Genomic DNA, 70663 nt, shown 5'->3' on the forward strand with positions numbered 1-70663 from the left:
GGATGATAACATCCAAGGAAAAGGCTTCGCAAATCTTCCGTCCACATCCAAAAATATAATTCAAAGAACGCACAAAAGACAAGATTTAACCTCTCCTTAACTGCTAAATATCTGATAAAAGTGTGAATAAAGACAAGTCAACTGAATAGGATTTGATAACCAACAGGTTGAGAACTGGAAGCCTGTTGGAGGAACTAAGTGGAAAAGAAAAAACGTTGAAGTACCAAAAAAACAAACAATCAACTGAATAGGCTCCGTCATTACTAGTTTCCACTGCACTGACCAAAGCATCAAATTGATTGTGCCTTGAGTTTTTTCCGAAAGAATGTCCATTTAAAAAAAAAATAGAACAGCAGATAGTTCCTCGGTTAACGTACTCAAGAACCGTGATGAGACAAAAAAACAAATTTTAATGAGGAGACAGTAATAAAAACCACAAAAATACAAAATAAAAAAGATGCGAGAAACAACTAAAAATCCAATGAAGAGACGAACAGAACTGCAGTCCGAATTAAAAGTGCAAAGAACAAAAAATTCAAGGAACGCACAAAGAAAGAGATCCAACATCTCCATAACCACGAAATCTGCACTAAATTTGCAAGTAGAGACAAGCGGAGAGATACGGAGAATGCGAAAAAAATCAACTGAATAGGCTCGATCATTACTAGTCTCCACTGCACCGACCAAAGCATCAAATTGATCATGCCTTTCGTTTTATTTCCGAACAATGTCCATTTAAAAAAATGTGTATAGAAACAGATAGTTCCTCCAGAGACTTATTCAATGAGAAACGTGACGAGACCAAAAAAAAAATTTTAATGAGAGGAGACAGTACTAAGAAGATAAAAAAATGCGAGAAACAACTAAGAAAAATCCAATGAAGAGACATAAATTACACTGACCAAAACATAAAAGCTCAAAGAACAAAAAATTCAAGGAACGCACCAAGAACGAGATCTACCAAGAGGACAGAATATTTACACTGAAAATAAAAAATCAACTGAATATACACCGTCATTACTAGTCTCAACTGCACTGACCAAAACAACAACTTGACTATGCCGTGCGTTTCATTTCCAAAGAATGTCCATTTAATAATATATATATACAGCAAAAAATAGCTCCTCGATTAACTTACACGAGGAGAAACGTGACAAGAACAAAAAACAAATTTCAATCAGTTGAGACAGCACTAAGACGCACAATTAATAAAATTAAAAAAAGATGCGAGAAACAACGGAGAAAAATCAGATGAAGAGACGAACAGAACTGCAGTCTCAGTTAAAATTACAAAGAACAAAAGATTCAAAAAACGCACAAAGGAACGAGATCTACATCGAGGACAGAATATTTACACTGAAAAGAGAAAATCAACTGAATAGGCTTAGTCATTATTAGTCTCCACCGCACTGACCAAAACATCAATTTGACCGTGCCTTCCGTTTTATTTCCTAAGAATGTCCATTTAAAGTACATAGATTTCGCAAATTATAGCTGCTCGATTAACTTACTCGAGCAGAAACTCGGCAAGACCAAAAAAACAATTTTTACTCCGCGGAGACAGCACGAAGAAGCACAAAAAAATAAAAATAAAAAAAAGGATACGAGAAAGAACAGAGAAAAATCCGATGAAGAGACGAAAAGAACTGCAGTCCCCGTTGAAATTAAAAATAACAAAAAAAATTCAAGAAACGCACAAAGAAATAGATCTAACATTTCCATAACCGCGAAATCTGCGATAAACTTGCAAACAACGACAAGCAGAGATTGAAAACGAACGGGATTTGAGAAGTTGATGCGTTTGAAAATCACTACCAGGCAGAAACTACGGTCCTTCTTCTCGTATGCTTCTTCGACAAGTCAGCGCCGCCGCTATCCACTGCGAGAGAGACGAAGGCAAACGACGGCGCTTTAGCCGGCGCAATTTAAATCGCTGACGGGCTTATTAGGTACGCGGGACCCACTAGCCGGATCCGAGAACCCTTCACACTTACTTTTCTCAGATCTTGAGAGTTGAGACCAAAAATTCCAGGCATTAAATATTTCTTTCAAAGTTTGCATTATTCTAATTGTTCATAAATGCAGTCTCTCTTAAGGTGAGGAAATGCATTTGAAGGGGATGCTAGTAGGATGTTAATTTGCATTATTTTTAGTATTGAGATCGAGTAATTGTGATTAAATTTAATTTTTGTCTTGGATTTGCCAGCAGAGGAGAATTATATTGGAATCAAGGCAAATATGTACTATCTAAATATTCCTGTGTTTGGGTGTTTGTAATGTCTAATCATTCCTAAATGTTTTGGAGAATGTATATGAATTAAATGCTATCAGGATGAGAACTTGCATTATAATTTGTAGTAGTATTGAGATCAACTAGTTGAGATGAAATTTGAAAATTTTCTTTTATTTTCCTACATAGTTTTTTTTTTTGGATAAGCTGGTGAGTCAGTTTTTTTTTATTTGGTATACCTCCAATTGCTCCTGAAACATAGGGGAGCCATTTTCAAATCGAAGCAAATATGTATTATCTTGTGTTTGAGCGTTAGTAATATCTATGCATTCATTTGTACAGTTTCTCTTAAGTGAGAGAATGCATCTGAAGAAGATAATAGTAGGATGTCAACTTGCACAAATAGTTTAAGTGGTATTGAGATCAACTAATTGGGATGAAATTTAATAATCATCTTGGATTAGCCTACATAGCTATTCTTTTTGGATAAGTAGAGGAGTCAGTTTTACTTCTATTGGGTTCCACTCAGAATTGCCTTTATTCTTTCGATGAAAGAGAGGTGATATAAAAAATTGGGTGAACCCATAGTAAAGGATTGGAGCATTTACTATTCAAATGTCAATATGTTTTTGAAATAAATTAACTCACTATCTTATGCCTATGAATATAGAGGTATAACAGAATGATAGACGAGCAAAACCTTAGACTCTAAGCCATACTTTTTAGGATATTAAGATTTCATGTTCTATATTTTATATGAATTCCATTTTATTTTTATAAGATTCACTAATAATGTTGTGCCTAGTCCATATTGAGAAAACTATCTAAATATTTCCAGAATATATGACAAGTGCATTATTTATTTTTTGACATAAATTATGATCAATTCCATGTGATTCTTTGCTATTTTTACAGAAAATTATGAGATCAAATGTGCGATATATCTGGTTATTTGGCCGATTTTATAAGGTACATAATTAAAATTTATGATATTGTATGTTAACATAAAAGCAGATGTAGAATGGCTAGAAAAATTTCAAAGGTAACCAGAACATGTAAAAATGGATTAAATTCATATATCAGAAGGGTTGTTATTATTTATTTTTTTAATTGATATTACAATCAATGACCAGCAATGCAATGATAAATATTAAATCAAAAAATAGAGGATCTTATTACGTTATTTGGGAAGAGTACGATATTTTTAGCTTTGGTTATATTTTTATTACCAACTTTTTTTATTTGAGATCAAATTTTGAAAATAATGGCAATTGGGTTACATTGTCTTTCTAATAATGGCCTTGGTGGCTAAATTGAAAAGGTAAGCCTAGGTGGCAGAAGAGAGGGACTAGAAGCTCCATGTTTTTAGGGAAATATTTGATTGGTATTTATGCATTGTGTTTGCCCCTTATTCACAGATCTAGCCATAAGTCAGCTAAACTGTTATAGGGATATAGTGAGTGTGGGGACATGAGAAAGGTAGTCTTTATGACAGGATTGGGGAATGTTGTGAAGAGGTATAAGAGTTATGATGCAATCTCATATCACTTGTCTTAATCCTTAAACATAATTTTATATTTAACTAGCCAATACTTATTTTTTACAATACTTATTTTTTCTATCGGCCTAGCTCATTCCCTCCTTCGTTTGCCTTGTTATAATTTTGTCAATTTATCCCAGGCTCAGAGTCAACTTTTCGCAAATGTTGAGTACCTCATCCTTAAGTTCTATTTTATTTCATTATATCATTAAGAATCTCTATATTTTTTTTCTGATCCAAAAATTTTCATTCATATAAAATTTTGAATTTTCATAGACCCTTATATTTATTGTTTTAACGCAAGGAACTACTGTTGTCTTTCATTTCGTATTCAATTCAGGACGATGGCATGTACAATGAAATTATCCAAGGATAGACACAAAAATAGTGGAATTGAGATTCTTAGCCCTTTGACTCAGTAGGGGCGCGAGAAAAGATCCATATATTTGTTATTTTTCATGCTGACAAATACTGTTGTCTCCTACCATTCTATTCAATCCAAGATTATGACATATGTGATGGAATTACCACAGGTTTGACCCAAGAACAGTGGAATAAATAAATATATTTCAGCGTGAGATGCACACCAATTTTCATGGAGGTTCCCATAATTTACCTTTTAATAAAGTTTAGTTATTTTTTAACATAATAGTATTTACCATCTCACGTGGCTGGATTTCAATGTTCCAACAATATTTTAATTCAAATATCATGATATCATAAATGTGTGCAATAAATCACCAAAAACTTTGGGAATTTAGACCAAGGTTTTACCTTGGGGCACCGTTAAGAACCTTTGTTTCAACTGGGGGAACGGAGGAGACTTGAGAGTAAGTGAGAGAGAGAGAGAGAGCAACGGGTCTTTTCTGATATTAATAAAGTCTGAATGAACGGTTTCAGAAGGGCCCTTCTGATATAATTGATGAACCAGAGTTGCAGCTGGCAGTAGTTTAACATCTTCACTGAATGGAAGATACCTTCAAAAGTCTCCGCACCATTATTCTATTCATGCGCGCCAAGAGAGAGAAAACAATTTTAAATAGAGTTTCACATATGATGTTTCATATATTTCCATTTTATCATTAAAAGTTTTGAGTACAGTAACATGATTGGAAATCCTGTAATGGCATAAATAAGTGTAGAATAAACCCTTAAAAATTGATTTTTTTCCATCAAAACTAGATGTGGGTCTTCAGTTTTTTTTTTCCAAGAGCTTGTATTTTTGTTATTTCTCAGATAATAATGTGTTCACTGGCTGTTCCAAACTTTTCCTCCTTTGTAAACATGAAGAAACTAGGTGGAAACTCTGCAGTTTAATCCAAAGTGTACATATTTTCAATATGGACGAATGTTCTAAGATATTTTGGTTATCAATTAACCATCCGTTGACCTTGCACGACCTTCCATTTATTATATTGGTTTAGTTAACATATTTATGACCTAATAAAAAAGTTGAATCAGGTTGTCCTGAAAATATACACACTTATGCAGGTGTCTGAACGCTAAAGCTATTTATTCAATTTACATATAATGTTATCTAATGAAGAGAAGGCGAATGACTCAAACATTTACATAGCTATTGGGTATTCACCCTTCCTGTTTTCAGTTTAGAGACTTCTAGTCACATTTCACTATCAATATTATTTCAGAACTCTAAATTTACTTGTATATCCAACACAAATTTAGCCTCTATTATTATTTTTGCGACCATCCAATTCAATACAACATATTAACCAATCGAGTTGATTGAGACGACTATAGTATTCCTTCTCAATCCAATTCAAACCCCTCTAATGCGACACACACCTTACTTTAGTTTAATTTAATTTGATTCTATAGTTTAATCCGTATTTCAATCAGTTCTCAATTATTCGAAACCCTTAAATAAGCCTTTACGATCATGTTTAGGAATTTAATTCCCTTCCTCTCTATATCTTGTAATATAGTTTCCATTCATTTTTTTTCAAATATTATTGAATTAACACGTTTAAATATATTGATAAGTATGATCCATTCCAAACCAGAGTCCGACAGGCTATATATCCTATCAAACTAATTTTATTTAATATTTTTTTCCATGACAATATCGTATTCAGTGAAGTAAATAAATAAGTCTATCAAATTTTATCCATCTGATTGTCCACCCCTTCTTTATTTTTAATGTATATGCTGATATTCCTAACTTAGCCTGACTCAACATAAAGCTTGACCAGTCAAATTTATACAGTTGATTAGTATTTCATGCCTTAAGTAGCGCTATTTGTCTTGCCTTATTATATAACTCATTGATTGATTCCTCCCATTGGAATTTACCTTCGTGTTAGTTTGATTACACTACAATTATATATGTGGCATAGGAAAGTTAAAAATTCAATTTCATTGAATGTCAAATATGGTCAGTGGCTCAAAAGTATATATCATCTTTATTTTACGTCCCTTGAACATAGAAGAGATCACGGAACCTATCAGACCCTAACCTATTAGAAAAGAGAAGATATAGTTTAGGAAGAAAGGTGATAAGGTTTCACTCTAGTAACATTTCCGGATTTATATTTATTTAATGTCCAGTAGCGTGGTGCATCTGCAAAATTGACAGCAATCAAATATCATCTGCCATTTGATTGGTTTCTTTGGTAGAATATTGACAGTCTAGTTGTTGGTTCCACTATCTAGATACATGCAAACTATTTTAATGATTATTTTTATCGCCCCATACAGAACTGCATTGATTGATTTTGAAAGTATATGAAATCAAACAACTGAATACTTAAAAAAAAAACAACAACTGAATCGTTTGCACTGCTTTATTTTGAAAAATAATTATTAATAAATCTCTATAAAATCTTAACATACGAAAAATTTAATAACACAAGAATTTTAGCTCAAAAGATTCCCCAATTTTTTTGCACGATAAATTTCCCAAACTCATATCTCAAGAGATGAACTTTATTCAAAATCCTTGGACTTATAAAAAATATATGTTCAATTTATATCGACGTTGACTATGCAATTTCATTGGTCAAATAAATTACCCTCGATCTAAAAGTTTTTCCTTCAATACATGAAATACCAATTAAATTTTAGTTATTTATAGCTTTGAATCTCACAATTGTCTCATTGACCATACTCTCAAAACTAATTTATCTTCATAAACATGATGGTACTATGGTCTAACTCATTCCACCAAACTGCACTCTGTTTTCTTTCTTTAATAGACGTTATCCACGGAGATTATAGATATATAAAATACTGAGCATATGATTAATGAAGTATGGTGCACAGACACAGATGGGATGATTATGTAATGTAATCCATGGACAAAAAAATCATCCCCTCCAAGAGATTGGACGAATGACGGGATGTTGGACGAGACAATTTTTTTGCCATGTAACAAAAAAACTGACTGTCTGGGGGCCTTAGACAACTGACGTGACATGAAAATCATCCACTGAGTGGGAGTAGAGAGGAAGTGTTGAGAGAGCCGAGAGGGAAAGCCAAGTGGGAGTCCAAAATTCATAAGAGTGATCTATCTTCTATCCTAGACGGGACAAGGAAATGACAAACGTCATCCATCACGTCATTCGTCATAGTGACAGATAATTTTTCTGTCCCGTGACAGTGATGGCGGCGGATAATTTTTTTGTTCCCATGACGGTGATGGATACGGGGACGGTGACGGAATACCCATGATGGTGACGAAGGGTCTCGGACTGTGAGGTGACAGGACGATCGTCACGAATGATGTTTATGACGGAAATTTTAAAGCATGAAGAAAGTGGAAATTTACAAAAATTTAAAAGCATGAAAATATTTTAAAACACATTATACCACCAAATGTGATGCTAAGGCCGTCTGGTGACAGGACAAAGACCGGATGATGGAGTCGGTGAAGCGCGACACAAATGTGATGAATTTTTCTAAAATCCTAGGACGTGTGACGGGACGGAAGACGTGACAGACTTCTCGTCACGTCCCGGTCTGTGACCACATGTCATCCATCCCGTCAAATCCCGGACGTGCCGTTCCCTAGTTGGGACAAGACTCCAAAAAATAGGTGATCGTGGGTATAGTGCTGGGACGCGGACGGGACGGTTTTTTCATCCCCGGACGAAAAAATCATCCCTTCCGGGGGCAAGGACGAATTCTGGGACGAAAATTCGTCCGGGGGACCGCTGGACGGGACGGTTTTCGTCCTCTGGGAACCGTCGGATTCACATCCGACGGTTGAGATGTTGACATGTGGCCCGGCGAGGACAATTTATAATATATTATTAATATATAATGTATTTTTTCGTCTGGGACAAATTTTGGGACGAAAATTCGTTCCGGGAGGACTGGACGGGACGGTTTTTTGACCCCAGACGAAAAACCGTCCCGTCCTTTGTCCATACTCTAACATGGGACGCAGGACGGGGCGAATTTCGTCCCGAACCGTCCACGTCCCGTCCCGTCCGCGTCCCTGCACTATAATCGTGGGCTATATAATATTAGCCCAAGTAATATCTGGAGGACATATTCACAATATTTAAAACTAAACCGAACTTTTCAAAAATTTTCCATCATCCCCGTCCCTATATAAAGCTCTCCTCTCTTTCAAAACGAGCAGAGTTATCAGAAAATGGCGGAGGGCGGAGCGATCGGCAGCCCGGCGATGGAGCCGGACCTCGACTCTCCGCCAGGGCCAGGGCTGGAGCTAGCGCAGTTCGCCGCGGGCTGCTTCTGGGGGGTGGAGCTCGCCTTCCAGCGAGTGGAGGGCGTCGCGAAGACGGAGGTCGGCTACTCGCAGGGCCACCTCCAGAACCCCTCCTATGGCGACGTCTGCACCGGCCGCACCGGCCACGCCGAGGTCGTCCGCCTCGCCTTCGACCCCGCGGTCTGCTCCTACGACTCCCTCCTCGCCCTCTTCTGGTCGCGGCACGATCCCACCTCGCTCAATCGTCAGGTATTGATTTCGCCCGATTTCCGTGCCCTAATTCGCCTCCTCCCCCCGGTCGTTGGGTTTGGTTTTTTCCTTAGACTTGTTAGATTAAGAAAATTCGGTCATTGGTCGATGGTGTTAAATTTAGGGAAAATGACTGCTTATGTTGACGGACGGAGTCAACCATCTGTGGTTCCCCGTCGTTGAATTTGATTTTCCCCTTAGACTTGTTAGATTAAGAAAATTCCGTCTTCGGTCGATGGCGTGGATTGAAATTTAGGGAAAATGGGTGGCCATGTTGATGGACGGAGTCAACCATCTTTGGTGCAACGTCGTTGAGTTTGATTTTTCTTTTTAGATGTGTTAGATCTCATAAAGTGATCGATAAACATGATTAATTGTAGATTGAAGGTAGGTTATCCTCTGCCTATTAAGAAATTTCCGTCGTCGGTTGATAACGTTGATTGAGATTTAATCGTAGATTAAAGGTAGATTATCCTCTGCCGATCAAAAAACGGACGGAGTCAACCATCTGTGGTTCCCCGTTGTTGAATTTGATTCTTCCCTGTAGATGTGTTAGATTTCATAAAGTGAGCGATAAACATGACGGACGGAGTCAACCATCTGTGGTACCCCTTCGTTGAATTTGATTTTCCCCTTTAGATATGTTAGATCTCATAGAGTGATCTGAAGTAAATTTTTGGTAGATTATCGTCTGCCGATTAAGAAAATTCCGTCTTCAGTCGATGACGTTTTTTTTTGAACAATTGGTCGATGACGTTGATTGAATGATGTTGACGGTTGGCGTCAACCATCTGTGGTTCCCCGTCGTTGAATTTGATTTTTCCCTTTAGATATGTTAAATCTGTAGAGTGAGCTATAAACATCATTAATCGTAGATTAAAGGTAGGTTATCCCCTGCCGATCAAAAAAATTCCGTCTTCCGTCGATGGCGTTGATTGAAATTTAGGGAAATGCCTGGCCATCTGTGGTTCCCCGTCATTGAATTTGATTTTTCCATTGAGATATGCTAGATCTCGTAGAGTGAGCTATAAACATCATTAATCGTAGAATAAAGGTAAAGGTTATCCTCAGCCGATTAAAAGAATTCCGTCTTTGGTCGATGACGTTGATTGAAATTTAGGGAAAAATAACTTTTTGATGTTGACGGACGGCGTCAACCATCTGTGGTATCGTGTCATAGTAAGCCATCCATCTTCCAAAATTCTTCATCGTTATCGTGCTTCTCAAGAAGGATTGATGCTGTTGACTATATCTAGATCGTTGACTTGTTCCAAACCCTTATTTTTTTAATATCCCTATTATAGTGGTAATATAATTTTTGTGGTTAAGGCAAAATTCATAGTGTGCAAATATGTGTAGAAAATGGGTCAGTTTCAAACTCTGTTATGGGTCAGGTTGTACTTTGTCAAACCCCTAATTGTGATTTTATTAAAGGTTGTGGTCCCTGATTCATACAGTATGTGAGACCCTCAATCCCCAATCTGCAGAGATAATTGATAGATACATCATGGAGATTTATTAAAGATCAAGAAATTGAGAGGAAGATGCCGTGCTATGCAGGTCCTGGTTAAATGAAAAAATTAGCCCAATTACGAAGCAACATGGGAAGACGCCGCAGTCATGAAGCATTCCCAATTGTAGGCAGTTTGGTTGTTCAAGGAGAGAGTGATTATACAAATCTAACCAAGAGGTATGGTTGAAGGTCACGCATCTGGAAGGAGCACGCACATGACCCCATTAAGCGCGTGCCCACTCTATTGTAATTAAAGGAGGAAATAATGATGCAGCCCAGAAGCCCATTTTCTAAGGCCCATTAGCAAGGTGTGGCCCATGAAGGAGATTCTTCTAGAACTGACAGAAACTGCAGAATTATACCTAGAGCCCCTCAAAATCCTCTGACAGGATTTTCTCTGACAAGATATTCTGACAGGATTTTCCCTGACAAGATCTTCTGACAAGATTATCCCTGACAAGATCTTCTGACTGAATCCTCTGCCAGAATCTCTGCTCCTACTTGTCAGATCTGCAAATCTTCTGTTTTGTCCCATCAGGATCTTCTTGAGCCATACAAAATATCTCCTGACAGCTTCTAGAAGGCCCAGAATCTGCAGGATATCTCTGCTCAGGCCTGACAAGCTGCTTATCCTCTGTTTTAGCTTGTCAGATTTGTTTTTCTCAATGTTTTGACTTGTCTTGTCATGGGTACAGTCATTATGGACGACCCTGCACTCCTTGTGGCCTATATAAGGCCCCCATGTATCCCTGACTGAATTATTAAAAACCTGTCTTGTTGAAACTCTTGTTTCTCCCCTCTGAGTGTTCTCTTTGTTAGAGAGTGCTTGTGTGCTTGTGGATTCAAGTACAACCCCTTGTGGACTCAAGGGTTGGAGAAACTAGTTCTGTGGATTCAGGACTTAGCTACTTCAAGTAGAGCAAGACTTGTGGACTCAAGTCGTGTTCCTACATAGTTCCCGTGCTAAAGCTGCGCCAAATAACCCTCGAGAACGCATTGATATCTCTTGTCGGATCAGCTATTTTCTCGGGGTCTCGAGTACCTCTTGGGGAGGTTATCTCTATACTTCCTCGGACGACAAAATTGTCCACAATTTGGAACAAAGGAAACTGCTTCTCCATGGCCATTGCTTCTTCTGATACAACCTCTAAGGGAGGTTCATATTAGAAGATAGGAGTAGCTGGAATATCCCGCGTGATTGTTCAACGCATTATTGACGTATCTTTAGATACATTATTGATGTTTATAACTGCCTGGTGAAGCCTGGCGGTTACGAGCTTTTCCGTCCAATCACTAAATAGGTCTTATGGGTCTTCTAAGGACTCAGTCTCCAGTATGAAGGCTCATAAGATAAATGATAGAATCTGTCCATTTAACTTGGTAGGCTTCCACATTAAGAATTTTTTATGATGATCAGAATTGATATGTTGCCGTCTTCTTCGCCAGGGGAACGACGTCGGAACACAGTATAGATCGGGGATCTACTTCTATAGTGAAGAGCAGCGGCGCAGGGCAGTGGAGTCGGCAGCTGCCCAGCAGGCGGCGATTGGGCATGCAATTGCGACCGAGATTCTCCCTGCCCGGCGATTCTATCGCGCAGAGGAGTACCATCAGCAGTATCTTGAGAAAGGGAGTGGCCATGGCAGAGGACAATCTGCTCGTAAGGGCTGCACCGATCCCATCCGCTGCTATGGCTGACGCCGGTTGCCGCCAGCCGCAGCTGATCTCTCGGCGTGTTACCTCTCCTTGCCGTCTCTTGTTGTTCTGATCTCTGGCGCAGATCGCAGTCGTTTGTCGCCGATCCCCACCGGTCATCACTCACGGTATGATACTCATGAATATAGTAAATAAGATGCGACTGTCATCACATGTGGATGCAATATTTGTGAAATTTATTAGATATGATAATGTGGCAATCATGTTTACTCCCATTTTTTGTTGTACAAAATTAGAATGCAGCGATTAGTCCATAGGATTCCCTGAGTTGACAATTAGATGACGAAGTGAAATCGGCCAAGATGGCTGAACTAAAACCAGATCTGGTTTTTACATGATGATTGAGTTGATGATAAATGACAGGATTTCAACCGGGCATTTGTCAAGCGATACTGGATATTTGATAACTATATCTTAGTTTATCGTTTTCACTATAATTGCCTGATTTCATTATCGTTATTCTGTATAGTTTAGATCCAGATAACGATGAATAATATTGGATATTTATGTGGGATGACGATTTCCCTAGATGAGACTAACATGACGACATAATTCACGCATGCTTGATGTGATTTTGCTCATCCCATCATGTTGTATAGAGCATAGTTATGGCCAGGGACATAGTGAAAGTTAATTCTGGTGGCCATCTCGAGTAAGGTTTGACATCAATGATGAGGAATGAAATTTGACGATGATGCAACAACTGCAGTCAATTCCTGGTCATCATCATCCATCATCCTCTTTAATGGACAATAATCTTCACCTCGTCATCCATATAATATAGAGATTTCATATACATAATTAAAAAAATTATCTCTAAGTGCCCTGATTGAGAACCCTCCAACTATTATTTTTACCATCCACAACTAGTAATCAAGGGAAACCTCACAAATTAGCATGGAGTTGAATATTATGCAAGAAGGATTAGATTTCCTAGGAGTGGTGAATGTTTTTATGCCTTGGCAGACATAATATGAAGATATAGAACATAGAGATAGAGATAAAGCTAGATAAAGACTCAGAGGGATATTTAAAGAGGTGCCACGATACATCTAGTGAAAGAGATATGCATAGATAGATAGTGGTAGAAAGAGATAAATGCCAATTAATGATAGACATGTAGGGAGAGATAGAGAGATAGTATGGAGACAAAGAGGGTGTTCTAAATTGATAGAGAGAGAGAGCAAAAGCTATGGAAATAAAAGGAGACACGGGGAGAGATAGAGATGTAGTGCAGGATCGTCCAGGATGGGGATGATGGAAGTGACCGGACGAAGATCATCCCGTCCTACTTCCCAATTTTTAGAGGTTCATCCAAATTGTCCCGTCCAGGGTTTGTCTCGTCCCATTTTTTTCGTCCACGACCGGTCCTGTCCAAGATATTCTCGTTCCCTCTGACGCGCAGGACAAAACAGTGTGTGCCTCAGCATTAGGCCACTCAGAATTTGACATGTGGGACAGCATGTGCGATGGCCAGCTGGAGCAGTCAGGCGCCTACTGTACTTCCACAGGACAAATAAACCATCCCGTCCGCTGTCCAAGGCCCAGAGGGGACGGTTATTCATCCATGGACAAAAATAATCGACCCGTCCTGAGATTGGCTGATGATCCTACGTCCCGTCATTCATTCAAACTCCCGGACAGGATGATTTTTTCATCCATGGAAGAAATAACTGTCCCGTCCGTGTCCATGCACTATAGATAGATAGAGAAATAGACAGATTGAGAGAATTAGAGATGCATATATGAAGAGCTAGATATAGACATACATTGATGTATAGAGAGAGAGATTAAGTGATAAAGACAAATAGAGAGAGGCATAGAAAGAGAGATAAAGCGAGAGCAATAGCTTTTTTGTCATGACAAACCCTACTTTGAATACAAATTTGTTTCATCCATTAACTTTCAAAATTGCATGAACTCTCTCAAAATATCCCAATGCAATCATGGTCCAATAAATTGAATGGGTAATGATAAGCTCAAGTTTAAGGGGTTTTTCACTGGTTATTTAGCAGTTCAGACGTGTGAGGTTCAGAGCTTATGCAACAAATTTATAAACCTCACGGCGTAAGGCGAGTGAGGGTCGATCCACAGGGAGCAGGAGAAAACAGCAGAAATTTCCTTCTTTATTCAATAGATATGTTACTTATCAATTTAAAATAAATATTAAACTCTGTTAAATGATCCTCAGGAAAATCACAGAATTCCTCTTTAATTCCCAGTTTAGTCGAAAGATTTAACTGCTATTGCTCTGATTAAGTTAAAGATTTAACTTAATAGAGGCTGTCTGAAGGAGTTCTCTGTAGACAGTACCTTTGCCCTTGGGGCAAAGGATCAAACACCTTCGTGCAGGGTACCTGCGCGCAGGTGTTTTGCGCAGGTACCTGCGCGCAAGGTGTTTGCGTGCAGTGCTGCGCGTCGCGCGTGGCGGCGCTGCTGCGTGCAGCGCGTTATTGCGTCGCGGCGTGGCTGCGCGCGGCGTGGCTGCGCGCGGCGCTGCTGCGTGCAACGGCGCTGTCGCGCGCGGCGTGGCTGCGCGCGGCGTGGCTGCGCGCAGCGTGGCTCTGCGCGGCGCGCGTGCGCGGCGTGGCTGCGCGGCGTGGCTGCGCGCGGCGCTGCGCTGCGGCGCTGCTGCGCTGGCAGCGCTGTCGCGCGCGGCGTGCTGCGCGGCGCGGCGCTGCGTCTTGGCGGCGTTGCTGCGGCGGCCAAGCTGCGTCAAAGGGATTTTTTTGGGGAAGTTTGGGGAGGATGATTAGAACAAGAAAGAAACAAAATTCAACTGAAATCAAATCTAAAATGAAACAATCCTCAGTTGGAAAACATTGGAAGATCTTGTGACTCTTCCAACCCAACCAAAATTGTCTGAGAAGAGAGGGATTACAGGGCTGAAGCTTGAGATTTCCCCACGTCGGGTGTCACGTCCTTGCGGCAAGGCGTGGTTCTTCAATCCAAGCTATCTTCAGTCTGTTCTTCCTCTCCAACTCCAAAAGCTCATCAGATCCTGGAGGGTGCAGAAATCCTCTTCTCCAAGCCCTAGTTTCCTTAGAGAAAATTCTGAACACCTAAACTCCTCTCTCAAGAGAGTATTTATAGGTTTTCTCTTAAGTCATGCCCAGGGGCATTTTCGTAATTTTTGCCACTTCGAATTTTTGCCCACTTCTCTTGATCCTCCTCTCTTCCTTGATCTTCTTAACCTGTTTCTGAATGTTCACTAGCCATAAAATGTTAAATATATTCCACTTGATTCAAAGAATCAAGTGGGGTTAGTGATTTCATAAAACAATACATATGCATGAACTTAGCATGAATTCACAAGATAATTGTAATGAATTTAAACTTAAGAACTTGATTATTTGATGACATATTTTAGAGTCATCAGGTAAGAATGAACATTCACTTTATTGAGAAACATTTTCAATTTCCTATCCGACACTTCAAACATAATAGGTAAACCAAATTACTAGTTGCTGAATGTTAATGTCCATAGTAAACCATAACTGACTGAAAATAAATACTCAAAGTTGGATACCTCGTAGAAAGCATTGTTATTAATTTTCAAGTATTAATAGCAATTTTATTTTTATTAGTGTAGTTTCTTATGATGCTTGGGAAGACAACTTGATTTAAGCGATGATTTGTTTCATAAAATCCAACACTACCAAATGAAATCTCCCAAGAATGTCTTGTTTTTAACTTTTTCATGATGTTCTGAAGAGCTCCAGAGATAATTTCTCATTTCAAGTTAAAAATTAATGGGGATTTCCCAGTATTTCCCCAAATCATCTCATTAGCTCTTTTTTAGTCAATTTTTTAAATATTTCCCTTACTTTCCCTACCATATAATTTCCAGATAAATTATGTACATCATTCATGATATTGACTAAGAAGATGTTAGTGAGATATACGAGGGAGTCAAGGATACAAATATATAAGAGATATGTTAGAAATATTTAGGATATACAAGTGAGAGAATGAGGTAGAGAGAGACTTAGGACTGAGATATAAGAGATGATATATAGATATTTAGGAGATATTTATAATGTAGAGATATCTAAAAGATATTTAGGAGTGTTATGTAAGAGATATCCAGGAATTTAGCTGATATTTGGGAGAGAGACTTATAATAGAGATTGAGATGTTGGAGAGAGAGAGAGAAGAGTTTGAGAGAGGATTAAGAGAGAGAAATTTAAAGTTAAATACATATGCATTGACAACAAAATTTAAATATGTTCAGTCCAAAAATTTAACCAGTGGGACACATAATTTTTAATTTCATAGTCCTTTATTTGGCCCGTTAATATCATCAAAGTTCACCTTTTTCACATAGAGGAATGTGTGAAGGTTGGACTTCTAAGAATTTAAATCATATTTGAATTCTTCTTACTTGGTTTAAGTCATATACATTAATGATACACATTTTCATGCATGATCATGATTTTACTATACTTAAAGAGAGTTGGCTAAGGGTTGGGAAACCATTCACAGATTTTTTCACCTTTTTTTTTGGTTAAAAAATTATAATTGATTTTAGACCTAATTCCATCACCTTTTATCTTTACTTTTTATCCCTAAGAATAATTATAATCTCCAAGATGCTCTAATAATGATCCTCAATTTATTGATATAACACTAAAGTGGATTCAAATTTATTTTTTACTTTTCATAAGTGCACAATAACTCTTATATGACACTTAACCATATCTGGAGGAAAAATACTATCATAACTGGACAGTTTTAGGTTTGTTTTATGTATTTTTTTTAATTATAATAATCCTATTTTGATATGAAGACATTTTTTTAATTGCTGTGTGATGTGATTAGCCATCACTTATTCTTCCTTGTGCAATTACGTAACACTTTGTTCCGTTTATCAATTACGGAAATATAAATAAAAAATGTTATAGCCTTTAGTGAGTTTCTCTTGTACTATGCATGATAGAATTTTAAGATCGAATAACTCATCAGTTAACAGCCTAGAGAGATAGCTGGTCAATGGCTAAAAAGGCATAGACCCAGTTGAATATTCATTGTTCCCATGAGAGAGATGGGAGACACCCAAGAAACAGAAAAGATAGAAAAATGGCAAAAGAGTGAGAAGTTCTTCATTGCATAGTCTAGCATCATCATTGTCATCATCTTCTTCTTTGTAGTCACGCTGATGAAACTGTCCCAAGAATTTTTTTTTCTTCATCGCCTATCATCATCATTTTCATATTCTTCGTCATCTGGTCGATCATTTATGGTCACCATTATCATTGTCATCCTTCAATATCATCACCTTCATCATCGTTATTATCTGCACCATCAATAAATTTTATATTTAAAGTGCGGGGCATAAAAATCGATTTTATTTATATTGTGGATGAATTAGCAGGTCGCGATACAGCTCAAGAGTGAGGGGCAAGATGTTGTATGAGAGCTCAAAGGACAGGTTCAAGAGATTTCTGGAGGGCATCCAAGATCAACAATTAGAAAGATAAGAGCTAAGAGAACATACAATTACAGAGAAGAGATAGGTAAGTCATCCATTTGGGTGCAGGAAGTAGAAAGAAAGATAAGAAAAAAACGTACACGCCATGAGAGGGAAAGCATGCAGGGGAGGGGGAATAAACGACCGATAGGAGTTAAGAGAGCATGTGAAGTAAACTTAGATTGGCTTCGTGGATAGGGTTGTTTGTGATGAAAGCAATCATCAGAAGACAGTGAAAATGTCAGAGAGAGAGAGAGAAGACATCTGATAGTGAAGGACAACTTTTAATAAGAAAAGTCAGTCAGAAATGCATGCAAGTAGATGAATGGATGTGGTGGATTCACTTTTTATCAATCAATTCTAGAGATAGAGAGGTAGAGAGGGAATCATTTTCAAACCGCAACAGAGTGAAATCTCCGTTGAGCAGGACATATATAACTTCTTGAAGACTTTCGATACTCAGGCCTCGTTCGTGGAAGGACGCTGCAGTAACGGACATAAGTAGAGTTACATGTAAAATAAATTTTTTGAAAATTAATTAAAGAACTAATTACCTCGTTCATGTTTTCAGATGCATAAATATCGCTCTCATCGCCGGGTTGGGTTGTCGGGTGCATCCAATAGTGTAATGCACACAACAGCTCAATACTCTCTACATCTAGGCTCGCTCTTTGGGGCGTCACAACCTGACCACCCACTGAAAGAGTCGCTTTGATAGTGTACTTGTTGCTTGCACGGAGAGGTACTCCATGGCCAACTTTGCGAGATGTGAATATTTGCGCGCACCGGTGAACATCCACCATTTAAGAGGGCTTTCACCTTCTGCAGTAAGAGGCTCATTGAGGTAGGCATCCAGCTCTTGCTCGGGTCTTGCTTTTGGCTTGGATTTAATGCGAGCTTTGGCCTCTTTTATCATCTTTGCAATTGCAGGAGTAAGCTGCTGACCACCTCCAGCCTCGTGCACATCAATTCGATTGGGATGCTCATCAATACTTAGTGAAGTATGGAGACAAGATCGCAGGTATGCAATGGAGTCTTCAAGGGTTCGAGGATCAATGAGAGCCATCTTTGTTGACGGATCAAGAAGCGCTGCTGCTGCGATGCATTCATTGTGGCTTATGATACTCTCGTATTTGTCAAATTTAAACTTCATGGCCTCGCATGCATCCCGAATGGAGTCCCTCTGTGAGCTTAGTAAGATGTCCGTCACGACAAAAATACCATCCCTATTGAATCGGTCCATGACATCATTAAGGTGATCTGATATAGTCTTGATCACGACAAGCACCATCATTGCAGTGACAACCTTTGAACTAATTATGAAGTTTGTTGCCTCGATAAATACTGATAATATGTTGCAAATTATGTAATTCTTTGTGCCCGTCGAAATGAGCACACGCGCCATGTGATCAAGAATGTCTCGCTTATCTATGGCACCTCGCAGCATAGTGTACGTTGAGTTTCACCTTGTTGGGCAATCTAGCAACACCTTATTTTCGTTAGGCTTTCCGAGATGCTTGCATATCTGCTTGTTATCCTCCTTTGAGAGGAGTGAGAGATAGCCTTTACTAGTTCACGAACTCGGGCCACTGCCTCCTCGAGGGAGGTCCTGGTATGTCCATATGATGTATCGATTGGATCTATGTCTTCATCAAACATATACATCTCTACTTCCTTTTGTGTCGCGCAAAGGATTTTTAAACCCGCTTGCACGATCAGGTTCAAGACATGTGAGACACATGGAAAATGATGATCACTACTAAATGTTGGATTCGTAGCATGCAATGTTATCACCAGAATGTCCATCATTGTCCGGTTGTTCGCAGCGCTGTCGGTGTGACAGTAGAGACCTGCATGTTACTCTACATCGAGATACATATGCTAAAAGAAGTATCAGTAATGACAAGTTTCTATTGGAATGTTTATGACACCTTCGATTGAAGTTTGAAGTCTTCTATGACCTCAGCGATGAGTCTGCTCATCGCCTCCCCATCATGCTTGTCTCGGATATGACGTAGGCCAAGCACCTGCTCTTGAAGCTTCCATTCTGCATCGACCCAATGGCCATTTACGCCTAACATGGAATAGCCATTTGAAGTAGTCCAAGCGTCCACCGTGAGGGCCACATGGTGGATGTCATTGAACCTATTCGCAATAGTTGCTTTTTGTTGGGTGTACACTGTCCTACCAGTCTCCTTAATAGCCCATCGTCTATACATCTTTATCTTGGACTGTGCTCTGAATCACCATGCTCGTTGAAATTGCTTAGTATAGGCAAATGACCATGGCAATACAATACTGACAATAAGCCGTAAAATTTCTTACTTCTTTGCCTCCGGAGTGACCCCGGTGAAGTACTGCTTCATTGATGACAAATTGGAAAACACTTCTACAACAAAACGTTGCGAAGTTGCTATACCTTTCAGTTCATCATGTACCTTTCGATGAACCTTTTGTAAATGTCGCCAAAAAACATTTGTGCTCCCATCTTTAGGCCATTGTAAATAGCATTTAACTACAGGGTTGATCCCATGACACAGTTCACATATGTATTTCAAGTCGTCCACTGTTGTGAAGTACTCGAAGATTTTTGATCAGGTGGCTTCCTCAAATTTTGACTCCAACCTTGATGGCCATTCCTAATCTCACTCTCTATTCCCACCGCCGGCGCACCGTCATTGGACTAGGGTGGCACATTGTCTGCACTAGACTCCATACTACGCTTAAATTACTCTGGAAATACTTATCCCTAAAAAATAGCCATTTTTTCTGAAAAATAACAAAAAGCACCAACAATTTTTATAAAAAATAACTCAAGACTAACCCATTATTGGAACTGGTCATGTGGGAATTTGAATTCAAAAATTGATGGACATGAAATATGATGGTCAACTTAAGATCGCAAAATTTAACTTTGACCTATATGCAGAACATTGCCCTATGTGCAGAATGGCTCAAAATGAATTCTTCATCTCATTATCTATCTCTCATAGTCCATACATTGGTCTGTGCACACTATTTATCCCCATTATTCATGCATGGGTATGTGCAAAATCTATCGCCCCATGCTCGAAATTCATCCTTTCTGATTTATCAGATGAGAGCACATGCACTTCCTATCTCGCTATCCATACTCATTTCTCATCCTTTCTTATGGTACATAAACAAGTACCTGCACATGATATATACTTTATATCCACATACTCATCATTCATATTATGTAATCAACTGAATTCATCTGATCTTGGATCTTTGATTCAGTTCAATGACATGGTGAATGTATTTTTCTCGTGGCATTCTTCTTGGATAACACCTTGCAAGCTCATGGAGATCCAAGAGTGAGGAGAGACATGGTTAGCAACATAAGGTTTTAATGAAAAGCTAGACACAACCCTGCTTCAGGCCATCATTCAACAAGAAATTCTGGTTTCCATTGGTGAGCTCGATCTCCATAGTAAATATGAAATTCTAATTTTTCTTCTTTCCCATGGTCTCCTCCACAGATTTTTCACACTTTTCCAACCTCAATCACTAAATCAAGCTATCCAGAGGAGGAAAAAAGCAAACAGATGTATATCTACTGACCTAATATCTGATGGAGACGGTTGATTCAAAGCCCAAGCCAAGAAGCCTCAAACGGAGCTCCAATGCGAGCGCAGCACGTGGCTCAGCTCACTCAACAATGTCAACTCCTTGCAAGATCTTCTCTTCTCTTCAGACACAAAGCTGCAATAGATAGATGATTCAAGTACTTATTTGTATGTGATCATTTGTTTAGTTTTAGACACAGATGCTTTCTACAAGACCGACCTCGTAGATCCCTCACGGGCGACCTTAAGATATTTTTTTGTCGGATCAGCTTAGTGTTAAGGATATTAATGAGTGGGGATGACATCGCAAATTTCTGCACAGATATACAATATGAATCATCCTAATAAGTTTTTATGATTATTCCCAAAAATAGCTTAATCATTATCCTGGGAATGGCATAAAAAATTTCAGCACAGACATACAACATGACTCATCCTAATCAGATTTTATGATTATTCCCAAAAATAGCTTAATCATTATCCTGGGAATGGCATCAAAAATTTATGCACATACATACAACCATTCTCTATGAATCTTTAACCAAAGGACATTTTTTTTAAACTATGCACATTTAAGGAAATAACTCTTAAACTTTTCACATTTGGGACTTAGAAATAAATTCACTCAGATTAAATGCATGCCCTGAACTGTAAACAATAAACTGAAAAGTCAGGGTGGTCCCTTTTTTTTTTAATGAAGCGCCTAAGAAAGAAAGAAAGGAAAGAGGAGCATGTTGATCAAACTAAAACCTTTTTATTTGCGAAAGTTTTCAATGGACGGATAACGGAACGGAAGTCCGTTCAGTCCCGTTCCGTCCGTTCGAAACGTCATCCGTTTTCGTCCAACAGCTATAAAAATCCCTTCATCTGGTCGAACTCTGTAGATTCGGAGAAGTTGGAAGCGAAGAACAGGACGAACCGAGATGGTGAGGGTGGCGACCTTCTTTGCAATGTCGTTGGGAGCGTTCATCTTCTGGCAGTCCATGGACAAGGTCCACGTCTGGATCGCGCTTCGCCAGGACGAGAAGGTATCCTTCTTTTCCCCCATCTCCCCATCTCCTCGATCTTCGCATCAAATCTCCTCTGCCACCAGTTTTACGTTGATTCGAGGTCCCGATACTGTATAATTTCTGATTCCGACTCTATTTTCTGACCAAGTCTCTCGCCGTTTCCTGAATCGTTTGGGTTTTGATGATTATTCGAGTGTTTAGGGCTTCTATTCTCTTGAATTTGGGGGTGTCAGTGATGATGTTAGTAAAAAATCGTACTCTAAGCATCCACAAGTTAGTCAGTCGCACATTCTCGCTTAATCGAGGATTGTGCTTCGGACATGACTGAAGAATCGATTGTATCTACATCTTCCGTGCAATTGGCGGAATTTAGTATTTTCTGTGCGTCGTATCTACATCTTGAATTTGGGGCATTAGTGATGGGTTCTTAGTAAATTATCGTACTTTACGCATCCACAAGTGAGCCAGTGGCACGTTTCCCGCTTAATCGTGGATTGTGCTTCATACTTTGTTGGAGAGCCGACTGGGGGAGATAATTTTTGGGTGTCTTATCTACTTATGAAGGCCAGTGCTGCATCTTTTTATGGATCTTCTGCAGGGAACATTATCGGAGAGAGATCTCCTGAGGAAATCTTTTAGATCTTTTAGATATTGACAATGTGAAATCTTCATGGGTCCTCAAATTTCTTCCCCATTTCCTTCTCTGTGAGAGTAATGAAGCTTTGGCTCTATGATTTCTCACATAAAGGCCTTTTATGTTATTTTATTTTATTTTTCAGTGTGGGGAAAATTCAAAGACTCAGATTTTGAGAATAGACTACTTTTTTGAATCAGTATCAATCGCACATCGATTATATATAAGTGAGACATTGAGTTCTAAGTTTCCCCTTTATTATATTTGATGGAGAACAAACACCGTAACTTCATATGATTGTGGAGCTCATTCTACGTGTGGTACTTCATTAGATGATTCATTTGTCATGGATATTTCAAATCTAGAGAAGGTTTTTTTTAGCTGGTCAATTCAGAAGAAGTGGCATCTTTTGTTCTTGCCTGATCAAATAAACGGTTCCACAATAGAAAACCGTTTTTTCTTAATTTATGGTTTTTTATATTCTTTTTGTCGATTAGGAAGTGATTAACATTGAAAGGGGGTTAGAGATTTCATCAAAAGAATCTTTATTGTTGAGCTGCCTTTTACCTATATTAATTTTTTGAAATATTTTACGTACATTAATGGCAAAATAATTTTTAGTTGTGATAATATACTGTAAAAAGGATCATCCAATTGAACTATATACTGTAAAAAGGAGCGGAAAAATTTTCCATTTGAACTCTATTTCAAATCACGATGAGCTCATTATTATCTTATTGTATTATATTATTTAATAAACTATAATATTATGTCCTATTGTATTACATTATTTATGTATTGTATAAAGAGCGCGCCTGGTCTTGTGTTTCATGCGTGCGTTTAATCTGTTACCAAAATCTTGATTTTATTTATCGGATTAAGCATGCGCTTATGTTGTTTTTCCTCTCAACTGCCAGAAGGAGAGGCTTGAAAGAGAGATGGAAATCAAGCGGGTCAGAGAAGAGCTACTCACCCAACAAGCTTCAGAGGACTCACTTGCATAAGTTTTTCCAAAATCGAAGTTTCATTTACGTTTGTGAAATACATCAGGTTATCTTTCTCATAATCTAAACCATCCTGTGATGAAATGAAATGCCTCTGATAATGAAAAGCTGGAATAAGTCCAATGGGATGCCATATCTTCCTTGGTAATTCGTTTCGTACATGTTTGATTAAGATGTTGAACCAAGGTTTTTGTCTTCCTCGTTGTGTAACTGCCATTAGCTGATCAAAAAGATAATTTGCATAATAGTTTCTTTTTTCTTCTAATTTTACGATGAAAAGATAATTTGCATCGGTGGCTGCGACCTAGGGATCACCAGGCAGCTCTTTCGCCCCATAGGGGTGGTAATGATTAGCGGCACTAATCATTTCCAAAAACTATTTTCAATCAAATCAAATGGTGACTCTTGGAAAATATTAAATAAGTTCATTTAAGATAAAACATTATTCATAAAAATATACAAATTATACATTCTGACTTAGAAAATAAATCTATATGAATACAATGCTAACAAATTGTTAAAATATATTGATGCAAAATTGATAAAATATATTATTTATGAATTATAACAAACAAATAATTAAAAAACCCTTTAAATTATATTTAATCATTTCAGGCTTGATAGTACTCATAAATAGTTATTTTAATCCATAAAATCTGTAAATTTATTTATTAATCTAATAAATTACATATTATGAATCACATATTCAGAGGTGATGATGCTTGACATTTTTGGGCAAGTTTACTAGCAACTAATGATTTCCTTGAGTTATTTTAAATACACGCATAACAAGGAATAAATTTTACGAATAGAAGCAATTAAAAATGGCTGAATAAGCTGCAGCAACAACAACTACCACATCCACTCAAACAACAGCAGCAGCCACTGAATGTATGCATATGGCCATGACTGCAGCAGAGGTTTGTTTTTTATTTCAAAATGCCTTTGATTTTGGTACTTATATTTGATTTTATATTTTTGCCCTTTTGATATGGGATTAACACTTTTGTTAACCAAAAGAAGAAATAATGTGGGCCTTGGACTGACCCAGCTCGACGACCACTTGATAGTAGGCCAACTTTAAAAAGTCAGAGTTTAATCTTGATTGTCTACTATTCATACATAAGATCAAACATCAGATATTAACATCACATAATTATATTTCTCTCTCTCTCTCTCCCTCTCTCTGGGAAAGAAGCTGCCACATGGGGTGATGCTACACTAATGAGGATAAGTGTCCATCAGAAGATAAATGAACTATTGTTTTGATTTAATTGCAATCAATAGTTCTATTTTAGTTAGATCTAACATTATATAATCCTTAACCTAACATCTGTCTCACAAAAAACATTTATTACATCTGAATTTTGATTGCAGAAGTGATCAGTACCTTTTTACCAAAATCCCTAATCTTTTCCTTATTTTTTCATCTAAAATATGAAAAAAAATTTACAAGTGCTGGTAGAGTTGCCATCTCATTTCCTTACCAATACTGCAATACCTGAAATTCTTCAATTGTAGTTTTTTCTGTAGAAGTAGAATGAACCAGTGATTTGAGAGAAACATTTGAATCTTATCTTTATTTTCTATACCCCAATAAATCTTCCATTACACATCACTGAGTTGAATTTTTTGTGTCTTCTTTCCAATATTTTATTTTCTTATCTTCTCTTCTGTTCTATTACACAATCATGTCAAAATTTACTAGATTGATACTTTGTTATCCTCTATTTCAGATATTCATGCAGATGAATTCAGTGAACCCCATTTTCGTAAAGAGCACCCACCGTCTATCCTTAGTGTCTCCACACTAATTATGACTACAAGCTTAGCCATGCTCCTTTAACATTTGTTTTCATGCCACATTATTTCCCTAAAAAAAATTTACAAAGGTTATGTAATTCAGGTGTATTGTGACTTAACTCTTTTCTAATATCTAGATAGACTGATGAACCCCTTAACTATTAGGCAGTAATAGGAATTTCCATTGCATGATAAATTCTATTTTTGAGCGATCAGTAGAGACTCCTATTGATATCCCATGTTTCACATACTCAATATTTTGAAATTCAACTGGAATATTTTAAGATTCCCTTGAAGATGGTGTTTATAGAGAAAATAATAAAATCACAGTGGTATCATAGTGTCATAAAAAACACCAGAAAAATAGTCAAAGACATTATCTCAAGTTTGAGTTCATGAGTGATTGAAGGTAGCAAGGGAATTTTATCATCTAAAGGGCATCACATCAAACTCAAAATGGCCTCGGAGTATTTTGAATGCTGTTTTCTGGATATATTGGGATGCATCCTTACTTGATAATAACTTGATCTTAAATCTAATTTTGAAAAGATAGACATTTTATGCAGCTTTTCTAGTCATTTTCCGAAGATTGAGTCATGAGTGATTGAATGATTGATGATGTGTTTGATAATACAAAGGGCATAACATTAATCTTAAAATGGTGTTTAATGCTATTATTTTATGGATATCTGTGAGGTGCCTCTTCACTTGATAAATATAATTTTTTAAATATAGGCATTTCATGTTCTAGTGACGTTTTTAGTATTGATATAGAAAAATGATTGGGAATAATACATACATAATTGGAACCCTGATCCTTCTTTTTAATGAGTAAACCAGGGCTAGAGAAACAGTTACTTGATGGGCATATGGTATTCAAATATACCATCTCTTGTGCAAGTTATTCTCTAACATCATTGTGGAAATATTTCAAGGATGAATGTCGATCGCTTTTAATGCAGGAAAAAAATGTACCCAATGGTCTCTATCTCTATGTGGTAGCAGGGTTGTAGTATTTTCAAACACAATGGGATTATTTCCTATCAATGCAAGAATAAAGAGGACGAGAGTAGATTTCCAAGGATGATACCGAGACATAATGATTGATACCAGATAGATAAAAGTCACTCTTGATGAGTTTGTTCCTTGTCAATTGATTAAATCCTGGTGTTAATAAATTCAGGGTGGCCTTAATATTATGAATCATATTCTGACATATAATCTTGAACATCATGTGCATATCAAGACACAGAAGCCAATCCAAAATGCATAGCCGCAATATGCCTAGTGTAATATCAAAACTAACCTGTACTAAAAGGAATTCATTTTTGTGAAAAAGGCTTTGAGATGATAAATTAATATTATGTTATCTCCCAATATGATCCATATTCCAACATGATGCTAATTTGCGTATGGTTGAGTCGGGATGCTCAACAAGTGGATCACTTTTTTATTAATAAGACTGAAAGCAACACTTTCATCTATCTAGATCCTCACGTGCTTGATATGCCCTCACCTTAATAGGATTAACATCTTCAGTTGAAGTAAGCATTCCAAATAATATGTCATTGGTTGGAGGAGAATCAACCATATGCATCAAGTATTTCTTAGCAATGGATTGTCTCATCCTCATATTCCTCTTGCATATATATGCTGAGTTTTTTTTAATTCCTATCAGAGCATATAGATCTCATTGCAGTTATAAAGGAAAATTAATTTATTTTTACCCTATCAGGGTGCTTGATCACTCATGGTAGGCTGTGTCGTCATTTTAATGAATTTCCTCTAGGTTTGATTTTGTTATGGTGTTGGGTGGGATGAGCCTGCTTTGGTTATTGTTTCCAGATGAGTATACTCAACAATTTATTTTCACCACTCGTTGTTTAAAATATTTATAATATTAAGTTTAAGATTTGAGCTCATTCCACCCAATATTTTCTAAGCTTTCAGCTCATATGGAGTAGTAATACATGACATCATGAGTGTCATATGACCAACATTTATTAAGTTTGGCTTGGATTCCAGGTTTCCTTAATGGTATGCACATTCATCAACATCTAATGGTTAATGCTTGAGATACACTGCCAAATTGTCAAATACAGATCAATAATCAGATACTGAACCAGTCTGTTCGAGGTTCATAGTTGTTGAGACAGTGACTCCTATGGAAAATTTTTACATCACTTACAAGTTTTAATAGAAAAAAACCAGTGACGAAATTCAAAATGTTTTTCCGTATACAAAAACACACATTGTTCTGGTCCTTCCATGTGTCCAGAAATTAAATCCAATTTATCTAAATCAGATATTCAATTCATTCATATAGTTAAACACCCAATAGAGCTTGCATGATCATGCAGACAAGCTTGGTTCAATTGAACCCATGCATACTCATGAACTGCTTCTAAAGTAGTTTTGAAGAAGTGGGAGTCTTACATTTGAGCTTTGGATTCCTAGCCTTACCCAGGCTGCAAGTTGCTGTGTGCGGCCTTAAATTCTCTTGGCAATATGACTTAGTATTCTCTCTCAAGGGTCAACATTACTACTTTTCGAAGTACTCAAATGATGCACTCATGACTGCATCTTTGATGACTGTATCTTTGATGCACTCCTAGTACATCATCTGAGAATTCTTAATTGGCTAATTGGAAATAGCCCTTAGGTTTTTTACAAGGGATTATCACGGATCTACGACAGGTATTGCTAGTGATTCTCAAATATCGCAGAACAGAATGTGCGGTCTAAATGAGCCCTTTCATTCAATTCTTCATTGAGTCAGATTTGGTGAGAAGGCACCACACCTCACCCCGTTCGGTCAGCTCTGCCCACCCACAGCTGAAGTAACAACTCTTGCGGTATCCGTCCTCAGTGCATGGGTGCCCATAGTTGGTATCGCGTCGCACACCATGTACCTACGGGTATATGATTCACTCTCATGCCCCTTCAGATCTTTCACCTAATACCCAACATCCATAGAATGTGGATTAAGAACGGGGTCTCCCTACCCGTTGTACACAACATCCCTACTTAGCTTGTGCTTTAGACAAGACCAATATTGACTCTACATAAGTTGTCACCTAAGATCAGAACTAGTGTTTTTGGATGAAATGATGCACGCAAGGAGTGCAAGGGGCCACTGCATGCCTGCAGCCAAGTGCAGTGCATATGCTGTTGTAGGCACAAGCTGTGCACATGCGCAGCCCTAATGCGTGTAAAACACAATGTTGGGCACTCTCACCACTGGGGATGCCTGAAAATCTGATGTTCCTTGTAGATTTTAAATGAGATGTGCACCATGGAGCCGCCACAGAGAGCACGCCCGAATGGAAACTTGCCTCAGCACATCATGCACAATTTGCGCACCTGAGGTCGCTCCAGTCCCTTTGCATCAGAAGCACCACTAAGGTAGGGTTGGGAGCACGTGCGCTGCACCCACACTCTAGGTCACACACGATTACTGATTAGGATTGGAGGAAGGATGATGAGTCGTCATCCATGGTGTCTCAACCCACTATCCTTCACCGTCTACCCTAGTGGATGGATGACCAGACAAAGACATTTTTTTCATTGGTCATCCATCATCCGTTGGAGATTAGGGATGACTGATGACCCAAATGATAAAGCAAAGGTGGATGGAGAGAAGAACAAGAGGTAGAGAGGGAGAGAGAGAAAATGTTAGTACAAATTTAAAGAGAGAAAAGGTGAGAAAAAATGGAGAGAGAGAAGGTGAGTTAAAAAATGGAAAGAGAGAAGGTGAGAGAAAAAATTAGGGAGAGAAGGTGAGAGAAGTGAGAGAATAAAATGAGAGAAGGTGAGAGAGAAATTTGGAGAGAGAAGGTGAGAAAAGAGAGAGAAAGAAAATAAGAGAAATTAGAGAGAGAAGGTGAGAGAAAAATTTAGAGAGAATGAGAAGGTGAGAGAAGAGAGAGAAGATGAGAGAAGGTGAGAGAAGAGAGAGAAGATGAGAGAAGGTGAGAGAAGAGAGAGAAGATGAGAGAAGGTGAGAGTCAAATTTAGAGAGAAGGTAATAGAAAAATTTAGGGAGAGAGAAGGTGAAAGAAGATAGAGAGAAGAAGAAGAGAGAAAGTGAGAGAAAAATTTAGAGAGAGAGAAGGTGAGAGAAGTGAGAGAAAGAAAATGAGAGAAGGTGAGAGAAAAATTGAGAGAGAGAAGGTGAGAGTCAAATTTAGAGAGAAAAGGTAAGAGAAAAATTTAGGGAGAGAGAGAAGGTGAAAGAAGAGAGAGAGAAGAAGATGAGAAGAAGGTGAGAGAAACTTAGAGAGAGAGAAGGTGAGATAAGTGAGAGAAAGAAAATGAGAGAAGGTGAGCGAAGTGAGAGAAAGAAAATGAGAGAAGGTGAGAGAAGAGAGAGAAAGAAAATGAGAGAAGGTGAGAGAAGAGAGAGAAAGAAAATGAGAGAAGGTGAGAGAAAAATTTAGAGAGGGTAAGAAGGTGAGAGAAGAGAGAGAATATGAGAGAAGGTGAGAGTCAAATTTAGAGAGAGAAGGTGAGAGAAAAATTGAGAGAGAGAAGGTGAGAGTCAAATTTAGAGAGAAAAGGTAAGAGAAAAATTTAGGGAGAGAGAGAAGGTGAGAAAAATTTAGAGAGAGAAGGTGAGAGAAGTGAGAGAAAGAAAATGAGAGAAGGTGAGAGAAAATTTAGAGAGAGAAGGTGAGAGAAAAATTTAGAGAGAGAAGGTGAGAGAAAAACTGAGAGAGAGAAGGTGAGAGAAAAACTGAGAGAGAGAAGGTGAGAGAAAAACTGAGAGAGAGAAGGTGAGAGAAAAACTTAGAGAGAGAAGGTGAGATAAAAACTGAGAGAGAGAAGGTGAGAGAAAAATTTAGAGAGAGTGAGAAGGTGAGAGAAGAGAGAGAGAAGATGAGAGAAGGTGAGAGTCAAATTTAGAGAGAGAGGTGAGAGTCAAATTTAGAGGGAAAAGGTAAGAGAAAATTTTAGGGAGAGAGAAGGTGAAAGAAGAGAGAGAGAGAAGAAGAACAGAGAAGGTGAGAAAAATTTAGAGAGAGAGAAAATGAGAGAAGGTGAGAGAAAAATTTAGAGAGAGAAGGTGAGAGAAGAAAGAGAAAGAAAATGAGAGACGGTGAGAGAAAAATTTAGAGAGACAAGGTGAGAGAAGAAAGAGAAAGAAAATGAGAGACGGTGAGAGAAAAATTTAGAGAGACGAGGTGAGAGAAAAATTGAGAGAGAGAAGGTGAGAGTCAAATTTAGAGAGAGAAGATGAGAGAAGAAAGAGAAGGTGAGACAAGACATAAGATGAGAGAGAAGGTGAGACCAGAGAGAGGTGTGAGAAAAGTTGAGAAAAGTTGAAAGAAGATAGAGAAGGTGTGAGAGAAGTTGAGAGCAGAGAGAGAGAAGGTGTGAGGGAAATTGATAAAAGAGAGAGGTGTGAGAGAAGTTGAGAGAAGAGAGAGGTGTGAGAGAAGAGAGAAAAGTTGTGAGAGAAATTGATAAAAGAGAGAGAAGGTAAGAGAGAAGTTGAGAGAAGAGAGAGGTGTGAGAGAAGAGAGAGAAGTTGTGAAAGAAATTGATAAAAGAGAGAGAAGGTAAGAAAGAAGTTGAGAGAAGAGAGAATTGTGAGAGAAGCGTGAGGGAAGAGAGAGAAGTTGTGAGAGAAATTGATAGAAGAGAGAGAAGTTGAGAGAAGAGAGAATTGTGAGAGAAGCGTGAGGGAAGAGAGAGAAGTTGTGAGAGAAATTGATAGAAGAGAGAGAAGTTGAGAGAAGAGAGAAGCTGAGAGAAGGTGTGAGAGAAGAGAGAGAAGCTGAGAGAAGGTGAGAGAAGAGAGAGAAGCTATGAGAGAAGAGAGAGAAGATGTGAGAGAAATTGATAGAAGAGAGAGAAGGTAAGAGAGAAGATAGAAGAGAGAGAAGTTGACAGAAGAGAGAAGCTAAGAGAAGGTGTGAGAGAAGTTGAGAGAAGAGAGAGAATCTGAGAGAAGGTGTGAGAGAAGTTGAGAGAAGAGAGAGAATCTGAGAGAAGTTGAGAAAAGAGAGAAGGTGAGAGAAGAGACAGAAGCTGAGATAAGGTGAGAGAAGAGAGAGAAGGTGTGAGAGAAGAGAGAGAAGGTGAGAGAAGCTGAGAGAAGATGAGAGGAGAGAGAGAAGCTGAGAGAAGTGAGAGAGAGGGAGAAGGCGAGAGAACAGAGAGAAGCTGGGCGAAGGTGAGAGAGAGAGAGAAGGTGAACGAACAGAGAGAAGCTGAGAGAAGGTGAGAGAAGGTGAGAGAAGGTGAGAGAAGGTGAGAGAAGGTTAGAGAAGAGAGGGAGAGAGAAGAGAGGGAGAGAGAAGAGAGGGAGAGAGAAGGTCAGAGAAGAGAGAGAAGGTGGGAGAAGATAGAAGAGAGAGAGAGAAGTTGAGAGACATAGAGAGAAATTGAGAGAGAAGTTGAGAGCAAGAGAGAAGGTGAGAGAAGAAAGCAGAAAGAAGAGAGAGAGAGAAAGAGAGAGAAGTTGATAGAAGAGAGAGAGAGACAAGAGAAGAGAGAAGAGAGAGAAGATCAGAGAGAGTCAGGTCAGGTCAGGTAAGGTCAGAGAGAGAAAATGGTGGTCGAGAAACGACGACGGACAAACAGATGACCGCAGCCCAGTAACCAAAATGTCCACAACGAGAATAATCAAAATTTGGAGAGAGAGAGAGAGAGAGGGTGAGAGAAAAAAATAGAGTGAGAGAAGGTGAGAGGAAAATTAGGAGAGAGAGAGAAGGTGAGAGAAAAAATTAGAGTGAGAGGAGAGAGAAAAAATTAGAGAGAGCAGGTGAGAGAGAGAGAGAAAACGAGAAAAGGTGAAAGAAGGTGAGAGTCAAATTTAGAAAGAGAAGGTGAGAGGAGAAAAATAGAAGGTGAGAGAAGATGAGAAAAGGTGAGAGTCAAATTTAAAAAGAGAAGGTAAGAGAAAATTTTAGAGAGAGAGAGAAGGTTAGAATAAATTTAAAGAGAGAAAAGGTGAGAAATAAATTTAGAGAGAGAAAATTTTGGAGAGAGAGAAGGTGAGAGAAAAATTAGAGAGAGAAGGTGAGAGAAAAATTTAGAGCGAGAAAGTGAGAGAAGAGAGAGAGAGAGAAGGTGAGAGAAAAATTTAGAGCGAGAAAGTGAGAGAAGAGAGAGAGAGAGAAGGTGAGGAAGAGAGAGAGAAGGTGAGAGAAGGTGACAGAGTGAAGGTGAGAGTCAAATTTAGAAAGAGAAGGTGAGAGAAAAATTTAGAGAGAGAAGGTGAGAGAAGACAGAAAGAGAGAAGATGAGAGAAGGTGAGAGAAAAATTTGGAGAGAGAAGGTGAAAGAAGAGAGAAGATTAGAGAAGGTGAGAGAGAAGATGAGAGTCAAATTAGAGAGAGAAAGTGAGAGAAGAAAGAGAAGGTGAGACAAGAGAGAAGATGAGAGAGAAGGTGAAACAAGAGAGAGAAGGTTTGAGAGAAGTTGAGAGAAGAGAGAATGTGTGAGAGAAGTTGAGAGAAGAGAGAGAAGGTGTGAGAGAAGTTGAGAGAACAAAGAGAAGGTGTGAGAGAAGTTGAGAGAGAAGGTGAGAGAAGAGAGAGAAGGTGTGAGAGAAAGTGAGAGAAGAGAGAGGTGTGAGAGAAGTTGAGAGAAGAGAGAGGTGTGAGAGAAGAGAGAAGCATTGTGAAAGAAATAGATTAAAGAGAGAGAAGGTAAGAGAGAAGTTGAGAGAAGAGAGAGGCGTGAGAGAAGAGAGGGAAGTTGTGAGAGAAATTGATAGAAGAGAGAGAAGTTGTGAGAGAAATTGATAGACAAGAGAGAAGGTAAGAGAAAAGGTGAGAAAAGAGAGAGAACCTAAGAGAGAAGAGACATGGTGAGAGAGAAGTTGAAAGAAGAGAGAGAAGCTGAGAGAAGGTGTGAAAGAAGTTGAGAGAAGAGAGAGGTGTTAGAGAAGTTGAGAGAAGAGAGAGAAGCTAAAAGGTGAGACAAGAGAGAGAAGGTGTGAGAGAAGTTTAAAGAAGAGAGAAGGTGAGAGAACACAGAGAAGTTGAGAGAAGGTGAGAGAATAGAGAGAAGCTGAGAGAAGGTGAGAGAAGAGAGAGAAGGTGAGAAAATATAGCGAAAAGAAGAGAGAGAGAGAGAAGGTGAGAAAATATAGCAAAAATAAGAGAGAGAGAGAGAGAAGGTGAGAAAATATAGCAAAAAGAAGAGAGAGAGAAGTTGAGAGACAAAGAGAGACAAGTTGAGAGAAGAGAGAGAAAGTGATAGAAGATAGCAAAAAGAAGTGAGAGAGAAGGTGATAGAAGATAGCAGAAAGAAGAGAGAGAGAAGAGAGAGAAGAGAGAGACGAGAGAAGTTGAGAGATGAGAGAGAGAGTAGTTGAGCAAAGAGAGAGAAGAGAGAGAGAGAGAGAGAGAGAGAGAAGTTGAGAGAAGAGAGAGAGTAGTTGAGAGAAGAGAGAGAAGGTGGGAAAAGCTAGCAGAAAGAAGAGAGTGAGAGTGAGAGAAGTTGAGAAAAGAGATGATGTAGCCCAGAAGCCCATTTTATGAGGCCCATTAGCAAGTTGTGGCCCAAGAAAGAGATTCTTCTAGAACTGACAGGATCTGCAGAAATATACCTAGAGCCCTTCCAAATCTTTTGATAGGATTTTCTTTGACAAAATCTTATGACAGGATTTTCACTTCCAAATTTTCTTTGGCAAGATTTTCTCTGGCAATCTCTTTTGACAGAATCCTCAGCCAGATTCTTCTTCTTCCAGGATCTCTGCTCTAACCTGTCAGATCTGACTATCTTCTGTTTTGTCCCATTAAGATCTTCTTGAGAGACACAAATATTTTCTGACAGCTTCTACAGGCCCCAGAATCTGTAGGATATCTCTGCTCAGGTATGTCAGGTTGCTTATCCTCTGTTTTAGCTTGTCAGATTTATTTTTCTCAATGTTTTGACTTGTCTTGTCATGGGTACAATCATTATGGACGACCCTGCACTTCTTGTGGCCTATATAAGGCCCCCATGTACCCTGAATGATTAACATTGAAATCTATTTTCTTGTTGAAATTGTTGTTTCTTCCTTCTGAGTATTCTCTTTGTTAGAGAGTGCTTGTGTGTTTGTGGATTCAAGTACAACCCCTTTTGGACTCAAGGATTGGAGATGCTAGGCCTGTGGATTTAGGACTTAGCTACTTCAAGTAGAACAATGCTTGTAGATTCAAGTCATGTTCCTACGACGTTAGTGTACTAAGGCTGTGTCAAGAGAGAAAGTGGGAGAAGACAGCAGAAAGAAGAGAGAGATAAAAGTTGAGAGAAGAGAGAGAAGGTGATAGAAGGCAGAGAAGGTGGGAGAAGATAGCAGAAAGAAGAGGGAGAGAGAAGTTGAGAGAAGAGAGAGAAGGTGCGAGAAGATAGCAGAAAGAAGAGAGAGAGAAAAGTTGAGAGAAGAGAGAGAAGATGGGAGAAGATAGCAGAAAGAAGAGAGAGAAAAGTTGAGAGAAGAGAGAGCAGGTGGGAGAAGATAGCAGAACGAAGAGAGAAAAAAGTTGAGAGAAGAGAGAGAAGGTGGGAGAAGATAGCAGAAAGAAGAGAGAGAAGTTGAGAGAAGGTGGGAGAAGATAGCAGAAAGAAGAGAGAGAGAGAGAAGTTGAGAGAAGAGAGAGAAGGTGAGAGAAGATATCAGAAGAGAGAGAGAGAGAGAGAGAGAGAGAGAGGTGTTGAGGGAAGAGAGACGGTTGGAGAAGAGAGCAGAAAAGAAGAGAGAGAGAGAGAGAGAGGTGTTGAGGGAAGAGAGACGGTTGGAGAAGAGAGCAGAAAAGAAGAGAGAGAGAGAGAGAGAAGTTGAGGGAAGAGAGAAGGTTGGAGAAGAGAGCAGAGAGAGAGAGAGAGAGAGAGAGAAGTTGAGAGGAGAGAGAGAGAAAAGAGAAGAGAGAAGAGAGAGAAAATCAGAGAGAAGATCAGAGAGAGAGTCAGGTCAGGTCAGATCAGAGAGAGAAAATGGCGGTGGAGAAACGGCGACGGACGAACAGATGTCCGCAGCCCAGTAACCAAAATCTCCACAACGAGAATAATCAAACACAAGTGAATTCACCAAGCGCGGAAGAGACGACACGCGGAACCCCCACTCTTTATCCCTGCCACCCTCGCCGACCTACGATCGCACAAGGCGATGGCGATGCCGAACGACCGCCGCGGCCATGGCAGGCCTGCTTCTTCTTCCTTCATTCTCTTGCTCCTCGCTCTCTCTCTCCTCGCGCCAATGGCGACGGCCGGCGCGGCGGCAGAGGAATGTGATCGGCAGGAGCCCAATCCGGCGGAGAGGGCCATCGGGATCGCCGCGTCGGCCAGCAACGGCGCTCTGACGGACCTCCGATCTTGGATTCGTCTCGCAGCGATCAATCTCCGATCGAGGTAAGAAGACCGCGAAGATTTTTTCGGGGATTTTGATAATTTGATCCTTCCAGGCGTGGTTTTTCCTCGAGATTTCGATTCGAAATCGGCGTGGATTTGAATCGAAAAGTGTTCAGATTTATTGGGTTTGATCTTCACGATGGGACGAACGGGATGCGTCATCCGTTCCCACGCCCGAGAAGTTCTGGTGCAGGACGGACGGAACGGGACTGAACGCGACTCCCGTTCGGTCATCCGTTGCGGAATCTCTCTTTTGTTCGTCCTCGTTCGGTGTTGCACGTAACGGATGACGGAACGGGGCGTTACAAAGATTTACGACATTTTAACGAGTATATGATATAAAGGTTTGGTAGTTTTTTACTAGTTAAAAATTTGAAATGTTTTCCGTCCCGTTCCGTCCTTACACTGTCCGGCATTAGTCTTCTTTACAGTCTCCCACTGTTGAGGGCCGCAGGATAGATCCATTTATCCTATTTATCTTCATGTCATCCACAGACTAATTTCAGCGTTTGTTTTTTAATTTGCAACTTCAAATTGGCACAGCCTTTGCTCATAAAGTTTATGTTATGAAGTTCTGCAAATTTTAATTTGATGTCTTTCTTAATCATGTAAATTTTCATTGACTTTGTGACATGAATCTGAATCTTCGTGAACTTTGTGGCATGAATCTGAATCTTCATTAATTTTGTGACATGAATCCAAATCTTCATTGACTTGTTGACTTGAATCCAAATCTTCATGGACTTCATGACACGAATCTGAATCGTCATTGACTTTGTGACACGAATCTGAATCTTCATTGACTTCATGAGACGAGTCTGAATAGTAATTGACTTCGTGATATAAATCAGAATCTTCATGGACTTCTTGACACGAATCTGAATCGTCATGGACTTCGTGACATTAATCTGAATTTTCATGGACTTCGTGACACGAATTTGAATCACCATTGACTTCATGATACGAATGAGTCATCATGGACTTCATGACACGAATTTGAATCATCATTGACTTCGTGATATGAATCTGAGCCATCATTGACTTTGTGACATGAATCTGAATCATCATTGACTTCGTGACATGAATCTGAATCGTCATTGACTTCATGACATTGATCTGAATCGTCATTGACTTCGTGACATGAATCTGAATCGTCATTGACTTCATGACATGAATCTGAATCCTCATTGACTTTGTGACATGAATCTGAATCATCATTGACTTCGTGACACAAATCTGAATCATCATTGACTTGGTGACATGAATCTGAATCCTCATTGACTTTGTGACATGAATCTCAATCATTGACTTCGTGACATGAATCTGAATCCTCATTGACTTTGTGATATGAATCTCAATCATTGACTTCGTGACATGAATCTCAATCATTGACTTTGCGACATGAATCTGAATCGTCATTTCTCTGTAAGTTGACTCGTTTGAAATCATTGGAATTTGAGGCGTAGGATATCGAGGAGCAAATCGGAGGCAATGAAGGAGGCAGCTGCGAGCAGCTTCCAAACTGGAAAGACGGCAGCGGAGGAGTCGGCCAAGTCGGCTGCCACAGTGGCGGAAACGGTAGTCAAGAAGGCCGTAAAGAAGGTCAAGAAAAACAGAGGAGATCTGTGAATCGGATAGTTGAAAAATAAAATCCCGAATTTATTTTCTTCTGAGGCTCAAAACAACTCATCAATACCTGCAAATAAGATGTTTAATAATTTGAATAAAAGACGGACATTGTTAAGAGATGCCTGTGGCGATGCTTGAAGTGGCGTATATCTTCAGGGGACGTTCAGGCATGTATGTGATACCTGACATTAACTTCTCAATAAGAGTAAATTCGACAGAAATATCACCAAAAATGTCTCTATCTCAAACTTAGTTCTTTTAGAGAAATCAACATCAAATCTTGGAGCATAGACGTATACCTTTTTTTTTTTAAATAAGCAGAGACGTATACTGGATGGATATTGTCCATAATTAACATATATTCAAGTTTAAATGCATATAATAGTCGTATATGTATAATCACGGTACTATGGGAAGATGAATACAATAAATGTTAACATGCATATAAAGCTATAGATACAGAACCTTTTTCCTTTGCAGATATCTGAAGGGTGTCCAGAGAGATGATCCCGTCTGTGAGCGGGAGTAGCTCAAGCTTAACAGTGGCGCTCGACCGAGAAGGCACACATCTGAGTAAGCAAAAATAACTAATTTTTAATTAGAAATCGAAACCAAAACTCAAATAACAATTATAAAAAACCCAAATCAGGGACTGATTTCCTTGCCATCCCATCCATCCAGAACTAATCCTATCCAGCAAACTCTTGGTCAAATTCTAGGAGTGACCAACAATCCAGCAAACACTAGTCTTCAAGATTTTCATCAAAATAATCAAAAAACTGGTATGTGCATATTGAATCCATATCGCTCTCCGCTTTTACTTTGCCGAATTAATCTGACCAAATTAATCCAGAATCCAGTTCCATTCATTATCTCGAATGATCCAAATTGAAACTGGAACCGGGAACATTTATCGATGATACCAATCCGGATGGTATATGGTAACAGACAGGAGCCATTAGAGATGGATAGTTCGGTTAATGGACGGATGACTGACCGGATGTCAATACCGTCACATTCCATCCATATCATAGCTGCTCCTGTCATGTCTGAAAACCCATGGCAAGACGTTGGTCGATGAAAAAAGAAGTAGAAAGGTGACGTCACCCAAGGGGAACGACGCTCTGAAGCCACAGATGGGAGCAGCCCAGATCATCAGAGCTCGAGGTTGCCTCTCCACCATCTTCCTCGTCCTGCTTCCCTTGTTGAGCCGCTACAGCGCTGGACCGCCATCCGGCACGAGGCGTCATTGGGCTCATGGGTGAGGAATTGAGGGACATGACCGAGGGTGGTGAAGTGAATGACGCGGGAGCAAGAACTGCCAGTGTGAGATCTTCTTCCGTCAAGTTTGTGGCCTGCAGAGTCATCTCCTGGGAGAGAAAGAGAGACAGAAACCGCGAGAGTGAGAGAGACAAAAACTGCGAGAGTGAGGGGGGAAGAGAGAGAGGAAGAGGCAAGGCTTAGAAGTGAACAAAATTGAGTGTAACAGAGAGAGAGAGCAAGAGTACCAGTGAGAGAGTGAGGAAGGGAGGGAGAGAGAGAGCAAGAGTGACAGTGATAGTAAGTGTAAATTCAAGAGAGAGAGCAAGAGTGAGAGTAATAGTAAGAATATGTTCAAGAAAGAGAGAGGAGAAGGAGAGTGATAGTAAGAGTAAGTGCAAGAGAGGGAGAGAGAGAAAGAAGAGTGTTAGATCATCACGGCCCAATTAGGGCTAATTTTACTAACTTATGGGCCTGAGGCCATGTACGTGTAATAGGCTAATCCTAGGGATCTAATGGAAAAACTAACCTAAAATGGATTTAAATAAAGGCCCAATAAGGGCCCATTAACGGCCCACTAAGGGCCCAATAGTGAGGGGCCCATTTAGGGAATATATTAGGTCCATTAAGGATTTATATCAGGCCCAGCCTAATAAATGCTGGGCCTGATTTATATCAGGCCCAGCCTCCAACAGCTATAAATATAGCTGTTGGGAGTCCTTTTTTGAAAAAGGAATCTTTTCTGCAGCTTTTTCCAACGGTCAGTTTTTGACCGTTGGACAAAAGCATTAACCTCTCTCTCTCTCTCTCTGTGAAAATTTGTATAAAGGGGAGGGGCATCTGTTCAGTAATAAAGATCAGTTTATTTTGCCCCAATTTTTCTGTCTCTTCTCCACATTCTCAGAAATTCTCTCTGCAGTCCACTATCTCATCTTTTCCTTCAATTTATACAAAGAGTGAGCGTGATAGTAAGAATAAGTGCAAGAGAGGGAGAGGCAGAGAAGAGTTAGCGTGATAGTAAGAGTAAGAGCAAGAGAGAGAAAGACCAAGAGTGAGAGTGATAGTAAGAAAATGGTAGAGGAGAGAGAGAGTGTGGGAGCACTCGTCAGAGGGAGAAAGAGAGAGAAAACAGGAGAGAACAAGAGAGTGAGAGTGATAGTGACGGTGAAAGGTAGAGTGAGACCAAGAAAGAGAGGGAGCAACAAAGAGAGAGACAGAGAGCAGGGTGAGTGAGACAAAGAAAGAGACAGAGAAACAGAGAGCAAGGGAGAGAGCAGGGTGAGTGAGACAAAGAAAGAGACAGAGAAACAGAGAGAAAGAGAGAGAGCAGGAGTGCGTGAGACCAAGAAAGAGAGGGAGCAACAGAGAGAAAGAGAGAGCAGGAGTGAGTGAGACGCAGAGAGAGAGAGAAGAGCGGGTGAGACAGACAGAGAGAGAGGAGCGGGTGAGACAGACAGAGAGCAGGAGCGGGTGAGACAGAAGGGAGAGAGAGAGAGAGAGAGCAAGAGTACGCAATAGAGAAAAAGAGTGATAAATAGAGAGCAATAGTGTGAGTAAGAGTGAGACTGAGCGAGAGAGAGAAAGAGTGGTTTTCAGTTTCCTATTTATGGAGCACTAGTAGTTTGGCAGGGGAGAGACCTGGATGGGAAGGAGGGAAGAGCCCCAGCTTGGGCCCAAGCTCTGTGCTGAGATTTCTGACGTGACAGAGACAATGAGGTCTCTGCGAAATCGGGGACGCCAGCTTGTAGGCTTCTTGAAGAATAATTTTGATTCTGCAAGGTTGATATGATAAATGGGGACGAAATTGAAGGTGCTATCAGAAAAAAACGTAGAGATTGGGGGTCATCTACCAGTATAGTTGCATCTACAGGAGATGAGAATGGCATACTGATCGGGAGAAGTGAATAACCTTCGCCCAGGCATTACTTTTGACACCGTTTGTACATCTGAGGGATTTTTATTGGCGCAGCTGTTATGATTGATTGCCGTCGTGCTTGCTGGCTTCAAAATAAACGAGTGCTCCTCTCCTCTCCTGAAGACAGTTGAGTTGTTCAAGAATTGTAGGGAGTTTTTGGAAAAATTAAAAATGAGAAAAGATATACAGTCTATCATATATTTGGACACATGCAGAACTTTCTAGAAGTGGAAAGAATAAAAAGAGATTCAAGAACAACGAGATGAAGTTCATCATCAATTCAAAAATCAAATGAAAATAAAAAGAGATTCATCAGCCCAATTAATTATGAATAAAATAAATACCACTTTGAAGAGGGGTATTTATTTTGAAGATATAATAAAATAAAATAAAATAAAATAAAATAAAATAAAAAAATAAATATCAAAAATAAAATAAAATAACATATACAGCCCAATCATTATGAAGACGGGCAGATATTTTAGAAAAAAAGAAACCGACAACAATAAATAAATAAATAAAAAGAAAATAAATGTTTTCTCATTTTTGATACAAGACAATGATCCAGATCTCTTCCTAGATCCAATAAATCAGTTTCACTCTCCATTGACCATTTCAAAGATACAAGAGAAAGAAGAGAAATCACAGCTAACTGCTAGAAATACTGCATTATGTTACAAAGACGCAATTTGGTATCTAGGCCCCGCAAAATCCTTTATTTTTCCTCATCCTCAACAGCATTTGGTACGCCCTTCTTCCTAACCCCCAGTGTTTCTGATAGCTTCTTTACGATAACCTTGCAAAGGAAGAAGATATGTCATGACAGGCTGGCCCCAACACGTGCGCACAACAGGGCTCGCGCTGGGAACCTATCAATACAAAACCTGGCGGGAGCATTGTACTGATCGGAGATTTCTAAGAAACAGTTCCCCATCAGAAAAGGTCGAGTGGACGCTGCGGCTGGGCACAAGCCTTCAACCACAGGGGATAATTCACTTCAGGTTTCTCCAGGGCAATCTGTTCCTTACAGAGTCATGCCCCGATTATTCTTGTCTTCCTGTCTTTCGTCCTACATTGTGATTGTTCTAAACTCTAGTCGTTGCAAGCTTTCAATTACTTTTCAGGATCAGTGTGATTCTCACTGTTTCAGTACCAGATCGAGGTCTGACCTCCCTCAGCTTCCCACACTAATTGTTAATTTGCCTCCAAATATCCCATTCCTCAAAATAAAAGAGAATCAGAGTCATATCAGAACTCTGTGATTTCAGCTAGAGTCACATCCACAAATATCTTCATTGCAATCGACCTCCATGTTTGGAATTTGGACGAATAGTGACGATGATGATTATTTCTCATCAATCAATGGATGAAAATGATATCTCACGGGAAATTGGATGATGGTGATGAATATGGATCTTAGATTGGAAACTGATTGAGGACAATAACCTGTCGATGACAGTTCTTGGAAACCAGATGATGATGATAAGTTGTCATCAACAGATGGATGACAAAGCTGATGATGGATCTTAGAAACTTGATGATCTGATGAAGACAATTCATCAAGAAAAGATGGGTGACGAGGAAAATAAGAGCCCTTGGAGGCCAGATGTCAATGATGACGATGATAGGGCCTCTTAGAAGCCAGATGAAAATGATGATTGAGCAATCATCATCATCTTCATCAACCATCCTCATCATTGATGCTAAACCCCAATTCCAGTTGCGTGCATTATGACTCAGCATAACAGTAAGTCAAAGATGCTGCACAGATATATATATATATAGAGAGAGAGAGCAGAAGAAATCATGGGCCATGAATTGATAAATTCAATCAAATAAAAATAAATAAATAACACCTGAGCGAAATGTCCGGAAAGCAGTATTCGCTCCCAGCCTCGATGCATGACATCGGTAAATATAAAGAACCGTCTGAAGGAGCCTCCTCAAAAACAATCGTTATCGCATCAATATACATAACAATGTCTGGCACATTTTCAGGTGAAACGTTCTGTAAAGGATTGACTACATTAACAACAAATACACGATGAAACATTCATTAATATGAAAGGATTTTATTGATACCTTGACTTGAACACACAGAAGATCCTCTGTATTGCATTCGGCAGCAAAAGAATGGATTTCTATGGGCTGGATGATCGCCAGTTTTTTTCTCCACCGCAAAGAAGGAATATAAATGCCTTCAACTCCTCGAGCTGCAGAAAAACGTTCTGGCTCTTGTGGCACGCCCCGGAATGATAGAATCTCCTCAGTACCAAGATCTTGTTTCTTAATCATTCCATCTGAGGAGAAACGCTCAAAATCTTCAACACCCAAGTTAAGTTTTCTATTTGCCGGTGGATAAACAGGGGAAGAATGGAGTGAAGCTTGTGGAATTGCGGGCATTGAATAACTCCTTGTGTGACCAAAAGAGAAAAGCTGAGAACCAGACAAAGGCGATGATGATGACTTCTGCGAAGCGCTGCTGATGCCTGGAGAAGATACCAAAGATGGTGAGGGCAACAGACCGGGTGGAGGTAGTGCACGGTCTACTGGGATCAACCATGTGAGTAGATCTCGATAAGGATCTTGATCTGTAGGGAGTCTATGGCTAACATAATTGGAAGAAACTTCACTGCTCTCAAACTTCTCAAACTGAAGAATTTCAAGAACTGGATCCTCAATCTTGTCATCTCCAATACTCACATCTAAAAGAATCTGCATTCTTCCAATGGAGACAAATAATTCTTCCCGTCAGAGATCTATGATAGATTGTAAAGGAAAGTAAAATACATCAGAGATAAGAATAGCAAGAACCAGAGAAGATCTTTATGAAACTTCTCTTAACATATGTCAGGTGATAAATCCCTGACTAGATTTTGCTAAAAAAAATAATTTTAAAGATGCAATACAGAGGATATCTTTGACCTGAACCAACCATGAATGACCATGACATAAGGAAAACCCAATGACACAAATGTGGCTGTTTTTAAACAGCTCTGAAAGGGTAGTTAAATTTTGTCATTTATCTAATGAACCATCCCACATAATAAAAAATTAAAATTATTTAATCTACTTGAAAGGCCAGCTCAGAAATGGAAAAACACCTAGGAGTTTCTCCAATACACAAATAAATGTTTTAAGGAAAAAAGACATTTTTTGGGAAAAGGATAAAAAGACTTTAGCCTTTTTGATGTAACCCCGAAGCTCATTTCGTGAGGCCCATTATCAGGTGGTGGGCCAGATGAAGAATCATCTAGAAGCTGACACAATCTGCAGAAAATCACAAAGAGACCGAGAAAATCCTCTGACAGATTATTATTCTGCCAGAATTTGAAGAATATCTCCACAACACCTTTTTAGAATATCTCTGTTTTGTCTTCTCAGAATCTTCTTGAGCAACACAATATCTTTTGACAGATTCTCTATATCCCAGAATCTGCAGAATATCTCTGATCGGGCCAGTCAGGTTTCTGATCTTCTGTTTTATCTTGCCAGTGTTGTTTTTAAGTTGTCTTTTCAAGGGTATTGCCATTATGGACGACCCTGAAACTTTCTAAATCTTGTTAAAAGACCAGATGAAGACAACTTCTTACTGTAAAGGGTATTTTAAATTACCTCATTTTGCAATATCCAAAACACTTTTCTGCCTTATATGCCACAATTGTTGCATGTGTTTTAGAGTCTCTGGTCCTTTAAGTATAACATCTTTCCATGTCGATTCAAAAAATGGTCTTCTTTTTGCTTGATAAACATGTGTGATGTTGATATAGATCTGTAGGGAATCCAAAGTGTTGAATATGCATTTTTATTTCAAACTCTCATACCTCTCTCTCTATATGTACCCTCTTGAAGAGACCCCTAAACTGAGTTAGTTGTTTTTTTTCTTCTACATTCTTTTCTCTCTCCTCGGATCTTCCTCCTTTCTTCATGGTATCAGAGCCACTATTCGCCACGATCTGAATGCCGCCACCAACTTCGCTGATCAAACTCTGCGTTGTTTCTTTGGTTCTTACATCCCTCGCCGTGATCTGCCGGGATCCCTCAGTGTCAATCTGCCGGGATCCCTTGGTGTCGTGATCTGCGAGGATTCCTCTGTGTCGATCTTTTGGCTCCTTCGATCTCTCTCTGCGATCTGCCGGGATCCCTCGGTGTCAATATCTTGGCTCTTCAATCCCTCGGCGTCGATCTTCCACCCGACCACGATCTGAACAACGCCAGCGTGTTTTTCCAGTTCGTTCGTTTGGCACCAACCTTTGCTCGGCATTTGTTCATCTAAGAGGGCATGTTCTGCCGGTGACAGTTGTTCACTGTTGTTCGGTGTCATCACCGCTGATCCGCCAACTGAGCCGCTGCATGCGAGTCATTCCCCTTAATGATAATGTCATCAACGTAGACAAGAAATAGTGTGACTCCCCGGACGAGGAATGACGATAGTTTCATCGAGTGCGTAAAACGACCAAACCAAGCTCAGGGAGACTACTTCAAGCCATAGAGAGCCTTCTTGAGACAACACACCAAGGGGGGCGCTGAAGGAGTCATATATCCAGGAGGCAAGGCCATTTAAACCTCTTCATGGAGATCACCATGAAGAAAGACATTCTTGACGTCGAACTGTTGAAGAGGCCAAGCATGATGAACCGCAAGGGCAATTAGAAGACGAACAGCGTTCATCTTAGCAAAGGGAGCAAACGTCTCCAGATTATCAATACCAATCTGCTGCGTATAGCCTATAGCCACAAGACGAGCCTTATACCGTTCGAGAGAGCCGTCAGACTGGTACTTGACAGTATAGACCCACCGACAGCCAACCAAGTGCTTGCCCGAAGGCAAAGGAACCAGATCCCAAGTCCGGTTTTTTTCCAAAGCAGCCAATTCCTCTTCCATTGCATGACGCCACTCAGGGGAAGCCAAGGCTACATCCACCGTCTTCGGAATGGCAATAGAATCAAGACGGCTGAGAAGGGTGCGGTAAGACAAGGAAAGGCGATGGAAGGAAACATAATTGGCCAAAGGATAAACGAAAATGGAGGTACATGACTGAGGGGCTTTCCGAAGAGCAATGGGGAGATCATCACAAGCAGGAGAGGGCTCCGGGCAGCAGGAGGTGGAGAGGGTGGAGAGGCCGAGGAAAGGGCATCGCAGGAGAGAGGAGATTTTGGTGCATCAGTTAGTGGTGCTTTGCCAGCGGGGCTGTCTCCTCACTCCTCCGAACTGAGCTCTTGGCACTATTCTTTTCCCCGTATACCTTCTCAATTTAGATTCACCAGGTTGAATCTTCTCCAATGGCGTCAGTACGTTCAAATCACCTTGAAAGGGAAACTTATGAAGCATCTTTTGGAAGAGCCGCCACTTCCCACCGCCCCTCACTGTGATCAGTGGCTTGATGTTGAGGGTGCGATTCATCAGTGGCTTCTTGACAGTATCAGTCCATCATGTGCTGCTGAATTCTTATCTCTAGATTCCGCCAAGGAGATATGGGACGCTGCACAAGAATCTCACTCGACGCGAAACAACTTGTCATCGTCACCGCATGATCCCCACTGGGTCATCGTGATACGAACCTTGATCTAGGCTCGTATCGGAATGAGGGTAGAGGACGAGACAAGGTAGAAATTCCCGGGGTAGAGAGGTGAAATGGGAATGATGGCGCAGCATCACCGGACGTCATCAAGCCAGCACGAGAGCAGCCGCCGGACGTAATCGAGCCAGCACGAGAACAGCCGCTGGACGTCATCGAGCCAGCACGCGAGGAACCACCGTCGTCATCGAGCCCACCACCGCCACGTGTCCAGCCGACACGACGAGCCGCCGCAGCGACACGCGACCCCGAGTTCAAATACTCGGCATGACGCGCGCGCACGTCACCTTCGGAGCGGCCACTTTTCCCCTTTTGCTCTTGTTTCGTTTCGTCTCGTTTCATTTCCTTTTGTTTCGTATTTTATGCGTCGTCGTGTAGTGAGGGGAAGAGCCCACATGAGGATGTCTTTCCCTCACATGGGCCTGACAAGCCCATTATCAGCTTTTCCTTAATCTCTTGATTTTCTCTTGTTAAAGGGAGGCCCACCTTCACCCATTATATAAGGGGAAGGGGACCAACTCTTTCCTAATTGGCAGTTATTTTTCAAAGAAGTGGGAAGAGTCACGATCGTGAGGAGGAAGAAGAAGAAAGAAAGAAGAAGAAGAGGAAGAAGAAGAAGAAGAAGAAGAAGAAGAAGAAGAAGAAGAGGAAGAAGAAGAAGAAAGAAGAAGAGAAAGAAGAAAGAAGAGGAAAGAGGGAGCAGCCAGCCGGACTGCTCCCATCGCCGCCGGCCGCCGCCATCCGCCGCCCGACCGCCGCCGATTCCGGCCGGGCGCGGCCACCCTCCGCCCGACTACCGCCCCCAATCGACCTGCCGCCGCCCGTTGACCCTATCGTCTCCTTCTCCACCCCTTCCCCGCTACTTTTCTTTCCCCCAGTCGATCTCCATTCCATCCTTTTCTCTCCCGACCGGTCTCTGTCCCTCGCTCATTACTCTCTCCGCCGTCTGACTTTTCCCACTCTCTTTTCTCTTTCTCTGCCATCCGACCACCTCTTTCTTTTTCCCCCCCGATCTTGATCCTTTTCCGCCATCCTATCCGTTTCCCCTGGTTCTTTCTCTCCCCGATCAATCTCAGCCCTTTGACTCTTCCGCCTCCCAACTTTTTCACTCGCTTTGACCCTTCCGCCTTCCTTTGTCCTTTCTCAGCCCTTTGACCCTTCCACCAGTCTTTCTTCTCTGCCTTTCTTTTCCCTACGCTCTTTGACCCTTCTCCCTTTCCACCAATTCCCCTATTCTTCAACTCTTGCCCTGCCAACCAAACCGCCACTTTCCTTTACACCAAACATCATCCTTCACTCTTCTGCTCACCTGTCCACGACGACCCAATCCCGTCAACCCACACTGCCTGCGGCGACTCTACACCATTCATAACCGACCAGCGCTCGCGACTTCTGGAAGATCTACGGGTCGTGGATATCTGCACGCTGCGAACACACGCCATCGGTCCACGGACGAATCTGCCGTCGACATCGACTGCTCTCGCGCGCCCGATCTCTCCAGCCTCGCCCCGCCTTCAGCATTAGCACCACTTACAGACCTCCGAAGCACGAAAATCTGTCGCCAGCGCGACGACGGTACTCTTCACTCGCTCTCCTTCTCGTCCTTTATCTTCTTCAGTATACCTTCGACTTGCCTCCTCCGCGCTCGGGTTAGATAGGTGAGTGTGAGACAGGTTGAGACGACGACGAAATTATACGAAAGTCTTTACCCGTCCGGTACAAGTCGGGTACACCCGTCGTGTGTGAGCACCTTGGCGGGAATTCCCCCCTCGGTGACGTACTTGTCCTCGACCCTTTCGGGCGAGGTTCAGGAGGCCCGTCAGGCCTCGCTCAGGCGACCCGTCACTTCTCTGGAACGGCAATTCTTTGCTTGTCGGCGCATGCACGTACTACATTAGAGTTTTCGTCCTTTTACTTCGTCATTAACACCTGTCCATTCGCATACATCGGACGACGTCTTGCGTCGTAGTCCGATTAGTTAGTAAAACGACACCGAACCCATACCTTCGGTGACGACCGGACGACGTCGAGACGACGTCCGGCATCAGGGAAGGATCAGGAGGCCGAGCAGAGGGGGTAGGGATTGGCCGAGGACGAGCTGCCTGAAGACGCGGTGATGCAGAGACGATCACGAGAACGGGGATCGTGGTGGGAGATGGAGCGCAGATGTAGGAGAGACGAGAGGAGAGGGGAAAACTAACGTTCACTTAGAACCAACATTCAAGTCTGCCCTTCCCAGAAGGAGGGCTGGGCTATTTAAAGGAACATAAAAGGGAAACATGACGAGAACGCCCCTGACGCGACCCGGGAGACCTATCACATCGTCAAGCCGGACCCACTGGTGATGAGAGTGGAAGAGATAGCCCATTAAGAAAAGGGAAGCAATGAAGGAGTGTGTAGGACTCACTAGTCATTTATAATCCTCCACTTGTCCTATGCTACTTAAAACCTTATCTTGTCATCTCTGGCTGATACACCTTTTGCCATAGCATATCAGTACTCCTTCCTATTTTAACCAGCTTGTCCTCAAGCGGAAAAATGGGAAATTGTTGAAACATGCTGCTGGCTAGCTTCACAGGGTTTCTAAGGTGGGAAGTTGTTTCCATTTGATGAGCACTTCCAGTCCTGAAGGAGACAGCCGGAAAGCAGTTAAAGCCTCCAGTTCGGCCTACCACTTGTTGTCACCAGTTTGGGGAGATTGTCACGGCTTTACTTGAGGCTCGTCCTTGATTGCCTTCCTGAGCTGCGACACATGAAAAACATGATGCAGCCCCACTATCTGAAGAACTTGGGACCTAGTTCTTCATAAGGCCATTAAGTGGGTGGCTGTATCCATAAAGGGTGGGGCTGTAGCTAAATACAGTGCGCCACTTCAAGCTGTACGTGCCAGCGGTTGTGCTCAGGTCAAATGCGTTTTCAGAAGGTCCAAGTATTGATCCCTTTCTGCTATCATTTGGTCAAGCTCTCGCAATGGTGGGGGTGGTGAACCGTATGGAACAGCACAGGTACGTCGTGCCTATAAACGGCCAAAAGCAACGTCACATTGATGTTAGAATGATGCACATGTTGTAGAGTGTAGCTCAACCCCAGGAAGCAATGAAATACAACACTTGTGTTTGTTTCCCCGGAAACAATGAAGATAAGTCTCTAACCCATGGTTGACCACCTTAGATTTAACATCCATCCCAGGGTGTTACGCTATGCTCCCCTTCAGAGCTGTACCTTAGAGTTTGTGCACTTCCATCCAAAACATGTTCATAAAAAAAGTCCCCCAGTCTGTCACGACTGAGCCAGGGATGATGCAGTGAAAGGAAGACATGAAAGGTTGACCACCCCCTTTGCCACGAAAGGATGATGCTGGCCCAGCCCCATGAAGTGATTTTACTTGCTGAGGTGGTCGACTACCATCCTGATGGTGTCTAAACTGCCTGATTTAGGGAGGCCTTCAATGAAATCCATAGTGAGCTCTTCCAGATACACTGCAGAATGGGCAGCAGCTGGAGTAGGCTCATCAGGGTCAGCTATGATGTCTTGAATTGTTGGCAACCTGCACCCAAGTTGAGATGAGCTTTGACATCACCTTTCATCCCTGGCCAGAAAGGAATAACTTCTATATGTGCTGACAGGAACAAACGAATTTGGCATAACACCTCAATGGACGGTCATGAAAGTCCTCTATGATGGGTGCAGTCAGCGAGGACAATCCGGGGACAATATTGCCATCATGCAGGAGACTCCATAGAAATGGAGTACCAGGGGTTGGAGCACATACCCTCCTGAATGAACTGGATGAGAAAGTGAAAGTGGTTGTTGGCTGCTAATTTGGCAGGAAGCACTGCAAGATCTGCCCAAGCTGAGGTGGAGATAGCCTGGAATAATGGACCTTCTAGGGCGGTATTGCAGGATAGAGCATCTGTTCCATTATCTCTCCGCCCCGCCCTGTAATGGATCACAAAATGGTCTCCCATGAGCTTGGTAAGGAGATAGTGCTCGGGTGCATGGACCTCTTCCTGCTTGAGGAGCTGTCTCAAGTTGCACTGTTCAGTTTAAATAATAAAGGTTTGAAGAAGGCGATCCCCCCAATGGTGGATGGCCAAGACGATGACAAGTAGTTCACTTTCGTAAGCTGAGCGAACGTGTGCTGAAGGAGGAAGGTCATGGCTGAAGAAGGTGATCGGTTGTCCTTGTTGCATTAAAACTGTGCCCACAACCTGACCCGGGGCATCTGTGTCGAGAAGGAATGGTTGACTGAAATTGGGTAAAGTGAGTACCAGAGTTGACGCCATGCTTAGTTTGAGCACCTCAAATGCTTCTTGTTCCGCGCTGGTTCCTTCGACGACAACTTTCTTCAACGAGGGGGCAAGAGCCCAGGCAAGGGCAGCATAGCCTGCCACAGCATAGCCTACCACAAACTGGAAGTAATATTTCGTTAGCCCAGAAATCCTCTGAGTTGGTGCAAGTTTCAGGGGAAGGGCACATTGACAGACTCGATCTTTGTGGCATCCGTTTGCCATGCCCTCTCCGGAAATCCAGTGGAGAAGGTATTTGATCCTGTCCTGCAAGAAGAAAAAAATTGTGTTGACTGAGAGCTGAGGGTCATCCAGGATTTGTGGGACAGTGTGTATGTGCTCTAAGTGGGCAGTGCACAACTGGCTGTGGATGAGGATGTTATCAAAGAAGACCAACACAAACAGGCTCAAGAGTGGCCTGAAGAGACCAGCCATCAAATCCTGGAAAGTTGTCAGGACATTTCAAAGCCAGAAAGGAATTATTACATATTCATAATGACATTGGTGGGTTCAAAACACAGTCCTTTTTATGTCCTCATGCACACAAAACTGGTGGTAACCTGATTTGAGTTCCAATTTAGAGAAGATAGCCATACCATACAGTTCTTCAAGGAAGTCATCGACCACCGGAATTGAAAACGATTTGGAACTCACAGATCCCTTTCGAGGCCCATGATCACCTTGCTGGTAATGACATACACCAGTAAAAAATGGACCACCATAAGTATTCTCGCATCAGACCAGCACTCCTTTGGCAAGTAGGTTTCCCTGCACAGATTGATAGTGGCCAAAGCTGATGCAATATGGGTTGGTGAATGAAGATATGGGAGTAAGCCGGATTGAGGAACACCGAGATCTTGCACCCTTCACGAGTGAACCTTCAAAAGAAGAGAGTTGTTCGTCGTCACCTCGAGGGCCGCCTTGAGGTAGACGCTCACTATGCAGAGAGAAACCAATCAGTCCAGGCCCACATCATAAGTATCTGAATCAACGTTGGTGGCAGGTGGCATGTATTCCCCTCTGTTGAGGAAATGGATATGCATCATTTTACGGCAACACTGGCCCAGAGTGATTCTTTTGTTGCATGGGAAGCAAAGGCCAGCGTCACATCTGCCTTGGTACTCCTCATGGTCGAGCGCCAGCGTAGGGAACGAACCCCACAACATGACAAGTCGCTTCCTGATTGCGTTGATCTCGTGGGTAGCAGAGAGATGAGATGGTCCAGGCATAGGCCAAGAGGAAGAACCTCCCAGTGAATGGTGAGACAATGGCTGAAGAACCTCGCTGAGTCACTGTTCTGCAGAACGAGCATTTTTGGAGGGCGCGGATGGATCGCGGCATGTTACATTCCTCTTCCATGTGACTTGGGGGTTGTTAGGTCATGGAGGATACTTAGTAGGGTTTAAGCTAACTAATGGGCCCGAGGCCTTGTACTCTGTAATAGCCTAACCCTAGGAGATATTAATAAAAATAACTACTTCAGGCCCAACATGGGCCACCTAACTTCCCACTAAGGGCCCATTAAGGGCCCATTAGTGTAGGCCCAGTAGGGCCCATATATTAGGCCCAGTAGGGCCTAATATATGTTGGGCCTGACCACAGTCAGGCCCAACTCTCCAACGGCTGAAACCCAGCCGTTGGAGAGTCCAGCTGCTTTAAAAGCAGCTGGACCTCTCTGTTTCAAACAGTCATATATTCAAAATATATGACCGTTGGAAACAGGGAATATTCCTTAGGAATATTCCCTTTCTAACAAGTGAAGTTTTTCTTCTATAAAAGGGGGCCCAGTTCAGCAATAAAAATTATTCCTTCTTGCCCCAAATTCTTCTCTCTTCTTTTTTCTCTTTCCATTAATCACATGGTATCAGAGCAAGGTTTGATCTGAACCTAGTGCAGCCCTGATTGAAGCCCTATGAAGCCCTGATTGAAGTCTCCATTAGAGCTCTGTTCGAAGCATTCCTGAAGCACTGTTTGAAGTCCTGTTCGAGGCATTTCTGAAGCACTGTTTGAAGCCCACCAGAAGAACCAGAGCCACAGCCAAAGCAGAAAAGGAGGCTGAGGAGCTGGCTTCCCTAGCTGCCTCCACTCCAGCTGCTGCCCCAGCAGCCCCTGCCGCCATGCAGTTCACCACACCAGTCCAGGGAAGGCCTGTCCTACCCGACCTGGACATGAAGTACAATGGCCTAAATGGCCAAAAATGGATCACTATGGTACAGAGGGCTCTCAAGGCAGCCTACCTTGGGAGACACCTGACTGAAGAAGCTCCGTCAGAAGACGAAGCCGGTTGGGAAGTATGGGAGTCGGAAGAGGCTCTCATTATGAATTGGATGTTGAAGAATATGGAAGACGAACAGAAGGATGACTACCTTCTGATCGACGGCGTCAAGGACCTCTGGTTAGAAGTCAACAAGTCATGTGCAGAAATGCACAGCGATTTTCGGGTCTATGATCTCCGCGAGCAAGAGCGGACGCTAAAGCAGGGAAATCTGACGATCTCCACCTATTCGGCCAGGCTGAAGGCGATTTGGCGGGAATTAGATCTCCTGTGGCCCACAGGTGATAAAAATTCCCCCTCATACCTCCGTGAAGTAAAATTCAGAACTCTGCAGTTTCTGATGGGCCTCAATTCCGAGTACGAGACCCTCCGAAGTCAGCTGCTACACCGGGAAAGATTTCCCACGCTAGCAGAGGCAATTTCAGAGCTCCAAGGAGCAGAAAGCAGGAAGAAATTGGGTAGCAAGGGAGGGGAAACCTCCAAACCTACCGTTGCTGCTCACTTAGCGAAAAAGGAGTCTCAACCTGGGGCACCACCACAGCCTGTGGCACCATCTTCTCAGCAAGCCAAAGCCCCTCCAAAGGAAGGTAACACCTCAGAACTGATCTGTGGGTACTGCAGAAAGCCAGGGCACATCAAGCAGAACATTGACGAAGGACACATAGTCCCGCAATGTGGGTACTGCAGAAAGCCAGGGCACATCAAGCGGGACTGCCGAAGGCTGGCGTGGAAGGAGGAGCAGATCAAGAAAGGGACCTGGAACCCAGGTCAGCAGAAGAAGGCCTACGTGGCCAGCGAAGGCGACCAACCACCCTCCACCGAGAAGGAGGAATCAGGGAGCGACATTCAGAAGCTTATTCAAGCGGAAATAAGCAAAATCCTGCAGAAGATGAGCTCAACATCCCTCGTGCAGTCTGGTAAGTGTTTCGCATTTACCACTTTTACAAATACTAAATCAATTTCAGTATCATGGGTGTTGGATTCAGGGGCGACAGATCACATGTCACCCCAAAGGTCCTTATTTCAGACTTATGAGTCTGAGAAGGGGAATCTTAGTTTTTACCGCCAATGGTGGAGTCCTACGGGTAGAAGGAAGAGGAACAATCCTCATTAAAGGAAAAATCTTGCAGGGTGTTCTTCACGTTCCTGAATTAAAGGCAAATCTTTTGTCTCTAATTCAGCTAGTGGAGAATACCGGGTGGCGGTTCTCCTTGGATTCTGACTGCTGTTTTTTATGTGTAAAGGACACCGGACAGAAGATTTCATCTGTTAACCGGAGAGGTGGTCTTCTCATGCTAGATGAATCACGGGAAGGAGAAGGGCAGTCGATGGTCTATACTGCCCAGAACGAGGAGCGGGTCATCCTTCTTCATAGGAGACTAGGACACCCCTCATTTCATATCTTAAAACAGTTGCATCCTCATATGTTTAAAGGAATTCCTTTTGAAAATTTAATTTGTGAGAGTTGCCAATTCGCGAAACTCAAACGATCCCCATACGTCAGTACGAACCACAGAGCCTCCTCGGCCTTCGAGTGTGTTCATAGTGATGTATGGGGCCCCTGCTCCATATCTGGTTTATCCCACCAGAAATGGTTTGTTCTCTTCGTAGATGATTTCACAAGGTATACATGGGTATATCTAATGAAATCCAAGGCAGAAGTACCATCTATTATTCTGTTATTTTGCGAAATGATTCAAAATCAGTTTGGGAAAAGGATTAAATGTTTGAGATCAGACAACGCCAAGGAATACTTCTGTGGAGAAGTAAATAACTACATGGAAATGAAGGGAATTGTTCATCAATCTTCATGTGTGAATACTCCTCAGCAAAATGGGCTTGCTGAAAGGAAAATTGGCCATATTATGACATCGGCCAGGGCACTCCTATTTCAGGGAAATTGCCTAAACATCTCTGGACTGAGGCAGTAGCTACGGCCACACACCTCATAAATAGGACAGCGTCAAAGACATTGGGACTCAAGGCCCCAATCGACCTATTATCCGCTGAATTTCCTAACATAACATTAAAGACTAACCTGCCGGCCAAAGTATTTGGCTGTGTTGTGTATGTTTATGTCCACAATGCAGGTAAATTGGATCATCGGGCAGTAAAGTGCGTATTTTTGGGCTACTCTACCATGCAGAAAGGGTATAAGTGCTACCATCCAGAGTCAAGGAAAGTGTACATCTCTGCAGATGTAAGATTCGACGAGGTCAGGATGTTTTATGAGACAACAGACAGATCCGGGGACTACTTGGAATCAGAGGAAGGAGATGCCGAAGGTATGGAGTTTAGTTGTTTTTCCCATAGGGATAGTGCAGAGGAACTTGAAGAGGGCACTGTGCCGGATTTGACGGAAAATGAGGGACCACGCCCGATAGCCGACGCCATAAGTGAAGAACAAATACCAGCAGAAGAACCAAACCGAAGCAACTATGGATGGCCGATTGCAGTTAGTAAAGGAACCCGGAAGTGTACGAAGACCAAAATCTATCCGGTAAGCAACTATGTCTCCTACAGTCGTTTTTCCCCAGAATACACTCAGGTTGTGCAGGCTATGATAGCTATGTCTCTCCCAAAGAACGTCAGAGAAGCTCTGACATCCTTAGAATGGAGAGAGGCAATGGACGAGGAGATGGAAGCACTTAAGAAGAACGGCACCTGGGAAGTAGGCCCTCTCCCTATGGGAAAAAAGGTAGTAGGTTGTAGATGGGTCTTTACGGTTAAGTACCATTCAGATGGGTCAATTGCAAGACACAAAGCCAGATTGGTGGCCCAGGGGCATACGCAATCATATGGGATTGACTACAATGAGACGTTTGCCCCGGTCGCAAAACTAAACACGGTCAGAATCCTGATTGCACTAGCAGCAATCTACAAATGGAAACTACACCAGTATGACGTGAAGAATGCTTTCCTACATGGAGAACTTGAAGAGGAGGTATATATGGCACAACCTCCTAGATATCAGGTAAGCGACAAACCCAGCGACGTCTGCCGCCTCAGAAAGTCCCTATACGGACTTAAGCAGCCCCCCAGAGCATGGTTCGGTAAGTTCTCTCGGGCCATGTTGACAGCAGGATACTTCCAGAGCGAAGGAGACCATACACTTTTCATAAAGCACGGTAAGGAAGGTAAGGTAGCAATATTAATTGTCTATGTGGATGACATAATCATAACAGGAACGATGTAAGACATTCAGAACCTTGAAAGGTACCTGTCTTCATCATTTGATATTAAATCGCTTGGACTTCTAACGTATTTTTTAGGAATTGAAGTGGCATACTCAGGGACTGGGATTGTACTGTCTCAGCACAAGTACATTCTAGATTTGTTGAAAGAAACCGGTAAGCTGGACTGTCGTCCAGCCGCCACACCAGTCGACATTAATGTCAAACTGAAGGCACAACAGCATGAGAAGGATGCTCCGGTGGACAGGACCTCGTTTCAGAGGCTCATTGGTAAACTCCTATACCTCAATCATACGAGACCTGATATTGCGTTTGCAGTTAACTCCCTGAGTCAGTTCATGAACGATCCACGGGAGTCTCATCAAGGCGCAGCAGACAGAATTTTAGCCTACCTGAAGGGAACTATTGGACAGGGACTGTACTTCCGGACAGGAGGTGAGCCTAGTGTTACTTTATACACTGACTCTGATTATGCAGGGTCCTTTGAAGACAGCCGCTCTACCTCCGGGTACTGTAGCTTCCTCGGTGGCAACCTTGTTACATGGTGCAGCAAGAAGCAAAAGGAAGTTTCCCTCAAGTGCGAAGCAGAGCTTCGAGCCTTGAAGAAGGGAGTCTGCGAGGGCATGTGGCTCCAAGGCATCCTGAAGGACCTACGCTTATATGACGGTAAAGGTATGATTTTGCAGTCAGACAGCAAATCAGCCATTGCGATGGCGAAGAACCCCGTCCAACATGAGCGCACGAAACACGCACGAGTGGCCAGGCATTACATCAAGCAGAACATTGACGAAGGACACATAGTCCCGCAATATGTTCCTACGTTGGAACAGACCGCGGACATCTTCACGAAGGGCATCCCAGGCCCACAATTCCAGGTGTTGGTGTCCAAGTTGGGCATGATCAACATCTATACCCAACTTGCGGGGGGGTGTTAGGTCATGGAGGATACTTAGTAGGGTTTAAGCTAACTAATGGGCCCGAGGCCTTGTACTCTGTAATAGCCTAACCCTAGGAGATATTAATAAAAATAACTACTTCAGGCCCAACATGGGCCGCCTAACTTCCCACTAAGGTCCCATTAAGGGCCCATTAGTGTAGGCCCAGTAGGGTATAGATGTTCCAACGTAGGCAGATAATCACAGGGGTAGTGGAGGAAAAGACCACCATTAAAACATCTTTGGATGAGGGTGGGCAGATAATTAACCAGTCGCTCAAATTCTCGAGTTAACTCATCTTTGGTCGAGGTGGAAAATCCAGCAAGCTGATCCCAATAGTGGAACCACTCAGCTCTGTTGCCTTCCAAAAGCGGGTAATCACTTGGAAGCACTCCTCAGTATCGGCGGGATACCATCATAAATATCGTTCCACGAGGCGCAGCCAACATTCAGGAGCATCCCCTAGAAGGTCTTTGGTTCCAGCCGCTGGGCATGGTCAATGGATCAAGGATACAGGTATGTTTGGCATTCATTTGACTACAAAAATGATAAATTAAGAATCATGTAAGAGGTACCCAATCACCAAAAAAAGGACCGGTAGTCCAATCACCAAGCACATGTACTGTTATCTTTAAGGACCTTCAACGGTTACATTTAATGGGAACATTCAATCATTATCAAGACAATAATCTCACTGCCCGCATCATTGTCCCAAGCGCAAAGATTGGGGCAATAATAATGACAATAATTTTTCAAAAAATATTTATCAAGGCTGTTAAAGATAATTGGGTCCAATCGGGCCCTCCAAAACATCCCCAAAATCGGGCCCACTTGCAGGCCAAAATCGGGCTCGATTCCCAAGACCAACGGCTAGTTACTCTAGCCGTTGGAGGGTCCAACGGTCATCCTCTCTTGTTCTCTATAAAAAACCCCTTCATAGGGGATGTAATAAGATCTATCCTTTTTCTTTGAATGAAAATTTCTCTCTTGTTCCATCTACTGTCTTTTGCTCTATCTTAGATGCTGAGCTCAAGGGAATCAGGCCATTTCGACAAAGGCAATAGTTTCAGCAGACATGTTGATCATGGTCAAAAGGTAATCAAGAAATCCATACAAGAGATCCTTAAATATCGCAGATGTAATCCAATGAAAATGAATTTAGATAAGCAGGTTATTGTAAGAAACGTACCGCTATGTCACCACTCTGCAAGGAGCAGCATGTAACAGAATTTCCAACCGTTCCACTCGAAACTGTTCCACCAATATGCCCTCTTTCAACAGATGCACTGAAAGAACTGGGTTTCCTAGCGGTTTTCTTTGACTCTTTAACAGTCATCTCTGATGTGCGTCCTTTAGTCTTGAGTGATTCATTTGATTCTGCAATTCTAACAAGATAATGCGATTTTTTAAATTTCTCCAGCGTCATTCCAGCTATCTGCTTGTTTTCTACAGTTTGTCCAGAAAACTCAGTGATCCGATCTTTCGTCTGAGAGTTGGCTATAGCAGGGATGGTCATTGGCCCATGATTATACGCTACACCTCCTTCAGCTTTCAAGAGATTGCCATCCCTCTCAATCGTCTGATTTATATTCGTTTCCATCCTATCTGTACCTTTGCACAACTGGTCAGGATTTCCATTCTCGTAAATTGCCTGTGCAACACCCGACTGTGTTGAATACAGATTTTGGGTAGATAAACATGCTATAATACGAAGCTCTTCACCTGGTTGACGAAAATAGAGCACCCAAAGGAAATTAGCTCAAGCGAACGAAATAGCCTCAAATTATGGTGTGGGAAGAAAGGGAAATGAAGTACTATTTACCAGGGAATACGAACTGACGATCCAAAGAATGAAAGAACCGAATATCTGATAAATCACTCCAACTTTTTGGAAGCTCCTCTGCATTTTTATGAATTGAAAGAGAGTGAGATAAAGTAAGTTGAGAAAAAAAGGAACTGATCCTCCTTTCCAAGTACTTCAGGCGACATATAAAGCAGAATAGCTCAAAATATTTTTTTGAAGGAACATTTAGAGTTATTACGCTTTATATTAGCTCTCAAATAAGATATGTGGAAAGCGAAAAGGAAAGCGGATCCATTTTCTTATGAGAGTAATATAAGATACATACTGCAAGGAACAATTATCCATCCATTGTCTTCAGTAACATCAATGTGGCCTCTGATGGAAGCTTGGTCAACTGCAGTGGGATCTGCATTGGATGTACTTGAATCCCCATCATGATTCTCATTGCTACCACCATCACTCAATGAAGGAAAAGAATCCTCAGCGATAAGTCCTTCAAGCGTTTTGACTTGACGAGAACTTGATGGCACCTCTCTGTCTTCTACGACAGGGGGCAAATTTGTGACAGTAGTGTTGGTACTCCTCAATAAAAAATTCATTGTTTCACCTACTGAAAAGTTGATAAGACCTCTTTCTGCCCAAAGAACAATCCCTCAATACAGCTTTCACTTCCAACCCTGATATGGATGAGCCAGGGGAAAATTAATAATACAAAGTTTAGAAATAACTTCTGTGCTGTAGAAATAAAATTGGAAATGTATTGGAATCAACGTACAGGTCTAAAATATAAGCATCCGGCCATCATTTTGGCATGAGTAAAGCATAAAATAAATTTGATCTTTTTTTCTAAAAAAAACACATGAGTAAAGCACAAATTATTCTTTCACGACAAAACTTAGCTACAAGGGCGTGGGGAGAAATATAAATAATTGATACTATTGAGAAAAAAATATAAGGGGTGTTTAATGCGTCCTGGTGAAGTAGTACTAGTGGGAACATATAATTAAATTCATACTATTGAGAAAAAATGTGTTTTTGACGTAGCAAAAATCAATCCTATTTTTGTGTCGTAACGAATTTAAAAAATTTCTAAAATGCTCCTGAAAGCTCACTAATCAATATATCACTTTCAACATAGGGAATAGTGAAAAATATTAAACGAAGTAAAACAAGGAAATCGAGGAAACAGTAATATATCCATAGTTGCATGTGATACAGAGTCCGACACGCCATGTATGAACATTCCCCAAATGTTGGATTCATTCAATAGCTTCACATTTAAGCTCCGTTAAAGTAATCCTCATAATCCTCAAATTTGTAATCAAAATGATAAAGAGAAAAGAAAGTCCAACGGGGACAATCCGATGGAGACCAAAGCAAGAATATCGGGTTCTTTGCACAAGGCCGCTTCACTCCGCGAAGCATATTAATCAAGGATCATTTCCATTCATAAGGTTTCAATATCAGCATAGCTCGAATTAACTTTGTTAAAGCAGAACATCACGAACTAGAAAACTTGACGATTTACCCCGATCTTACGGAAAACCACAAGAGCAGCATACCATTCGTTCCACAAGGAAGGAAGCCAAAAGAGCTTTTCTCTTATCAAAATCGGCACAACCGCTTCGCCACTACCTCCATTCCGCAGAAATACAAGCCAATCTCTAAATCCGATTAAATTTCAAATCCTCAGGAGCGAAATTCGTACATTAAACTCCGCCAATGAGCTGCCAGGCGTCAGATCTGGCTCATCTTCAACCTCCCGATCATCGATCGACTTCACCACCGTTTCACCGATCTTCTTTCTCGAAATTCGCCGCTCCGATCGCAGATCTAGCAGCAGACTCGGCACCGAACCTTCCACCCTTCCTCTGCTGCTCTCCTCCACACCGCAGGGCTCCTCGTTAAACAAACCGTAACTAACTTCTCCGGACTATATAAACGTGTTCGTATATAATGAATAAAATCGTCAACGTCTTTTATAAAGTCGAGTTCGACAACGTCATCCGATTTCTATCATCAATTCATCATCATTTGAGTATCGCACGGATGACGATGACGAATTTTTCGTCGTCTCCTGTCTTCTGGATTGAAGATGGGGAAGTTTATCATCGTCATTTGTGTCTCGCATGGACGACGATGATGCCTTTTTCGTCGTCTCCTGTCTTCGGGATTGACAATGGGGAAGTTTATCATCGTCATTTGTGTCTCGCATGGATGACGATGATGACTTTTTCGTCGTCTCCTGTCTTCTGGATTGACTATGGCAAAGTTTATCATCGTCATTTGTGTCTCGCATGGATGACGATGACATTTTTTCATCATCTCCTGTCCTCTGGATTGACAATGGGAAAGTTTATCATCATCATCTGTCTCTCGCACAGATGACTATGACACCTTTTTCGTCGTCTCCTGTCTTCTGGATTGACTATGGCAAAGTTTATCATCGTCATTTGTGTCTCGCATGGATGACGATGACATTTTTTCATCATCTCCTGTCCTCTGGATTGACAATGGGAAAGTTTATCATCATCATCCGTCTCTCGCACAGATGACTATGACACCTTTTTCGTCGTCTCCTGTCTTCTGGATTGACTATGGCAAAGTTTATCATCGTCATTTGTGTCTCGCATGGATGACGATGACATTTTTTCATCATCTCCTGTCCTCTGGATTGACAATGGGAAAGTTTATCATCATCATCCGTCTCTCGCACGGATGACTATGACACCTTTTTCGTCGTCTCCTGTTTTCTGGATTGACGACGGGGAAGTTTATCATCATCATTTGTGTCTCGCATAGATGATGATGATGACTTTTTTTGACGCATCCTGACTTCTGAATTGACGATGGGGAAGTTTATCATCGTCATTTGTGCCTCGCATGGATGACGATGATGACTTTTTCGTCATCTCCTGACTTCTGGATTGATGATGGGGAAGTTTATCATCGTCATTTGTGTCTCGCACGGATGACGATGGCGCCTTTTTCGTCGTCTCCTGTCTTCTGGATTGACGATGGGGAAGTTTATCATCATCATTTGTGTCTCGCACGGATGACGATGGCGCCTTTTTCGCCATCTCCTGTCTTCTGGATTGACGATGGGGAAGTTTATCATCATCATTTGTGTCTCGCATGGATGACGATGATGACTTTTTCGTCATCTCCTGCCTTCTGGGTTGACGACGGGGAAGTTTATCATCGTCATTTGTGTCTCGCATGGATGATGATGAAGAATTTTTCGACGCCTCCTGACTTCTGAATTGACGACGGGGAAGTTTATCATCGTCATTTGTGTCTCGCATGGATGACAATGACGCCTTTTTCGTCGTCTCCTGCCTTCAGGATTGATGGTGGGGAAGTTTATCATCATCATTTGTGTCTCGTGGATGAGGATGACGCCTTTTTCATCATCTCCTCAAGTTACTACACTTGTCTTCTTACCTCCCTCGTCCTATTTGACTAGATTCTAAAGGCAACGAATGTAGATAGGTCCATATCCCTACTAAGTAGGGTTTGACGGTCCCAGTCTAGTCCGGTTTTCTGGCATGGACCTAAACCTTACCTGAAGTTCGGTCCAGTTCTGGTCCAGTCTTGTTCAGTCCCAGTCCGGTCCGGTACGGGGGGTGGCAGAGGAGCATGGGGTGGCGGAGGCGTTGTGCGCGTGGAGCAGTGGCGATGAGTGCTTGGGGCGGGTGATGGGAAGGGCGACGGGGAGGGGGATGGGTAGTGTGTGGGACAGGTTCCGGTCCAGTCTGATTTTTTGGCATGGACCTAAACCTTACCTGAAGTTTGGTCTAGTTCCGGTCTGGTCTGGTTCGGTCCCAGTTCGGTCCAGTCTGACCGGTCCCCGGTCCAACATTGCCAAAGCCTACTACTAAGTTTCGACCATGAACAACTTGATCAAGTTCCAGTAAGTGACAACCCAGCAGATGACCCTGCCACTGACTCACCTGACCTTGGTTCACCCCCATGCCCCTTCCACCTCTACCCAGCATGCATCTTCAGCTCATCTGTGGGTAAAAACGGCGCTGTGGAAAACCCTAAAACACCGTGGGTCAAGATGTGAACCCTCCTTCCATGACATCGCGTAAGGACAAAATTATTTTGTATCTTTCCCTTACATCGAATGCGTTCTCACAGTTAGCCACATTAGATGAAAATAATGTTGGGGTTTGCATCAAAGCCAAGGAGGGTGAGATTGGTCGCACATCCATTCCTCTCATTATGTCCACTTCTCTCTATCTAGTCACTTCTCCCCCACATATTTACACAATTCTCACATAACCCCAGTCTCACTTCCCCACACACATCCTCACACCCCCCTACTGCATCACTCTCCTCCACCAATATCTCGTTAACAAATATTTCCCTCCTCTTAGGACAATTAGTGGTCCATCTCCTAGTTCAACCATTTTTCAGGCTTTCAATACTAGGTCTAGAAAGTTTTCCCCTCCATCCTCCATCAGATCCTTTCACTCTCAATCACCCTCACCTTTCCCCCATTTTTGAATTATCCAACCAACCCACCTTCCCCTCATATTGCCTCGCTAATCACCATCTCACCTATGTGGAGTTTGGGAGGATAGAAATCAATAGTTAAGCATCTCTTTGTTCCTCTACTTAGAAGGATACCAACAAATTGGTTTCCACAAAACAGGACGATGATTATCATACCACATCCAAGGACTATATTACCGATACACCCCTTCTGCAAGACATCGATCAGACACTCAATTGATCCATTTCCTCAACAACACCCAATTATGAATGTATTTAGATTGGCCCCATGATCCAAAGTATTATTTGGAATTATGAAGGGCTTGTCAAACCCTCACTCAATCGCACCTCATACCCCTAATCAGTAAGAGTTTGTGGGTTATTGAACCTATGATTGAATCATATAATATCCATTTTATAACTAAGAAAGTTGAAATGAATAACATCGATTATCACTCAAATAATGCAATTTTGTTATATTAGAGTTACTCGTTGAAGGAACCTCGTAGTAGATGACTATTGTTGTGCAATATCCCCAACAGCCTTACATGCACATGCTCATTATTATCTATGCTTCTAATGTATGCTACCTTGTGGGGGGGAACTAGCACATCATATTTGGGATTATCCTCGTCTCATTGCTCTTCCCTAATTTCTCATGGGGTTGTTAAATTGTGTATATGTAGTCAGAGAACATCAATGCAGATGACCACCTAGGACTTGGTTTATGTGGGAGTTCAATGACTTCATATACCATGCAAAATTGGTTGAGCCACCTATTATATCTAAAAGTGAGGCCTAGACATGGTGCACTAAAAGCTAAATTGAAAATCATATGTAAAAGTGTCTGGATTGCCATTTTACCAAAATCATTTTCTTGATGCAATCCTCTCTCATAGCTATGATACCTCCTCGTTACTGCTCCAATCACTCTATGATCCTCATTAACTCCAGACCACCTTTCAATTTAAATTTTGAACCATGTGGATTCAGCATAAATAATTTAATATATTTGTACTTTCCTTATAGTCTTAACTTCTTACAATCAATTACATTTACAAGAGCATCTGCTGCACACTTTAACATCACATTAAATATCCCTCATAATTTCTATGATCATGTATTCTGGACAACTAGATTTCTCGGAATAAAACATCCCGACCGCCATAGGATCTCCTGGCATAAACTATCTTGACCAACAGATGATGGAATCTGGGGATCAAACATCCTTGAGATGTCAAAAACATAATTTAGAAAAAGCTAGTGTGGCATATGCAGTCTATGAGTTCATTGTTGGACCCTTTATATAAAAAAAGTAATGTGAATGTGTTCACCATGATGTCAATATTAAGGGAACAGAGAGGTGGCAGACTTGGCAATACCTCTAGCCAGAGATGTCTACAATGATTTGCTAGCAAGTAGACCATGTCACGATTAGTGCTTAGTACACCTCCTAGCCAGTGGATAACCCCTAGCCACCTAAGAAGCTTTATACATCATCTCCCTGTATTAAAACTGGATCAATTGATAAATATAACATGAAGCAACATTCACATTGAAAGCAACGTGGAATCTTGTTAGACTCCTCACACGAGGTTCTGGAAACTGAGCTTGGGTCCATTCTTGACCACCCCACATGGACACACACTAAATGACAATTAATCTTGCAATTCCTCTTAGGAAAACTTTTGAAATTACTCTTGTAATTGTGACTTCCTTTGCCTATTTATGCATTATGTCCTCCATATCGATGATTAAGTGACTTGCTCAGTCATAACATCAGTTCACGACACAACTCTTTCCCCGTCTCTCATTTTGGTGGCACTAGACTTACAAAGAGGTCGAGTCTATGGAGCATCTCTTTTTCCATTGTGAAACTGCAACAAAATGTTGGCACTAGACTTATCAAAGATTGGATTTCAGTACCATTTAATCGTACTCTCCTAACATTGCTAGAGTGTTTTGACAATCTCTTTGCCTCGTAAATATGCTCTACTATTACACCTTGCCTACACATAACCACACTCTACCTACTTAGGAAATTTTGAGACGCTTAAAAGTCTTCTTATTCTGTAGGTTTCGGCGAGCCTGCAGCCTAATGTCACCTATTGCTCATAGATCAAGCTCTACTTGTGAGGCATTCTGGACTTGGGGAGTCCTAGCCTACTTGAACTGTACCATTCCCCAGCTGTAGATCATCCGGTAGGATCCACTGCCATGAGGCTCGTCCACTCAACCTTGAACCATGAGACCAAAGAGAACTTGAGAACTAGTAGAGTTGGTATCCTACGAGATCACATGGGGACAGTCCTCTTTGCGTTCTCTCATTTTTATGAACTTCAGACTATACGATGATAAAATCCATTCTTGTACATTCATTGATATCATAATTTATTAAATTTTAATGGCTAGTTATAATGACTTTCATGCATGTAATCATTATTTTATGATATTTTCTCCGTCACAATGACATTCCACTTACACTCAATTTTTACATTATTGTAAGGTTCATTATGTGCTTTATTGGTATTTGACCTTTTGAAAGGTCAGACTATTCGAATTTAACCATATTTCATGAGATGAGTTCTTTCAGGAATTAAGTGGATGAATAAGGAAGCAAATAGAATAAGATGATGATTAAAAGAATCAAACTCAACTTTCAAAGTTGACCGGGTTTGGCTTTTCAACTCAAACTATTGATTCTTATAAGTGAAACCTTTTCTGTCTAATCATTTATGCCAGGTGGATTTAAAAATGGTCAAATTTAGGAACTAGCCGAAGAAACTTTATTTTAAAAGGCTTCATAAATTAAAAGATATCATAATTAGTTTTTTTTGGATTCTCATGAATTAAAGGAAGACCAAATAAAAAAAAATATGTGTGTCAGCATATGGAAGCAGCTGATTTGTCTGCATCACCGAGTGGTAGAATGCCAGCAAGCTTGTGCCGCGACACAAGCCCATGTGTGGCACTTAATTGGCACAAAGGTGTACCATAGGTAGCTCGAGGATCTTCAAGGAGTAATGGACATTAGTTTTCCCATTACAGACTTCAAAAGGGATCGTCAAACGAATACATGTTTCATATATTTAAAGCCCTTAAGAAACTTTAATATTCTGATAAGGATTAACTTGTTTTGATTGTTTTGCTAGGTATATGGTGTGCAATCTGGAACCTTCAATGTTGTGGACTTAATGAGGAGTGTCGATCTGATGGACCCATGTACCATGGGAATCATGTAAGCAAATAAGAGTCATTGATTGGGATAAAGGAAGATCAACTGCTATTGACTTAATAACAGAGCTAGCCACTTCTTAAACACCGCATGGCCTCCATAGATGCATCAGATGAAGATATAATGGCATAGACTTATTTCAAATAGGAAAATGATGTGGGCCCCATGATGTGTGTGATGTGGCCACTCCCGTTGTGAAAGACACTGTCATCTAGACTGCCTGATATCAATTAAAGAGATGGTTGGCCAAGATTTCTCCAGTCCATATAAATCATTTTAACTATGTCTCTTCATGGCAAACCTTCTTGAGAAAACCTTGATACATTAAGCATGTAGTCATTTTTTGGGTCGAAAATTTGAGACAAAATTTCATTGTCCACCTAGTGATTCTTGTCCCCGTGTGAAATTTCATTAATTTAAGATGACGGAGAATCATCCCAACGAGCCATAAATCTTCAAAAGTGAAGAATGAGGTAACTAACGAACTTTGAAATTAACTCTAAGGTCAATGATTTTTGGATTTTGTGTTGGAAATATGTCATCTGTATGGTTTTTTATCTATATAGACTTAATTTTGTGATTATACTAAAAAATTAGAGTAAATTGGAGTGTATCATTACCATTTTCTCAATTCTGTATGTTTTTTCTTGTCAAGTTTGTCAACATTTTTCTCCCTTCTTTCTCAACCAAATTTCATGATTTTGGTGGAAATATTGTCAATACATCTTTCTTAGGGTACAAAACATTAGAAATTTGTTGAGTTTTGACTCCCACAAGTCATCGTTTGACCACCACATCCTCATGGAAGTCATATTTCTGGATATCATGTCTCGTGAGCCATATTTGGTAATGAAACTTCCCATCTGCATGATTTTGGATTATTTAGACTCCTTTCTTTCCATCTCTACCTTGTTCAATTCTGACATCATTTGCTTTGTTAATTCTTTGATTTCGGCCATACCTTATAAATCTGGTTACTTTAAGGATTGATTTTGAATAGTCATAGTAACGCACGTATCTTCTATAAAAAAATCGTATTTATATAATAATTATCATTTACCAGTCTAGTTTATGAAAATATATTTTTCATAAAATTATATTATCATTCTAACCCAGAGCTCACCTAATGCCAAAGGGTAGGTCAAAGTCAATGCTTTGAATTTTCCACTCATTTTTTTCTAGTTTAAAATAGTAAAAATTAAAAAATTATATTTCTAAGCATCCTTATAGTATCCTATTTTTAAAATAAATGAGCATGAAACTGTCTCTCAAAAATTAGGATTAGTGAGTTGACTTAGTCAACAAATCTGCATGAGTTGACTTTCTCATTGATTTTCCTTATATTTTTAAGCATTTTATTTTTCTATTTATGCTTAATTGGATTAATATATTTATTTTATAAAGTCACATACTTCATTCTAATGATTATTTATTATTCCTACATCTATTTTGATTTGCTTCATCAAACCAACCATTTTAAAAGTCAACCCTTGTTGTTTGTGAATTAGATCATACTCATCATCATACTCAAGTTCATACCTTTAATGAGTTCAGGACGTTTTATTTATTGACGAATAAAGTACTAAAGTGACAGCATAATTTACTTCCATCACATAACAGTTGAAGCGATGGTGGTATCTGATGGTGTCCTGCTTTGTGAGTGAGACCTCCACAGTATCATCATAAAGTCTTATTTATGTTGTTACTTGACATGCAGATTTGTATTCCCACTAGCTTCTGGGAGGCATTTGGTTGTACATCATCTGATGTAAGAAGAGCCTATGATCACACACTTGAGTCTATGATACATGGCACCAAACTTCTTGCCCATTAGAAAAGTTTATCTTTAGTTTAGGAAGTGATCCACGAAGAATGTATTGTGATTCTACAAGCAAGAAAAGTTGTAACTTGAGTGTTTGAGTTGATGGTTGAGAAATCCTACAGAAATTTTAGATTTGTGCCTATGTTAAATCATTTTTGAGATAAATATGAGAGAACTAACTACAAAAGTATAACTCAGAAAATTTAAAGTTGGGCTCTTAATTTGTATTATTTTAGTGAGCATAAAACTTGGTGGATTTCATTCCGATTGAAAGATCAAATATCATCAAATGAATGAGGAAACATAAAGAATATGATTTATAATACTATAAATCATCTTGTAATTTGCATTTGACTAGTACAGTGTTGAGAGATGAATTTCTTGCTGAACTAGGGATTACTGTGAGCCAATATACCAAACACGCCTATCTTCTCTTCAATATTACGTTTCTATTGTTGATTCAATGATGATAATTGTGAACCATAATTCATACGCATGAATAGAATGAATTATAAGAGTTCAATTGTAACACCAATTCAACCGTGTTCTCTAAGGCATCTATAATACAAAATAGGCCACCAAACTTCTATATTAATGATTATAACTTAAATAAATGTTAAATAGTTCATATAAGCTTGTTGCCCACGAATCTTGTTGCCCAGGAATACAGAGCATTATTGAATATTTATCTTGGTAGGAATATTAGGATAAGTTGTAGCTCATCAGCTTAACTCTGATGTTAAGAATAGGTTTCACCTATTAATATCCGAATTGACATCTTTTATTGTCCTTAACTGTATGAAATATCCTAGAAATAGGAAACAGGCCCAGATGCTGATATCAGATATCTGATCAGGAAATTGTTTCAGTGAAATATATTAGATATTGGTCTGCATATTGTTATTATAGCATATCTGTGAGGGCCGAGGGCCGGTGTGACAGCACAGTGTGGGCAAACAGAGAAGGGGACATCATCGGACAAACGAGAGGGTCGACGAGGGTTGGGGCCACATCAACATGAGGATGGGGAGAGGGTGATATAAGTCTGGACACCGATATCAGACACTGCATGCCACAGTTATTTGACCCTGCCCTTTTGACATTCAATACCAAGATCCCTTTCAATATCAGTATAGAGATCAAGGTGGGTCAGGCAAACCCCAGGTCTATGTCAGTAATGCCTCTTTACCAACCTATCATGTTATGCCTCAAATTATAATAGGTCATAATTCTCTGATTTTTTATCAGGCTGAGACATTGTGATTAAGAAGCATGTCAATATTCTGAACCTTTCATTTGAAGACTGACTCTTACTCTCTTTCCAACCGAAGCGATCTCTTTAGTTTTCCATTCATTTCTCTCTCTACATATGATACAAATGTTATAAACCCCAGGCTAGGAGGTCTACCTTACGCATATGGTAGCGATGAAATAATTCATCATAATTTTCACAATTTGAATTTACACAAACTCGCATCAAATATGTGGAAGTCATGCCTGAAAAAATACAAACGCAGATAACAATGTGTTCCTATACTCAACTAAGACAAATGACCCCACACAGGGTCTTAAGTATATGAAAGAATCGTTTCCTGCCCACTTGAGGAAAGAACAAAAAGATAAAGAACCTCGTTAAGTAAAGAAAGGAGGGACCCAGAAAAATTTCTAAAACACAGAGACCCAGAAAACCTGGAGACCCCCAGTAAACAGGATCTGAATAAACTCAAAGGTTCTCGGTTATATGATCTTACACTACTCAAAGGGGTCCTCTTTCTACTTGAGGAAAGTACAAGCGAGGAACAAGAAGACGTAGCAAACCAGGGAGGTCATGAGTTCAAGTGTCCACATTGGCTTGAGGAGGAATGATGGGATTGTTGGCACAATCACAGATCCGCAGAGCCATCCCACAACCAGGGCTCCAAACCTAATATAAATAACCATTATAATTTGGACATTAAATGAAAAAAGTAATTTTACCATAACCAACCCGTCTCACTATGAGAGAATAATGAAATGAATAGAAGGTGTTTTTATTTGAATGTATCGATATTAATCACTAGAATACAGTTGCTTTGATCAGATGAGTACCCGGTGATAGAAGCCCTGGCAACATTGCTCATCTTGTCGTTAAGGAAATAGATGCAAGAACCGAGGGAAAGAGCGAGCTGCAAAAAAAATTAAAAAAAAAATTTATTAGCTTTGGGAATGAAATAAAAAAAAGAACACTGATCAGGACTTGGATCAAGAAAATCAAACCATCGATTAAAACTGAAATAATAAGAAACTAACTTGGGAAACTGAAGAACCAAATAATGTCTACTAATTTGGAGTAGGATACCTCATTACCAGTGTTGGGGCCGAGTGATTGGGCCAGATCAGCCAGTTTTTCCAACCCAAACTGACCCAACCCTTGACCCAGCCTCTCATT

General features: G+C 40.9%; 7 protein-coding genes across 15 annotated transcripts in view; 4 read left to right on the top strand and 3 right to left on the bottom strand.

Annotated features, from left to right (window-relative positions):
* Positions 1-1956, bottom strand: part of LOC144705350 (Class II aaRS and biotin synthetases superfamily protein) — a 9432-nt gene extending 7476 nt beyond the window's left edge. The window contains exon 1 of one of the 4 annotated variants that reach the window (XM_078577966.1): positions 1816-1956. The gene's annotated coding sequence lies outside the window, so the exon portion shown is untranslated. The other 3 variants (XM_078577968.1, XM_078577970.1, XM_078577969.1) reach the window with 3 other exon arrangements.
* Positions 1957-8375: 6419 nt separating this feature from the next.
* LOC144705322 (peptide methionine sulfoxide reductase-like) lies at positions 8376-12156 on the top strand. The gene is made up of 2 exons (XM_078577931.1): positions 8376-8712; positions 11672-12156. Exons 1-2 carry the CDS (start codon positions 8389-8391, stop codon positions 11921-11923), a joined length of 576 nt encoding a protein of 191 aa, XP_078434057.1. The 5' UTR covers positions 8376-8388; the 3' UTR covers positions 11924-12156.
* Positions 12157-21870: 9714 nt separating this feature from the next.
* LOC144706109 (uncharacterized) lies at positions 21871-23797 on the top strand. The gene is made up of 2 exons (XM_078579010.1): positions 21871-22029; positions 23563-23797. The coding sequence occupies exons 1-2, from the start codon at positions 21925-21927 to the stop codon at positions 23647-23649; spliced, it is 192 nt and encodes a 63-aa protein (XP_078435136.1). The 5' UTR covers positions 21871-21924; the 3' UTR covers positions 23650-23797.
* Positions 23798-34601: 10804 nt separating this feature from the next.
* LOC144706186 (uncharacterized) lies at positions 34602-37428 on the top strand. 2 transcript variants are annotated; one of them, XM_078579110.1, is made up of 2 exons: positions 34602-35799; positions 37266-37428. In XM_078579110.1, the coding sequence occupies exons 1-2, from the start codon at positions 35558-35560 to the stop codon at positions 37426-37428; spliced, it is 405 nt and encodes a 134-aa protein (XP_078435236.1). In that variant the 5' UTR covers positions 34602-35557. The 2 variants fall into 2 exon arrangements, with proteins under 2 accessions (XP_078435236.1, XP_078435235.1); XM_078579109.1 differs by having other exon boundaries at positions 34611-35799; positions 37260-37428.
* On the bottom strand, positions 37218-60600 carry LOC144706184 (heat-inducible transcription repressor). Of its 5 annotated transcripts, none has more exons than XM_078579107.1 (12): positions 60241-60600; positions 59004-59355; positions 58697-58774; positions 58064-58596; positions 42686-43318; positions 42460-42611; positions 40539-40720; positions 40327-40460; positions 38536-38798; positions 37894-37997; positions 37536-37610; positions 37218-37357 (listed from the first exon to the last, which is right to left on the bottom strand). In XM_078579107.1, the coding sequence occupies exons 2-11, from the start codon at positions 59275-59277 to the stop codon at positions 37540-37542; spliced, it is 2424 nt and encodes an 807-aa protein (XP_078435233.1). In that variant the 5' UTR covers positions 59278-59355; positions 60241-60600; the 3' UTR covers positions 37218-37357; positions 37536-37539. The 5 variants fall into 5 exon arrangements, with proteins under 5 accessions (XP_078435233.1, XP_078435232.1, XP_078435229.1 ...); XM_078579106.1 differs by having other exon boundaries at positions 37232-37357; positions 37496-37610; XM_078579103.1 differs by lacking the exon at positions 37218-37357 and having other exon boundaries at positions 37438-37610; positions 60387-60600.
* LOC144706185 (uncharacterized) lies at positions 52013-54647 on the top strand. The gene is made up of 2 exons (XM_078579108.1): positions 52013-53662; positions 53990-54647. The coding sequence occupies exons 1-2, from the start codon at positions 52588-52590 to the stop codon at positions 54016-54018; spliced, it is 1104 nt and encodes a 367-aa protein (XP_078435234.1). The 5' UTR covers positions 52013-52587; the 3' UTR covers positions 54019-54647.
* A 9297-nt stretch (positions 60601-69897) lies between the features above and the next one.
* CDF1 (cell growth defect factor-like protein (DUF3353)) overlaps positions 69898-70663 on the bottom strand; it is a 2965-nt gene continuing 2199 nt past the window's right edge. Inside the window, exons 4-5 of the mRNA XM_078578379.1 lie at positions 70324-70400; positions 69898-70159 (exon numbers count right to left, since the gene is read on the bottom strand). Coding sequence (XP_078434505.1) covers positions 70009-70159; positions 70324-70400 — 228 coding nt within the window. The 3' untranslated portion in view covers positions 69898-70008. The remainder of the gene's footprint in view (positions 70160-70323; positions 70401-70663) is intronic.

The sequence above is a fragment of the Wolffia australiana genome, chromosome 7 (genome assembly GCF_029677425.1).
Source record: "Wolffia australiana isolate 7733 chromosome 7, ASM2967742v1".
NCBI lineage: Eukaryota > Viridiplantae > Streptophyta > Magnoliopsida > Alismatales > Araceae > Wolffia > Wolffia australiana.

What these genes read in the sequence shown, in the direction of transcription:
- LOC144706184 (XM_078579107.1), bottom strand. Translation starts at nt 59,277, where the DNA reads ATGAATTTTTTATTGAGGAGTACCAACACTACTGTCACAAATTTGCCC. An exon ending in TGCAGAGTGGTGACATAGCG is followed by an intron (nt 43,319 to 58,063) that starts GTACGTTTCTTA and finishes GGAAGAATGCAG; the next exon opens with ATTCTTTTAGATGTGAGTAT. An exon ending in TTTCCGGACATTTCGCTCAG is followed by an intron (nt 40,721 to 42,459) that starts GTGTTATTTATT and finishes AACTGTCTTCAG; the next exon opens with GAGAGGAGAGGAGCACTCGT.
- LOC144706186 (XM_078579109.1), top strand. Translation starts at nt 35,558, where the DNA reads ATGGCGATGCCGAACGACCGCCGCGGCCATGGCAGGCCTGCTTCTTCT. An exon ending in GCGATCAATCTCCGATCGAG is followed by an intron (nt 35,800 to 37,259) that starts GTAAGAAGACCG and finishes TTGGAATTTGAG; the next exon opens with GCGTAGGATATCGAGGAGCA.
- LOC144706185 (XM_078579108.1), top strand. Translation starts at nt 52,588, where the DNA reads ATGCAGTTCACCACACCAGTCCAGGGAAGGCCTGTCCTACCCGACCTG. An exon ending in AACATCCCTCGTGCAGTCTG is followed by an intron (nt 53,663 to 53,989) that starts GTAAGTGTTTCG and finishes TTATGTGTAAAG; the next exon opens with GACACCGGACAGAAGATTTC.
- LOC144706109 (XM_078579010.1), top strand. Translation starts at nt 21,925, where the DNA reads ATGGTGAGGGTGGCGACCTTCTTTGCAATGTCGTTGGGAGCGTTCATC. An exon ending in CGCTTCGCCAGGACGAGAAG is followed by an intron (nt 22,030 to 23,562) that starts GTATCCTTCTTT and finishes CTCAACTGCCAG; the next exon opens with AAGGAGAGGCTTGAAAGAGA.
- LOC144705322 (XM_078577931.1), top strand. Translation starts at nt 8,389, where the DNA reads ATGGCGGAGGGCGGAGCGATCGGCAGCCCGGCGATGGAGCCGGACCTC. An exon ending in CCACCTCGCTCAATCGTCAG is followed by an intron (nt 8,713 to 11,671) that starts GTATTGATTTCG and finishes CTTCTTCGCCAG; the next exon opens with GGGAACGACGTCGGAACACA.